The 68,329-nt window shown below is 60.9% G+C and overlaps 2 protein-coding genes across 11 annotated transcripts; both read left to right on the top strand.

Annotated features, from left to right (window-relative positions):
- LOC110260612 lies at nt 10,757-16,022 on the top strand. The gene has a single exon (XM_021091383.1). It carries the CDS (start codon nt 10,950-10,952, stop codon nt 11,511-11,513), a length of 564 nt encoding a protein of 187 aa, XP_020947042.1. The 5' UTR covers nt 10,757-10,949; the 3' UTR covers nt 11,514-16,022.
- LOC110260611 (translation initiation factor IF-2-like) lies at nt 19,192-60,859 on the top strand. 10 transcript variants are annotated; one of them, XM_021091381.1, is made up of 8 exons: nt 22,201-22,319; nt 22,908-23,006; nt 45,901-46,025; nt 47,796-47,866; nt 51,424-51,497; nt 57,261-57,314; nt 57,795-58,018; nt 58,999-60,859. In XM_021091381.1, the coding sequence occupies exons 2-8, from the start codon at nt 22,975-22,977 to the stop codon at nt 59,130-59,132; spliced, it is 714 nt and encodes a 237-aa protein (XP_020947040.1). In that variant the 5' UTR covers nt 22,201-22,319; nt 22,908-22,974; the 3' UTR covers nt 59,133-60,859. The 10 variants fall into 10 exon arrangements, 3 of the variants coding, with proteins under 3 accessions (XP_020947038.1, XP_020947039.1, XP_020947040.1); XR_002343850.1 differs by lacking the exon at nt 22,908-23,006 and having other exon boundaries at nt 21,421-22,319; nt 57,261-59,137; XR_002343849.1 differs by lacking the exon at nt 22,908-23,006 and having other exon boundaries at nt 21,421-22,319; nt 47,796-51,497; nt 57,261-59,137.

Here is a 68,329-nt window from a genome sequence, read left to right as displayed (position 1 = left end):
GTTCCTGCCGCGTGCCGAGGGCCGGGGAGGACCCACAAGCAGCTCCATTGAAGGAGCAGGGCTCTTCTCCTGCATCGATTTTTTTTTTCCCCCATCACTGATGTTACATGCTAATTTTAGAACACTTTGAATCCTCATAAAAGAAAAAAAGGTTTCAATCACCTGTGAAACCACTCTCAGAAATAGCCAGTGGCAACACTTCACATAGCTTCTGTTAAAAACGTAGAAGTTTTTAGAGTTTTATGTTTTGGGAACTCCCAAACATAGAAGTTTGGGGAGTTCCCTTGCGGCTCAGCAGGTTAAGGATCTGGTATTGTCACTGAGGTGGCTTGGGTTGCTGCTGTGGCGCAGGTTCCATCTCTGGCCCGGGAACTTCCAAATGCCCAGGCAAGTGAGGCCAAAAAAAAAAAAAGGCACACCAAAAAGCAAAACAACCTCCCCCCACCCCGCCCCGTGATGGTAAGCAAAATTAGCATCTTAGCATCTTATTATATGTATCATTTTATCTTCTGCTTGTTTCACTAAATTTTATCACGATGCATTCCCCTAAGTCAGAAGATACTCTTCTACAAGTTGATTTTTTAATGACTATTTAATATCCCACTTGTCCTTAACTAACCCCTTGTTATTGGACACTTTGGTTATTCACAATTATTTCTGATTTCCCCGCTTGTAAACAACACTTTGAGAAAAGTCTGTGCACATTTCTGCTTATTTCCTAAGGCACTGAAGGCTGTTAGGAGAGACCTTTAGGTCGCCCCGAGCCTTTGGAGGTTGTCTGAAATCCCACCCTGGCCAGGGGCTCAGCCCCCAGCCCCCTGCACAGATCCATGCTAGAAGGGACCACCAGCTGGGCATCTTCTGGCTTTTCGAGAAAAAGCCAACCCTCCCCAGAGGTGACGTGGCCAGGTCGTTTCGAGCACACAGAGCACTGGCTGCCAGGTTCACAGCTACCCTCTGAGGGGTCGTCACTGGCCCCCTTTATAAATGAGAACCCTGGGTGCAGAGGTCAGGGGCACTGGCCAAGGACCTCCTGCCTGTCCCCTTGTGAGAAGGACACATTAGTGATGACGAAGCAGGAAATGGCCCTTTTTACACCCACTGCCAGTGGGATCTTGGGGTCCAGGCTGCTTGCTCCACTGAGCCCTGCAGGCAGGGGGTGGAATGGGATAGATTTAGCCAGGTGCCCGCTCATGGGCGAGGCTCAGTAGAAATGGTGGCGTTGGGGGGCCAGGAAACGCAGCAGCCGGGAGGTGAGTTTAGAGTCCCCTTGGGAGAGGAGGGCTTTGCCAGCAGCTGGCCCCCCGACTGAAGGCTCCTGCAAGCAGGGCTGAGGTCTGCTGAGCTGGCCGTGAGGTGAGGTCTTGCTTTCCTATTGCTGCCGTAACAAAGGTCACTGCTCTGCTGGCTCAAACGACCTGGTTTGTGGAGGGTGGAAATCTGAGATGGCTCACGGGGTCAAAGTCAAGGTGTCACTAGCACCGGCTCCTTCACGGGGGCTCCAGGGGAGAATCTGTTTCCTGGCCTTTTCCAGCTTCTGGAGGTGCCCGCATCCCTTGGCTTGTGGCTCCTTCCTTCATCTTCAGGGAGGGTGGCGTGTCTCTCTCTCTGATCATGGCTGGGAGGGAGTCGTGGGACTCGGTGATCATCCAGGCGGCTCTCCCAGCTCCAGGCCCTTACCTTCATCCACCTGCACGGTGGATACGGATTATTCTGAGTTTCTTCCTGGGCTGTGGAACTGCCTTCCAGAGGCCCCACTGGCCACAGCCTCAAGGGCAGAGGTTCTGGGCCTCAGGCAGTTTCTCTGCTCTTCCTCCCCTCAACCCTTGGGGCAGGCGCAATGGGCACTGCTCTCAGCCCCATTGAACAGGTGGGCAAACTGAGGCTCAGAGAGGCCAGATAACTTGTCCACGGCCACGCAGCTGGCAGGGGTCAGGGCTGAACCTGGGTGATGGCTGGACCCTAAATCCAGGGCTCCGTGGGTCTGCCACCTGCCTCTAAGAAGGCGGTCTTTCCTAGCTATCACTTAATTTTTTCCAGAAGGGCTGCAGGCCTTCCTGTCCTGTTCCCAGAACAGGCTGCTGCTCCAGGGGGACAGAAGGGCCATGGAGGCAGTCCTCATAGGGGGCTTGTGTGATGGTGGAGGGACCTGGGATCCTCCCCGGGGCAGGGCCTCGCCGCGGCTTGCCTGCTGGGGGTTAAAGCTGTCAGTGGCAAAGGACCCGTCTTCCCAGCCGCAGTGGCAGCTGCTCTTCCTGGACCAGCCCCGCGGGGGGCTTTGGCGCATCCCCCACCCCAGCCCCAGCTCAGCACCCTGACCTGCCCAAAGCTGAGGAAAGAAGGAAGAAGATGTGCCAGGGCCGCTTTCGAAGCTGGGGTGGCCGTCCATGCACACAGGCGGCGAGGCTGTGCCCTCCCGGGGCCCAGACTCCACAGCGGGCGCAGCCAGCATCGCTTCCCTGCCGCCTCTGCAGCCGCCTCCCCTCCCGGGCCTGGGCCTGGCATGGGAGGGGTTAAGCCGCCGCGGGCACCTTGGCACGTCGTGCTGCCCAGAACGTCCGGCTCCCCACCCCCACCCGCTTTTCTTCCTTTTTGCCTTTTTCCTTCTTAATTAATCATACGCTGCTGCCCAATTTAAATATGGAAATACCCAGGCCAGGCGATGCAATTATTCCCAAGGCCAGGCGGGCCGTCCGGGCCCTCGGCTGCGGGAAGTAGGGTGGCATCGTCCCCTTTCTGGTGTGTGTGAAATTATGTGCACAAAAGACGTCTCCTTATCTGAGTGTGTGAACTAAATAAATAAATAAGGGCTTTTGTTTGTTTGCCGGCTCCTGTACACGACTGTTTTGACTAAACCGCCCGTGTTGTCTGTGCCTTTATGGGACTCAGGAGACAGGAGGCAGGGGGAGGCCTGGGGGGTGGGGGCGGCCGCCGGGCATCTGGGCCTCTCCCTCCCTGGCACCACCGCACCCCGCACCCCTCCCACACACACCCTCGCCGGAAAGTTCCCCAGCCCAGGCCGGGCTCCCAGGCAGCTTGGCACCGTGCCAGGCTCGCCGCCGAGCGCGGGCAGCCGGGTGGGGCGAGCGGCGGCGGCACCGAGGACATGGCCGGGCGCCCTGGGCGCGAGCAGGACCCAAGGCCGGGAGGCCGGGGCCCAGAAGGTGAGGGGACCCTGGGTGGGTGTAGGGTGGGCGCTGGACGGGTAGCAGGCAGTGCGATCGGCCCGGAGCAGGCCTGGAGCGGGCAGAGGGGCGGCGGGCAGAGGACGCGGCCACAAAGCAGGGCAGTGCCAGGCATCGCTGCCGCCCGGCCGGCCGGCCTCCCTCCCACCCTGCCGGCCTAGCTCCGCCGGGAGGCCGCGCGTGCTCGGGGCCGGCCAGTCGCCGAGCTGTGTCCGCTTGGGCCGGAGGAAGGCCCAGCGCGCGAGGCGGGGCCCAGGGCTGTCAAGGAGAAAAACATCCCAAGGCCTGCAAATTGCTGCTCTCAGCTTTTTTTTTTTTCCTCCTCCTGCTTGGGAGAAAAAAAAAAAAAAAAAAAAGGCAGCGCTTCCTCTGGAGGCGGATGCAAAAAGGAGGCAGAATTTTAACCATCTCCTGCACGGTCTTTCCCCAGCAGGGTGGCCCAGGCCCCGCGGGTTGGCACCATGGGACGGGGGTGGTGAGAGCTTCAGATGCCTCTTTCCCAGAGATGCTGGGGAGCCAGGCCTCCTCGCCCCTGGTCAGAAGCTGGGCCCCACAGGGATGTGAGGATGGAGGGGTATGGGTGCCCAGGGTTGGCACGGAGCTGGCACATGGTGGGCCATGGGGCACCCTAACAGTTACCTCTTATGTCACCGTCACGTGTGCTTGGTGGGCTCATCTCTTTGTTGAACCTGGCACCCGAGGCACCCGCTGGGAGACCCCAGCACTGCACTGGGGGTGGGGGGGCGGTGGGTCTTATTTCTCATCGACTTAGGGCCCTCAGTCCGGCTGGGATCCTGGGCCTTTCTCTTGATCAATTTTTGTTGCTTTAAAAATAATGTGGAAATGTTTCTGGTGTCTGGGGGGGCCTTCACAAGCCATTCACCCAGGGCAGGACTTCAGAAAGGAATTCTAGAGTGAGGCGGGTGGAAGTGGAGGGACAGCAGGCAAGTCCCACGTGCAGGAGAGGCCCAGGTCGCTGGGTGAGGCTGCTGCTCAGAGAGCCATCGTGGGGGCTGGAGGGGTGATCCAGGGGAGCACGGGGCCCAGGACCCGGGAATGTATTTTAATTAAGTTTAATATCTTTCAAAATCAGAAGAAAAAAATGCCTGTACTAATAATGAATATATAACGATGAAGTCAGCATGGATTAGATTCAGCTGTATACCAAGGCAGTCATAAAATAAAATGTTTACTATTTATGGAGGAAGGAGCCGTGAAAGCAGAAGTGCTTGGGTCCAGGAAAGTCACGATGGGGTCCCAGGCGGGTCCCGTCTATCCCAGGGCAAAGGGTCAGATGTCCAGCTTTGGGGTTGGGGGACGATGTTGGGGGACCATCTGGGTGCCCTGCGAATGCCAGCCAGAATGGGTTGACCTGGCTTGCAATGAAGAGGAGACAGGGCCCCTGAGCACGTGTGTGCGTGTTCCTGTGCACACATAACGTGTTCTACGAAGGATTCCCAGAAACACGAAGGTGCAAGACCCAGCCAGTAAATATATACCAGGCTGGTCGGGTGTGGCACAGGGGCCTGGTGTTCCTGGCCACTGAGTGAGGAGGGCTTGTCACCAGGCAGGAAGAGACGGTGGCATCTTCCATTGTTTGCCTGGGAGCAAGCAGGCTGCGTGTGAGGCCCGTTCCCAGGCCCCGTACCCACAGCCTGGCACAGCCACCTCTGTAGCTGAACGTGGTCCAGCAGCCAGTTTTTAAAAAGTGAAAATACGCAGGTGAAATTCCCTTTACAATTTCCGGTATGAAATAGTTCCATGTGTCAAGAACACGAAATTATTGGTAGGGCGACAATGGTAGATTCCAGTGTGTACATTTCACCGTGTGTATAGTGTACTGCCGCGTGTCATTAATATGAAATTATGAATGAGATATTTGACCCGGTTTTTCCTCGGGTACCACGTCTCCGAAATCCAGAGCGGAGCGTCTTTTACACACACATCTCGGTTCGGAGGGATTCTCCGAATTTCAGAGGCTCCGTGGGCGCCCGTGGGGAGCACCGGCTGTCCTGGGCAGTGGGGTGCAGCGGTCCCAGCAGCTCCCCTCCCCCTGCGCTGGGGAGACAGGTTTTTCTGCTTCTTTTCCCGCTGGTGGCCCCGCTTGGCCAGGGGAGAGGACGCTTCCCCTGGCTGGTCAAGCCGCCAGCAGCCCCCAGACCTGAAAGAGTGGGTGTCGAGGTTACGAGTTTCCGGGACGAGAGGGCACTGCCACGGAGGGTTCTTGGGCCGCGCTCCCAGACGCCAGGGGGACGGTACAAAGGGCTGGCTTCAGGGTACAATAGTGGGGCGGTTAGTCACAGTGCCCAGCAGCGGGCAGGCAGACAGAGCTCCCTGTGTCTGCACCTGTTCGGGCTGGGCCCTGCGGCCCGGTTTCCCGGCCCCTGGCTTCTCGTTCGCACCCCTCCCACTCCCCGCTTAACCCCCTGCTGCCCGCTGCGTACCTGGCCACCTGGCCCGAGCATCCTTCCCAGGCTCTGGTTTCCATCAGCCACCCTGGCCAGCTTCCTCTAGAAGCCGGGCTCAGGCCTGGATGATTTCATTGGCATCTCTGGGGACAGAGGCATCAGAACAGCTCCGTCACCATCACCAGAGCTAGGCAGCATTTGTGCCGCTCGAGGACCGGGTTTTGTGTGACTTAAAGATCCCAGCAGCCATGTAAGGGCTGTGCGTTTCTGGAAACAATGAAAAGCCAAAACTGTGAAAAATGAAGGAGTGGCCCCGAAGCTGGTGCCTGCGCTGCCTGTTTTAAAGTGAACAGACTGATATAAATATTTCAATCCTGTGCATAGATAAGATGGATAAGATAAAATAAATTAGTCATGTCCCAGCCCTGTCTGGGGATTGAAAGCAGGACTTCTGTCAGCATTGCTGCTTAGGAGTTGCAATTAAAATCGCCTCTTCTAGGTTGCCATCCTAGCGTCTCAGAGATGGCATTAGTGGTTTGTTGGGATGTGACAGTTAAATTGTTAACACGTGGAAAAGGTAGCGGCCCCCCTCCCCCCAGGTGTAAAACACAGTTAGCCGTTTCCCCCTCCCCCTTTAATTTAAAAATGCTCTCTGCTTTCCTTTGCTGCATTAAAGTGGCAAGCGTTTTTATTTTAGGAGGCAGGGGTGATTTGCTCTGCCCTGTGTGGGGAAGGGAGATTAAAAAAAAAAGGGCCCTTGGAAAATGTGTCCCTCTCCCGACAGCTTAAAAATCCAAGCGCCGGCCCATTTTTTTGGCTTAGAGGTGAGAGGTGTCTTCAGTTTATTCATTTTACCTGTTGATTACCGAGTGTCACTATTTATTTTACCATTGCATCCTTATCTAAATGGAGGCTGTCTTGGGAATATAAAAAGCCCAGGTCTGTTTGTTCCGTGAGAGGTCGGTGTCTCTCCGTTAAAAATCGCCAAGCAGCATCTGGGCCCAGCCGGTCCTGCGGACCGCGCGGAGTCTGTGTGCATTCTGCTGCTGCCTTCAGAAACTATGTGATGGAAGATTTATGGTCAGCTCACGTCCTTTTGTTCCAATTGATTCTTAAACCAGTTCAGAGGATTTTAGCCCAAAGAGGGGTGTATCTTCCTGGCATTCCGAGAGCCACTGAGTTTTCACACTGGAGTACAATTTTTTTCCCCCTTCAAAATCCAAATATAGAAATTGCCTTTTAGAGTAGAAAACGGCAACGCTAGTTTGCCTTTTAACTCACTTTAAAAGAAAGACCCTTAAGATCAGATATATTCGATGCGCAGATGCTCTGTTCCCATCCGTTGTTATCAAGAGGCTGGAAGCGACCCACATTCACAAAGGAAGGTAGGAAAAGGCACGTTGCTGCAACAAACGGCGTCAAGAGCCCTTTTGCAGGCAACTCAGGCCACCGAGGGGCCGCCACTGTTTGCAGGAGTGGGAGTCACTGTGCCATGCCTGCATTTTCTTCCCAGGAGGAGTGTGGCATTCAGCTATAATGTCATCCTGTGAAAAAAAGGACAGCCCCTGCCTCCATGAGGCACTGTCACACCTCAGCCAGGCCACTGCTCTGTAGCACACACACACAAACACAAACAGAGAGAGAGAGAGAGAGGAACAAGCAGCTCTCGTGCAAATACGGTTGTTTTCCAGCAAACCTAACACAACCTTCACTAATTGCAATGCCACCCTGGCCATGGGTACTGCCTCCAGAAATGGGGAAAGAAATTGGAAACACGGGAAGCACACTGGATCGCTGGAGAAGACGTCTCCCTTGCAGGAAGGTGCGAGGGCAGGAGGTCTGGAAACTGCCATAGGGACGGGGCGCCTCAGAGTCCCCGGTCCAATCTTGGGGCGCTCCACCACTCCTGAGCTTCCCAGGTTTAAGATGAGAAAAAAAAAAGTGTCCTTCCCAGGGTTCTGTCAAGGTTTGTTGCAGGCATAGCACCACGGCAGCTAATATTTGCATAGCCAGGCTGGCCGGTTTCATTTTCTCTTTGAAAGTGTTTCTCTAAAGGGTAAAGTGCTAGAGACTCGGGAACGAGCGTTAGCATCTGAATAACTTTCCTGACAATAAGTATATGGTTCTTATTGTTTATGTTGAACTCATCAATAGTCATAGGCATTTATCTTATTCTTAAAATGAATTCGACTTGACTTATAGCTTAGCTGTTATCAGTAACGTGGTCCCTTTCTGATACGAAAGCCATAGGCGCTCACTGCAGAGCATTTAGAAAAGGCAGCAAAATGCAAATAAGGGAGAAAAATTGTTCGGCACCCTCCCCGCTCAAGCTCTGGTCACACGTCCACATATTTCCTTCCTTTAAGGCTTTCTTCTCTGCCTTGTCGATTCTTTTTTTTTTTTTTTTTAAATAACAAAATTCTGTATGTCTTTTTAAAGGAATCTTTTCCATCACGGCTTATCATAAGAGTGAATATAGCTCCCTGTGCTAAACAGTAGGATCTGGTTGTTAATCCAGCCTATCTTGCCTTCTCGATTCTTATAGCTTCACCTTTGGGGGATGCTCTGTGGCGTGTTATGGCTGAAGCCTCCTGTCTACTTGGGGCTTCTGGTCTCCTGGGGCCCAGCGGCCACCCCTCTAAGCAGGCCCAGCGTAGGCCCGGGCTTTTGGGGAGAAGACCTCGGGCCCCGGCCTCCTTCCTCTGTTCTTCTAGAAGCCGTGTCGGGGTAGGCCAGACAGACTGCCAGCACGGCCCGGGGGCAGAGCCCAGGCTGACCAGCAGCGAGGGGCACACCCCACAGCATCTCGCAGTGCCCAAGCGGCGGAGACGGCGAGGAGTGAGGCTGGGGCTTCCCGGGGCAGGACAGGGCCCAGGAGGTGGAGAACCGCAGGAAGCCTGCAGCCCAGGGGGAGGTGGTGAAAACAGGCCTGAGGTTTGAATTCTCGGCAAAGAAAGCCGCTTGGGCCAGAGATGACTCCTCAGACATGCAACGTTTCGTCAGAGCCGTCGAGATAATATTTCCAAGGTGTTCGGCTCGCTGGTCCTGACTTCAACCCTCTTCGTGCCAAGTGGCTCTGGCCAGCATATTAGCGCTAGGGCGCAATTCCCACAGGCTGTGTTGCAATCAGGCATGTGTCTCGGCTGGTCCCAGGCAAAAGTTCCACATGACCAGGGCTCTGGAGAGGCCAACAAACGGATTTCCATGTTGCTTTCTGAAGCGACTGCGAAGTCCAGGCTTTCTAAGTTCATTCCTGCTGCCGTAATGGCGTCGCCAATGTCTGCCTTCATCCCTCGGATAACACAGTGGCTTCGACAGCAGATTCACTACCCATCATCCGAGAGGTATCAGCAACCCATGTTGCACACACACGTCCGAGGCAAGGTCACTGGCTGGAGTGTTAGGTACGGCAAAGAACCATTGGCAAGAACTGAAATTCATCGTAAAAATAATCAGGAATGCTGGGGTACCTCATCACACAACATAACAGAATATCGCGTCGCGGTTGAGGTGCTGTTGACAAGAGTTGGTCACAGCATGGGGAGTATGGATTACAATATTTCACAAAGAGTAAGTGTTATTAAGTTATGTAATTGTACACACATGCTCGCTCTTCGGAAGGAAAGGCAATCGAAAATTATTTTCCGGATAATGGCATATAGGTGAATTTTCCTTTTTCCACCTATCTCATACGTGAATGATTTATACTTTCTATTTCCTGCTTCAATTCGATCTTAAATATCTATCTTCACATTTTACCCTAAAATTACCAGTCTTTTAGATTACCCTGTGCCTTCTCTAAACATGCAGGGTTTGTATAAACAAGTGAAAAATCATTTTAAAAGTCTTGAGCGTAGAACTATAGACACATGGCCCCTGGGCCTTCAATAGTTGTGGATAAATGGCACGTAGTAGAAATATTCGTTAGGCCAACAAATACGTAGAGTCTGTAAATACTATCCGTTCTCTTACAAGAGAGATGCACATCGATAGCTTATTAATCAAACACTGTTTGGGTTCCCTAACCAAATATATGTACTCGCGCAAACTGGGCACACGAATCTTAACTAGGATTTTGTGTGAGTCTAAGAAGAAGTATTTTTCTCCCCTAAACAATCGCATCAAGCAGTGAAAAAAAAGGCATTCTTGTTCTTCTGGAATATTTGGTCCGGTAACTTCCCCCCGACCCCCCATGGTTAAACTCCGTTGATTTTGAGTTTATGCTTTGTGCTTCTACTGCTTGGTTTTTTCAGGGCAATTTAAAAGATCCTGCAGATTCTTATCTGGAGAACAGGGATCTTGGATCCATCCTACCCAGATGATACCCTGTGGTCTCTGGGTGAAGATCTTAGCCGTTCATTTCTACTCTCATGCGCCTTCTTTTGAAAGAAAGACAGAAAACAAAAATTTGTTGCCCCCCATCCTGAACTTCCCAGGGCTTCTCTACCTCAAAATATTACTTTAAAAGCTCTATTATCTTGTACTCTTAAGTCACCTGCTGCTCCGCAGCCAGGGGAATGCTTCACTTGGGTCAAGACGAGAGGCGGGAATTTTCTTTTGCAGCCATAACGCTCCAGGATTTTGTGACACGGACAATTCTGTCCACGTTGCCATCTAAAATATCTTAGCCTTCCAGCAAGTGCCATTTGCTTTCCCGTCCACTGAATTCCCGGGACCAGCGGAGTTGCAAAGGGTGGCATCTTTCGAAGGCAGGGGTGGGAGAAATAACTCAGCCCGGGGTTGGGCGAAGAGGCTGTCGGGGTGAGCCCCGCCGGGGACCCCCGGTGGCGCAGGGGAGCGGGCCCCCCCCCCGCGGGGACCCCCTCCTGGGCCCAGCCCCCCCACCCCCGCCGCCGCCTCAGGGGCCCCGCGGCCTCCGTGGGCGCAGGCGGGGCGAGGCGGCCGGACGGCGGGGCCCCGGGTCGGGGTCCGCACGCGTCAGGCCGGCCCGGACGGGAGGCGCCCGTCTGGGAGGTCCCGCGGCCTCCGGGGCGCGACCCTCTAATCCGCTTTAGTCAATATATTGTGCGCTTTACTTGGGCAAAGCAAACAGGGCGGGCCGACAAAGCGGCGGCCGCCGGCCCGCGACTCCCTGACCCCGGGGTCGCGCCCTTTGTTCGCCCTCAATGCGGTCGCCCCGCCGCCCGCCCGCGGCTAATTGGGGCGCGTGCCGCCGCCGCCGCCGCCGCCGCGGACCCCGGCCCCGCCTGGGCCTGGGCCTCGGACCCCGCACCCCGGCTGCGGCCCCGACACGCAGTCGGACCCCGACGCCAGACCCCGGCCGGGACGCGCACGGCGACCCCGGACCCGGACCCAGGTCCGGACCCAGGCTCGGACCCCGGGAGCCTCCCCGCGGATGCAGACCTCGCCGCCGAGCCACACGCGGCTCAAGACTCGGACGCCCGATCTTGCTTGGACCCGATCCCTGTCTGCTGCAGGTCCGACCCCGGACCCAGACTCCAGGACGCCCGCCCACGTGGGCCCGGCCGCAGGCTATGCTCGCCGACGCTGGAGACCCCAGGACCCAGACCTGACGCCCCCCGGCCGGGTCCTGGCCCTGCGTCGGCCCTGCTCCGGTTTCGGGGGCTGCCTGGAGGAGGCGCGCGAGGCCTCCCAGGTTCCAGAGCTGGTGCGGGACCCGTCGGATCCCCTGCCCCGCCCGACCCGCCCGACCCGACCGAGCCGCCCGGGTTGCGGATGCGCTGCTCAGCCGATGGACCCCAGGCGGCCACCACGGCCGCGTGGGCTCCTGTCACCCGGAGGGAGGGGGCCGGTGGGCACTGCTGCCGCGTCCCAGGGCGGGAGCCCGCTGGCGGCGCCTCTCTGCAGGGCCCCTGGGGACCGCAGCCGGAGAGGAGAGGTGGGCTCTGCCTTGTTTTTCTCCCTCTGCTCCGCATTTCTGTGGGACTCCTGCAGATGAGAAAGAAGAGGTGCCCCAGGAAAGCAGATGCAGAGTCCCCCCTGTGGTCGACAGGACCCTTCAGACCCTCTGCCTAGGCTCTGGCCAGCACCCCGGCCCCAGCCCTTCCTTTCCCTCCAAGTCACCACCCTTCAGGTGTCTGGGGGCCCTGCTCCTGGTCAGACCCATCAGGCGGGCGAGGAAGGCAGTTGACACTGAATTCGGCCTTGACCATTCATTGTCTTCTGTGTTCCTTGTTTTCCCTCAAGTGCTGGGCAAGGTTATAATTTTTATTCCAAGCAGCTTTTGAGACGTAGTTCCTTGTAACTTTTTTTGTTGTTGTTGTGAAGGTTTTTGACTGTTTTCTCAAAAGCACTTTCTCTTGTAATTAGGGGCCAAAAAAGCAAGCAAGAGAAAGGAGTTTTGGAAGGCTTGGCCTTTGAAAACGAACAGGGTGGCTTCAAGTTCTTGGCCAAGCCAGACAAGGCCCCCTGGCCTGCGCCCCGTTTATTTCAGAGTTCTGTTCACCTGGCTTCGCGGGGGAGAAGGTTTAAAATGAATGTTGAGTTTGTGTCTGAGCTTGTCATTTTGGGGCGGAATATTCTGGCATGGACTTTGGCTTCTCCGGACGACTTGGTGACTCGGCGTTTGGGGCCATGGCTTACTGTGGGGAGGGTTAGCTGGAGTGGGGTCTGCAGGTGCTTCAGGAAATTTCTCGGTGTGGGGCGGATCCCTGCTGGGAAGGGAAACCCCGTGGAGACGGGCCCTGCTGGCATCACCTTGGATGCAACCAACTCCCAGATAACCCGATTCCCTCTTTCTTCATCCCTTCCCCGTGGTCCTGTCCGCCCCCACTGCTGTGGCATCGCCTGCCCTGTCTCCTTTCAGAGGAAAAGGAACTATCTGGAATGCACGTGCTCCTGCAGAATGCTGATGTCCAGGCCACCCCTCCAGGAGGGAACTGCCACAGCGGGCCTCTCTGTGGGGAGCCGGTCATTGGTGATCCTTGCTGACTCGAGGGCTTCCTTGTCTCCAGCTTGGCCTTTTATATTGAGACCCTGGGCAGGGCCTGCCGGATTTGCAAAGGGCCGAGAGTGGGGCAGGCTCAGGTGGGGCTTGGGGCTACCCCTGGCTGCCTGGCTGGGAAGCCCCTGGTTGCTGGGTGTTGGCACCCCAGCAGAACGGGCAGGGGACAGAGGTCCTGAAGACCGCTCGGCTCAGGCGAGGTGACGTTGTTACAAGGACTCTGGCAGGCCCAGCGTGGGGACCACAAGTCTGCGATTGGACACCGGCGGGCAATTGGTGCAGCCCAGCTTTGAGGGGGTGATCAGGATGCACCTGGCGGGGAAGGGCGGACGCCCCAGATGACCAGAGCCGGCGGCGGCGGGGGCGGGACTCGCCAGAGCTGGGCGGCTCAAGGCAGTTCTGGGACCCAGATTTCAATGGAGCTCTGTTTTTTCTGGGAACTGTTCTTACCTATAAAATAAGCCTATGTGTGCATGAGTGCAGAGGGGTGGGTAGTGATGTTTTCTGTTGGAAAAAAAAAAAAAAGGCAAAAATACCAAATTGGCGTGTGTGCCTGCAGCGGCTGGCCGTCCCAGGACGCTGCAGGATGCTGCCAAGCCCCTGTTCCAGCCTCAGTTTCCCTGGTCTTTAAGGAGGTGTGACCATTCTTGTTCTGTGTTCCCCTCGGGGTGTAAGGATCCCCCGAGCTGGGGTCAGAACACGCCACGTAAACTAGAACACGCTTGCTGTGCACACAGGAGATGCCACCCTTCGTACCTTAGGGAAAACCTGAGCTGTGGCTTTATGATGAAAGTGTGCCTGGCACGGACTAAATGCTTGGGGTGCTTTTGGTGACCCGAACTGTGTCGAAACCCTCAGCCGAGGTATGAGAAGGGTGTGGGCTGAGCATGGCGAGAATTTGGATGAGAGCGCCTTTGAGGTCCCTCCCCCCGCCCCCCGCCCGATGACGCCTTCGATCAATAACAAGGGGGCTTATTGGATGGTGTGGAGACTTGGCAGGTACCCCGGGAGCCCTAAATGTATATCCCAGGGCCCGAGGCTCTCTCTGCACCCTCGTCCCGCCTGGTCTGGGTAGGGGTCTGCGGGAGCCGCACCCCAGACCTCCTCTCCTGAGGTTTCTGGCCCAGGCTGGTTGCGGAGCTGCCAGGGCTGAGCACCCCTTGGCCCCCGGGCCCCGGCCTCACGCTCCCAAGCTGGCCTTGCCGCTTTTGTCCTAACAATGCTGAGCGAGGTCAGCTCGGTTTGCACAAAACACAATTTTTTTTTTTTTGATGGCAGGGAAAGTTTTTCTGCATCTGAGGTTGGTCCTTTGTATCTACAGCAGGTTGTGGTGGCACTGGCTTTTGGTATTTGCACATGTGTAATGAAAAAGGGAGTGACACCCCCCCCCCAAAAAAAAAATACAGGTAGGGCCTGCCCTTCGTCTGGGCTTGAGGCTCCCTGCCAGTGCCTCAAGTCGGCCCCAAGCCATAAGAGCAGCAAAGGTTGTCTTTCTGTACACACACACACACACACACACACACGCACACACTTGGATACACACATGCACGCGGGAGTGTGTGCACACAGCACAGGCACACATCCCAGGATATTACCTTCGTGTGGCTAGCATTTAATGTTCTAATATTAAAGTTTGAAGCACCAACGGGCTGTGTCTTAAAAGGCTCATTCAGCCTGTCTGCCTTGGAGCTATTTTATTTATAAGTCTTCATGTCAAGTCAAAGAACTCTGTGTTTCTCGTAGACTGCGTTCGGATGGGTGAGTGTTTTGGTTTTTGGCTACAGCTGGTTAATTTTTCCGAATCTGTAGCTCCAGGTGTGCGTTGAGAAGGTTTTTCCCAGCACAAGCAGTTTCCCAGTGAGCCTTGGGGTCCTGCTAGAAATTTCCGGCGTCCTGTGTGTGAGAGATTGCCAGTTTCAGAGACGGCGTGAGTGCAGGAAGGAGGCAGCAGGCAGTGCCTGCGTCCACGGCCACCTCTCCAACCCGAAGATGGGAAGGGCTTTGAAAGCAGGACCTTGCCGCCTCCGTCGAGGGCAGAGCCGATGACGTGGTGCGTGGCGAAGACACTAGCAAAGGCACAAGCCCCTGGTGACAGTTAAAAATCCCTGCCTGTGAGCGTCGTTGAAAGCTAAGCACCAGGCGTGAAAATGCCCATCCACAGCACTCGTTATTCTCAAACACGTGGAAAAAATACACGCTTATCACGTAAAAGTGCTATGGCCTCAGGGTCTCAAGGTTAAGGTTGCACACTCCTTGTCTGATCGCTTGTGTGACCCCTTTCTTTTGATTAAAAAAAAAAAAAAAACAAGGATGAACTTCATGTTCCTTTAAAATTAGGAATCACACCAAAAGTTGTTCTATAAATAGCAAGAAGGGAACCAGAACAAAAGCGATGGCTTTCTTCTTTGGTATTTTTTCTTTGCCGCTATTAAATGTTATCTTGTCTTGCAGTGATATGTGTAGGCATGACATTTCTTCACTCGGTAGAAGGGGCGCATATGAAAAATCCAGCCTCGTACCCTGTTATTCTGTTAACCGGATCCGAAAGCTATGCTATTTAGACATAGTCAGGAAAATGAAACTGTCCTTATATATAAACAGAGTACCGACTTGTGTGAAATCATGTTGGAGTTTTAAAAAATAAAATGGAAGTGTTTCAGTAAAAAAAGACCAGTGTGGTCAAATTTCAATTTGTAACTGGCACCCTCACCCTGCCCTGCACATCCCTCACGCTGCAGGCTCTAGCTTAGGTTTTGTTGCAATCAGTTTGAAGAAGTAATCTGTGAAATCTTGATTTTAAAAAAAAGTTCCTGCTCTCCCTTGCAGTTTAGCCCAATGAACCGCTGGAGTTCTAAATCAGGGTTTATTTCCTTTCTTTTTTTGCTGTGTCGTAGAGGGCTTATAATTTAACCTAGTTCACCGAAGCACTATATGGCTAAGAAATGGTACTAAAATTCCCATTTCATCTGTGGGGAATTAAAAAAAAAAGGTCAACTGACTTTTATTAGCATTTCAGCATTGTTTTCAAATTTTTAAAATAAACATTGACCGCTTTTAAAGTTTAGAATTGCTTTAAATTCCTAATAGCTAAATTCTGCATTGATATAATTCACAAAGAATAATGACTATTTTAGGCCCTTGTAGAGGACTGATAATATACAAAAAAATTGCCACTTTTCAACTGTGAAACAATGGCATTCTTTGAACATTGAAGGAGTAAAATTCTTTTCAAATGTTCTGTCTTTTAATTTTCGTGGAAATTGATACCTCCTTCTCCTAGAAATGGTTTAGGTCCAAATTCTAATATATCTGTAATTACTAATAAAAATTTGCTATGAGTGACGCAATAAATTCTTTTACAAAATGTTAATTTCCAGGAGTTCCCTTGTAGCTTAGCTAGTTAAGTATCTGTGTTGCTCTAGCAGCCTGGGTCGCTGCGGTGGTGAGGGTTTGATCCCTGGCTGGGGAACTTCCCAAGGCTGCGGGTGTGGCCAAAAAAAAAAAGAAGAGGAAGAAGAAAAGAAAAATGTTAATTTCCCAATTTAAGATAATTCTATTCTAGAAATTGCAGATCTGAGCCACCTAAATAAATAAATTCAGCACCCACCACTCTTGAAAAGGTAATTTTGATTTTTAAAAAATTTAGTTGGTACTGTGCTTCTTCTCATGTCTGATATGAAGCCACGAATCTAGCTGGGGCATTTGATCGATGCATATATAACCAGGGATATTGGCCCATCATCTTTAATTCATATTTTCTGACTTGTTACTACTTTGGAATGGAAAATATTCATTGTGATTCTTCATCTGTAAGGGAAAAATTTGCCCACGAGCCTGTGTGCCTTCTACGCGGCTTGTTCATGTACTGACATACACTATCAAACACACATTTATTGTAGACTTCTGGTTGTTTTACGCTGTTTCATTAAAAAATATAAGTAACTCCTTAAAGAAGGCTTTCAGGGTTGATGGACTTTTTTTGGATATCGTGCAGAGGTACCATCACAGAAAGTGGGTTGTGGGCTTCCAAAGTGTGTTAAATATGATCAAACAGCACCTAACCACACAGGTGATTGCATGGGTGTGCAGTTCTGCTCGCCGGTCAGCCCGAGCCCTGGGCAGCTCCTGATCCCTGTCAGCCGCGGGCGCACTAAGTCTGTCCTTTGTGTGTACACACACACACACACAATTTAAAGAGAGATCTAGAAATGCTGTGCCCACATGCTTTTGGGGGGAGGAGGGCTTGGCTACTCCTGCGGCATCTTGCCCTGTGCTCTGATCCCCACACCCGCTTGTTCATGGCCAGAGTTTCATTTCTGTTGGTCATTAACTCCCGGCAAGTTGGACATAAGATAGAGTAAACTTAAGACAAAAGATCCTGGAAGATGCTTCATTATGTTGGGACGGAAGGCGTCCCTTCTACGGATGCTCACTTTGTCTTAACCAGCCCGAGCCCCTCGACGTTCTTCTACTCAAGCGAAGGTTCTGTCCCCTCTCCTCTCCCTCCACTGCCTCCACAAGGAAAACAAAAAACGCTTTTACCCAAGGCACATGGATGCTAATAGGTTTGTACATAAATGATTGGGAGTAAAATGGAGAGCTTCATAAAGGAGCGGGCACGTTATGAGAAATAGATATATCGAAATGGAGTCCCAAACCTGGTAGCTGCTTTGAGGCAGAGGCAGAAGGAAGGAAAAAAAAAAAAAAAAAAAATCCTAAGCCTGGTTTGCCTTTCCACACTGTCCCCAAAGCTTCTTAGAGGCTCCTCCAAAGGACACATTGTCTGGCATGGCTGAAAAAGGGGCATCTTACCCACCAGCCGCCACAAACTGGCAATCTCCGGTGACCCGGCCAGCTTTTCAGGCACCGGTCTCGGGAGGGCAAGTCGAATGTTCAAAACCCAAGTGAAAATTTAAGTTTCACTTGCACTCACCCTGCTTGCTTTAATTAGATTAAATGCATCTGTTTAGTAAGCCCTCCTAATACCTTGGAGACCAAAAATTTTAAAATATTAAATGTTGCTCGGTTAAGAAAAGGGAAACTAAACTGAAATGCCCCGGCCTTGGGAGGCTGGACGGCGGCCGAAGGCTGAGCCGGGGCACAGCAGGAAGTGGCCGGCCACATTCCTATTAGGCAAATCTTGAGAGAAATCAGGAAAAAATAACTGTATAAGGCCGATGCTATAAACATCCTGGTGTAGCCAGGGCCTTTCTAGTCTTATTTTTCAAATATCTGACCGCGGGCACAGCGAGGAGATCAAGCTCTTTCTCCGGGAACGTTGTCCATCAGAATATTCTCCAACCAAGTGCGTGTCCAGGTATCCTTCTTGATAACGGGAGCACATTTTTAAATATTATTGACTCTGAATAATAGGATAGTGAGGAGGAAACAGACTTTAAAAACCTGAAAAATACCCAAGAATATGACCCGCGTGCTCTTATTTTTCCTTGCATGAAGCAGAATTTCTGAATTTGCAACCAAATTATATGTAAATCCTTGCCAAGGAGAGAGAGGATGAAAAAGGGTGTGTGTTCTTGAATATTATTCTGACTCACCCGATTTCTTGTTTTACCAAATAAAAATTGGGAGGAGGAAAAAGGCATTAAATGAACTTATTACTGTGTGTGCGAACAAGGGGGGGAAAAATCAGCTAATAAAAAGGTTAGCAAGCCAGTGTGATTATACAATGATTTCAGGTGAAAATTACAAAGCGAATATCCTGGCATTTAGTCGCTGTCTTCCGTAATGATACAGTTGTCAAATTTGTATTTGTGCCAGTGGAACAAAAGTTGTAAGTGGCATAATGGAAGATAATCTCTTTTTCTTTGTGGCTTTTTTAATTCAGTGTTTTAATCCACCCATTTAATCACCAAACATATATCACATTAGTTATAATATTTATAGTGTTCGGGAAAGTGATTATAAATAGATTATAGTGTGGTCGTTGGATGGATTGGTTGTCGTGTGTGTGTGCCTGTGTGTGCGTGTGTGTGTGAACACATATCAAAGGTAGGAAGCACTTCTAGGGTTTGCACTTGGCAACGGTTTTCCGTGAGAATAGTCACCCTCTATTTATTCCCCACATCCCTGTTTGGTTGTGATCGTGCTTGCTCAGTATTTTGGAAAAACACCGATGTGGTATCCAAAGGGCCTGGCCCTTAGACGGTGTTGAGATCTCTGCCTTCAGCCTCGTCTCTGAAGCATATCTGTTGCTCTAGGGTCCCCGGAGTTGCTAAACCACGGCATGTCCTTAATATGCTTTTTATAAAGTAGCTGAACCATACAGTAAAGATGGGGCAGGGGAATGTATAATGGCAGTTAGTGGCTGGAGCAGGAGGGGGTGATAGCAGGGTCGGTGTGGCTTTTGGGGACGGCCCTGCACACACTCATCTCCTGGGAATGTGTCCCCTTACGCCACACGCCCTAGGCAGGGCTGGGGATTGTTCACTGCGAAGAAAATTATAAAGGACCGTGCTGCGAGAAAGACTGCTTTTCCCTGGCTGCAGTGCTAGAACGTGGGTTCGGCACTCCCCCGTCTCAGGCTGCTGAGAACACCCTTTCTGAGCAAAGGAGCCCAGGATCCCTGGGCTTCCCAAGCTGAACCCCACAGTCCTTGAAGCTGGGAGGGCCACCCCGGCCCGTCCTCAGGGGAGAGCACGAACCCCACCCCGTGATGAAGTCACCCCAGCTCGGGCTCTCTCGCTTGGTGTCAGCAGCTGTGGAAAGTGAAAGTTGGTCAGGATTTGTGTGCAAAGATTAACCAGGAAACATTTCTACTCCACTTTCTAAAACTGAATTTTCTCGTAAGAAAAACAAAAAACCTATCCCTAGAAAGTGGAGGCCACCGGAAGGTTCTAGCACACGGGAAAGTCCTTTTGGAAGATTTCTTAATCCGATTTTTTTCCCCTCCTTCCCTTCCTCTCCCCCAAATCGTATATGTCAAACAGTAGTGGCAGTGATGTGTCTGTCTAGCACAATTCAAGGCCGAGGTCATGGGGGTGCGGGGTGGGGTCCAGAGAAGCTCCAAGGTGGGTCAGGGGGCCACAGAGGCCCTGACGGATCTGCTACAGCTGCCTCAGCCCAGCCTTGCCCCCTGTGGCCAGTGCCCCCTGCCTGGGCAGTCCAGTCCAATGTGGAATGAAGTTTCCTGGGAAGCTAGGCACACGAGGAACTTTTGAATTTACCAATGGCATAAAAAGTATATATATTTTTATGACAACGGGCAAGTTTCGATTGGTTGACAGAAATGGCGAGATGTGACGTCAAGTGACACTGGTTAGAATGCCAAGGCCGGCTGGGGGTGGGGGGGGACACAGAGAGACACTGGGATGGGGCCCAGGAGGCCTCATTTTTCTCGGGCCCCTGTGGTGGGCATCCTGGGATGGCCAGGTCCATCTGGCTCCGAGAGAGAGGGCATGCCCAGACAGGGGGAAGGGGTCTGCGCATAGTGACCCGGGTTGGCCTCCCCAGGCGCCAGCAGCCACTCGGGCTCCCCCGCGGAGCAGGCAGATAAAGCAGCTGCGGCCTTCTTGTCTTTCTGACGGGTGTCCTGACTCTGGAGCCAGGCTGGCCGCGACTGCGGGAGAGGGTCGACGAGGAACCGGCTCCCAGACAGCAAAGCTGCGGCCTAGAACTTTTCCCCGCAGCTCCTGCGCCCCGGGCCCGGGGAGCAGGAAGTTGTTTTTGCCGGGAAGGAAGAGAGCGAGGTTGGAGCTGGGCAGCGGCTCCGGGCACGGTGCCCCCGCCCATGAAACGCCTCCCCGGGCACCATGAAAGCCCCCCCTTCCGCCAGGCACCTGGCGTCCCCGACCTCTGGGCACACCGCGCTGACCCCCTCCACTTCACCAGATCTCCAGCGCCCGACCCCTCACCCCACCGGGCACCGCGCCCCTCCCGCAGGCGGGCCAGCAGTGTCGGACAGGCAGCCGCGGGATTCCTCCGGTGCGCGCCCTGTCCCGGAGCCTCGACTAGAGCTCCACGGCGACCACTAGCTTCGCAGGGCAGAGCCGTGCGATCTGGCCGCAGTCCGCGGCGCACACAGGGCTTCGGTCAGGCCAGGGACCGTCGGACCGCCCGGGGTCCCCAAGCCGGGCCCGAGCGTGCGCGCGCGCGCCCCGCTGCCCGCAATCATGGCAGCCGGCGCCTCGGAGCGCAGCCGCCGAGCGCGCTCCGGCAGCCGCCTCGGTGCCAGGGCGGCGGGGGCGGGCCGGGGCCGGGGCCGGGCCGTGCGGGCTGCAGGGCGCGAAGCAGAAGGCTGATGAGTCCCCGCGGCGCGGTGCCCCCTGCCCGGCGCGGGCAAGCTGGCGGGACCGCGCGGGCGGGGGAGCGCCTGGGGCGGCGTGCCCGCGGGGGCGCGCACGCGGGGCTGCGGGGCGAGGCGCGGGGCCCGGGCGGCGAATCCGCTGCTCGCGCCTCCCGCCCCGCCCGCGCGCGCCCGCCCCGGGAGGAGGGTGCGCGGCGGAGGCGCGGGGGGGGGGGGGAGTCGAGGAGGGGCCGCGCCCGGTCCTCGCCCGCAGCGGGCACCGCCGGGGGCCCCGGGAGGCCTTGTTGGTATTCCGGGCACAGCAGAAGCCCTGACCTCCCCGCGGAACAGGGGCGCCCGGGAGCGCGGCGCGGCCGCCGCCCCCGGGCGGTCTCCCCGGACTGCGGGGCCGTAGGCGCCTTGCTCCCCCTCCTCCCTGTCCCCTCCTCTCCAGGTCCCCCGTACCCCCTCCCCCGGCCTGATCCGGCGGCGAAGGGGTGGGCAGGGAAACGCGCTCTCTGGGACAGGTGCCAACTCCGAGACAAAAGACATAAAATAGGCGGCAACGGGGGAAGCGCGGCCGGCGCGCTCGGGCGGGGACGGAGGCGCCGCGGGGGCCGCATCCTCGGTGCCGACCGGGGAAAGTTTGGGAAGTCGCCGCGGCGGCTTCGCAGCGGCGGGGGACACGCGGGCCGGGCCGCCCTCCGCGCCGCGCTCGCCCTCTCCGCGCCGCTGCTGAATAATTCATGGCGCGGCCGCCGGCCATTAGCATGCACCGGGCGCGCGGCGCGTCTGTGCCCAGCCGTCGCCGCCGCATTCGGCGCCCCGGCCGCGCTAGACGAGCGGCCGCGCAGAGGCCGGGCCCGCGCCGTCCCCGCGCTCGCCCGCCCGTCCGCCCGTCCGCCCACCCGGCGGCTCCCATTGTGCCCCAGGCCCGCGCCGCTCCGCCGTCCTGTGACCGCCTGCGCCCCGCAGCGCGCCCGACGGCCGGCCGCTGGAAGTTCGGGCCCGCGGCGCACGCCCTGCCGCCCCGGGATGCACGTGAACTTGGAGAAAGTCTCGGGGCGCGCCGGCGCAGACCTCCGCGGCAGGGCGTGGGCGCCCCTGGCCCCGCGCGCTTTCGTTTTCGTCTGGGACAAAGGTCCCTCGCGGCGCAGGTCGCGGACGTGGAGGCAGTGCCCTGCGGGCCACTCAGCGGGGAGGTCCGGTCGTTCAGTCAAGGGAAGCCGGAGCCTGGAGAAGACGAGCCGCGCGGTCGGAGGCGCGGTGCGGGACCAGGACAGTGGGGCCTGGCCGTGCGCTTCGCCCTGGCGGTCCAGGAGCTGTCTCGCCCTCCGAAGAGTTACGGGAGGTGGCACTGCTTTTGCTCTCTGCCCTTTCGACACGTGAAGGAGAGAATCATTCGGAACCCAGGACTCAGACCGGTGGCCGAGGGCCTGTGCAGCCGCGAGCACGACAGCGCAGCGCTGGCCGCGTCCGCGCGCGTTCCTCCGACAAGGGCAGAGCAGTCGACCAGCGCGCCCCAGTCTCGATCGGGTTCAAGGCGACTCTTGAGGACGGTAAGTGCATTTCTCACTTTCGCTACTTAGTGAATATTTAAATATTAATGACGGGATTTCTAAGAGGAGCCCTTCTGTAGGGCAGGCCTTCCACAGACCAGGGGACCGGGGAAGGAGGCTGTTCTTGAACCTGAAGCCACACCAGCTTGCAGGAACTCCATGGCCGGCCTTACAATTGTGGAACTTGGAATTTGGGGAATAACGGCTTCCAGTCTCAGGTGTGCAGACCATTTGCCAGAGAGAATTTTGTTGAACATGGAAGAGAGCCTTAGCAGGCGCCCGAGTGGAAGAGAAGGAAACCAGAAGACGTCTGTTTTGAGATTAGATGGGCTGGGAAGGGGTATTCGGAAGCTACCATCCTTCCTTGAAAAATTGAAATCTTGCATTCACTTCCTAAACCAGCAGTGCTGCTTTTTTTTTTTTTTCTTGCTGGTCAGGCGTTTATGGAGAGCTGGCTTCGGGCAGCCCTGGGTCCAGCTTCGGCCTTTCGGGCTGGTGGCATAAAGCTCCGAATGTGGAAGCGGTTGTTTATGGTGGCATAAAATGAAAGACATCTCATAACTTTTCATAATAAATTCCCCTTTATAGGTGGCTGACACACGGGCCCAGCCGGCAGCCCTGGGGAATTTGTGGGGAGCAAGAAAGGGGTGAAGGAATGCACGTTTGCCGTAATTACAGGGTTTTAAGGTAACACTGAAATTAATTTCTTCAAAGTTGGGTTTCAGAGGCCATGGTGGTCTCTGTAGGCCAGCACTGTGTTCGTTTTATTTTAGTTCGTTGGTTCTAGTTATTGGGGATTTTAAAATGCATGTTTGAACCTGCGTGTACCTGTCCTGTTAAAATGAAACCCGTAACAGGAGGGGATTAAGCCCGCTTTTTAATATGACCGTCTCGCAGGTGTGATTTCCCCTTTCCGCTCCCTCATCGTATTGATGTGGTTTGGATAACCTTGCTGCGTGCTTTGACCACAAAATAATGGGGAGGGGAGCCTGTTTCCATAACACCCCAGAGCTGTGAGCTGGCACTTGGAGGCTGTGTTTCCGGGAACGTGGACAGAGGCCCGAGTCGCCCAGGCCTGCCTCAAGCCTCCCTTTCCCCGGGTTTCCAGATCTGGGGCCAGAAGCCAGAGGAAGCAGGAGACCATTCCGATGAGGTCTTTGCCCACCGGCCCCCACCCGGAGGCTCAAAGTTGGCTTCCTCCGGTCATGCGTTCCTCGCCGTATTTTTTGCGAGGCCATCACACACACGCACACCCCCCCCCTCCCCTGTCCCCCGTTTGGGATTTGTAGTTATGACTTTATCAGAGGCAGTGAGCAGACATGAAACCCCCGGGGTGGGACATTCAGGAGTGATCTCGGAAGCGGGGGCGCAGCTGCCGAAGGGGCGCCGCTCCAGCCGGGAGCCGCTGCTTGCCGTGGCATCGGCCGTGACGGGGTGAGTCATTTTCAAAAGCCCAAGTTCCGCCAGGGCCTTGCCTGTAAAATGCAGGAGACGTTTTCCCGGGTCCACAGGTGACCTGTGACGTATGGCACCACAGGCAGGGATGGTGTGGCATCCTGCTCAGACTGGTGGAGCTCCCCACGATTCACCCCGAAACAAGGGGCATGGCTTACACCCTCTCCACGGGCCTACCGGCCAGACACTGGGAGCTGGGAAAGGCCTGAGCATCCGAGGAGGCCTTCCCCACCCCCAGGGCCACTTAGCGGGGGCTGCTATTTGCCACGGCTCCGGAGGCCCCTCTCCTGCCCCCCCCCCGCCCCCCGTGCCCTGCCCCACCGGGTCTGTGATGGCGCTGAGCGTCCACTGCAAACAGTGGAGCTGGCCGCACCGAGAGAGGCCCTGCCTTGGCACCAGGCTGCCCTGTCCTGCCTTTGTCCCTGTCCTGAGAGCAGCCCAGTTCTACTAGAGACTCCCCATGGGGACGTGGGTCCGGCCAGGGGCTTCTGCTTGTGTTGGGAGCTCTCGTCTGGGCTGAATTTATTTTTGAGGAGCTGCACACAAGAGCGAGGTTCTGAAAATGAAACTGGTGCCCTTCTGTTCTTTATCGCTGGATTTCATAGAAGGAATGTGCCAAGTAGGGGACAGGGTCTTAGGAGCTGTGGCGGGCGGGCGGGCGGGAGGATGGCCCTGGTGTTCCTGTTTTTGTTTGCAATCAGGGCGAGCCCAGAGTGGCCCCTGGCCTGCCTTGGGGCCCTGCCACACCCATTCTCTGGCCACTTGATGCCCCGGATCCTGGCCTCAAGGTCTCCGCAGGGAGATGGGGGTGGTGGCTGACCGCTCAGCTCGTGCAGGGCGGCGACGAGGCTCCGACCATGGCCAGGTCTCACGTGCCGCCTGAACAGGTGCAGATGGCGTTTTGCTTTGCTCAGCAGGAGCAGCGGGGAGCCCTGCAGCAGGGTTACGCTTGGGTCCCTATGGTTTGCACCTGACCGGGGCCCACACTGTGATCCGGTCTCATTTGTTCCTATCCTCAGCGTGGCATGGACAAGGCCCAACGGGAAGACAGGCTTGGGGGGGGTCTGGGGGGAGGGGCCGGAGGGCTGTGCCCACCCCAACGGGCACCCAGCCTGGGTGAGCGCTCCTTGGTGCCCAGGGAAACCGCCATGTGCCCCCAGTGAAGGACAGTGCACGAGAAGGGAAAGGAGCCCCCAGGGGCCAGGCAGGAAAACATCTTCAGACTATCACGATAGGTGGTTTTCGGGCTGGGAGGGTGTCTTGGCATGTTTGGGGAGGACAGAGGATATGTTGCAGAAATCCCGCTAAGCTGGGCGTGGGGGTTAAGTTCACGGCCAGGCAGCTCCAATTCCGGCCCCTGCCCTGGGGGCTGGCCGTGTGACCCTGGACAAGTCACATCACCTCCTGGGACTGTACCCCAAGCTCTAGAGCAGGGATCATATTCACAGCGACCTCAGAGGGTCGTTGGGCAAGGTCAGATGACGCTCTTTGCACCAAACGCGGTTCCTGGCATGTGCCGGGGACGCCGTAAGTGGCCATTGTTGTAGTGGTTTTTGTTGTAAAATGGTAATCGTCATTTTTCTTGCTAGTTCTTATATTTTCGAGTTTCTAAGAAACAGAGAACGCAGTTTGGGTTTCACTAGAAGGGACACCTGTGGGTTTACCTCCCCCCTCTCCCGCCGCCTCCCCCCCACTCCCCCCGCCCAGGTGGTAGCGACGGTAAACCTTGATGTTTTCAGACTGTCAGGAACTTGCAAAGCCGGGGCTTCCCTTGTCCTGAGGACTCAGCCGAGATGCCCTGAGTCCCCCCCCCCAAGCCCCCCTCCGTCCCCTCCGCCAGGGTCCAGGTTCGTGCTCAAGTGCCTTCTGAGACACCTTCTAGGAATGGAGCCCTCCCGAGAGGGGCACTCGAGGAGCTCACCTGGGTGCTGGCCCCGGGGGTCTGATCGGAGGAAAAACCAGGCAAGATGTCCCGCGTCAGGGGTCCAGAGTAGCCACACCAGCCACCAGCGTCCCTGTCGGCGATAGGGTGGCTCTTCGGTGGAGGCTTTCACCTCCGACAGCCTGATTGTTCTTGGTGCACGCAGCGAACATTTACCAAAATGCTGGCTTGGGGAGAATTTTCTCTCTTAGCTGATCCTCCAGGAAGGCCCAGCAGGAGTGCCCTTTCTCAGAACATCTTGTTGGAACAAGAAAAGAAGCCCAGATGGCATCGGCCATGCTTTCCGATGTTATGGAGCCTAGGAGGGAGAAAAAGCAACAATTGTCTCCCAGCAAAGACAATGGACCTTTTATATGAAATATTTATTTTCAGGGCCGACCAGGGTCCCGTTGGCTGGGACAGCGGAGCACCAGTGTCTGGGCATCACAGGCCCTGAGAGCTCACTCGGGGACGAGATTTACAGAAAAGGAAAAGAAAAGTCCCCTGCCTCGTGGTTCTGGGGGAATTTCAGCGGGAATGTTTGGCTTTCTTTATCGAGTGGAGTTTCAACTTTCCCAAGTTTATTTTTTCTTCCCCTCTGATTTCTTTTGAAGGGCTGCGGGGGCGTGTTGGCAAGCACGGGAAAGGTAGCCAGCTTTTTGGATCATGGGCTGGATGGGGCCTCTCTGGGGCCAGGCCCAGCCTTTGTCTGCTGGGGGTGGTGGGGGGGTGGTCTCAGAATGGAGGTGAGAAAAACTGGGATTGAAAGGGGAGGGTCCGTCCCCAGGCGGGTGGAGAAAAGCCTCCAAGAGCAAAATGTTGGACAACATTTGTGATTTTCAGGTGTCCTTGACTCTTCCCGAATCTCATCCTCCGATGAGCTCGGGATCGGCCAGCAGGTTATCGGAGTCTGGCCTGATTTGGTGAGGGCACCCACAAGCCCTCGGACACCCGCCCCGGCTGGTTGGACAAGCCTGGCCCAAAGTTCATGCTGGACAGACGTTTTCTGAATTAATAGAATGAGCAGAATTTTACTCTGAGGCCTGCCCACAAGCTACCTTCTTCTTGGCTCCGCTACTTCGGGGAGTAACCCTCGTTCCTGCTCGAGGCCCAGCTTCGACGCAGCCAGGAAGGCGCCTGGGAAAGCCAGGCCCGGGTCCCAGGCCCGCGTTGGGGACTCCAGGAGGAATTGATCAGGCTGGGGCTTGTGGTGGGAGCATGGGGAAACTAGCCTTCCTAGTGTTGGGTGTCATTGGGCAGGCCGTGGGGGACCATCGGCCGAGACCTCCCGCAGCTTAGGGGTGCAGGACAGACGAGGGAGTGGCCCCGATCCGGGTGGGCAAGGAGGGGCCCCCGCCCACCCGCCAAGCTTCCCTTTTATCCAAAAGACTTTGTTGGCAAATTATAGTATCTGGCTTGAAAATGAGCTTTTGTTTTTTTCTAAATTGCTGTTGCATCTTAAAAAAAAAAAAAAAAAGCTGGAACCTCTTAGCTGTGGTCTGTTCCACCTTCTGTGTGAACCCAGAAAAAAAAAATGCTTTGAAGAGCGCGCTCTTGGGGGGGCAGAGGGGTACGACCATAACAGCCTCGGAACCCCCCGCCCCCGAGAAGAATTGGTGAACTGAACATGGGAAAGGCTGAAATCTTGTGACGTGAGGCAGAACAACCCTAAAACACAAGCTTTTATTTACCTTTTTTTTTTTGAGGTGTGGGGCTTTGAAAGTACAATCCTGCATGGCCTTACTGTGAATGGATGGGCACTTTGTCTCGGTCCGGATGCAGGAGTCCTGCCTTTAGAGGCAGCTCAGAAGCCCTGTGGATGGATCGTACGAGCGCCCCGGCCCAGCCCACTTGCAGCCAGTGGTAGGAGGCTTGCCGAGCAGAGATGTGACCGGCCGAGACTGCGGTTATTATCGCCAAATGAGACTGGTAGTTGTGGTTAGAAATGGTGTGCCCGGACACACAGAGTAAAGCCCAATTTTTCTCTTTCTTTTTTGGGAGTAATAGAATTTTCCCTTGAGATTAAAGGAAGGAGGCTGTCCCGAGGCCTTTGGTTTCCAGCGCCGGGGCTGGGTTTTCCTGTGAATCACCGTTCCTTGATTCTGAGATTTCGGAGGGTACGAAGAAGAGCAGTAGCTGAAAGATTTACCTGCTGATTTGGGCTTCTTAAATCTAGATTCGCCTTTTATGTGTTTAAGAGCGATATTTACATTCAAATCAGCCTTTTATAATTGCATTTTAAATTATAATGAAATGATGGAGCCGGGGCTGCGGTCTTCCCTAGGTTTTTACAGTACGAGCCACTCTGCTGGGCTGCATGTCACATTCCCCCCCCCCCCCCCGCCCCCGGGTTCCCCACCAGGCGTAAACAGGCCTTGGCAGGGGGCTGCTGGCCTGGAGGACCCCCTGTGCCCTGAGCGCGTCAGGGTCCGTGCATGTCACCTGCGGGGCCCTCCCCGCCCTGCCAGGAGGGAAAGGGCTTGTGGCTGGGGATTCTGGCCCCAACCCAGTGGCAAGGCTGCCAAGCCTTGCGGCATGCGGTTCAGTCTGAGAAGGGCCTGGTTTGGGCCTGGCTGTGTCCTGGGCCCCGCGCTGACCCGCCGCCCTAGGGTCGAGGCCACTATCTCCTGGATGGCCAGCGGGGCACAGCAGCGGCCGCTTCTGGTGGTGGTGACGTTGGGTGTGTCGGGGTGGGGGCCTGCCCGCCTTCTCCTGCAGCCCTAAGCCAGGTTGCACCTCCTTTCTCCCATCGGGGTGGCACCCAGATGGCCCCGTGGTTTTCAGTGGCTTCCCCCAGGGAGCTCGAGGGACCCTCTCCTCCTGGGGCCAGGTTGTTGGCAGCCGTGCCAAGCCGTTCCTGGAATGGCATTCCCAGCGTTCCTGGTCGGGCGCGTGGCATCGGAATCCTACCTGCTTTGTCTCTGGCATCAGCTGGTGAGCTAGTCACGTGGCCGTGTGCGTGAGCCCGGAGCCCGAGGACCAGAGGACTCCTCCCGGCTGCTTCCTTCTTGCTCGCTCACCCCCCCACCCTTGTGCTTTGGGCACGGCCGTCTCTGAGCAGGCATAAAGCAGTATTACAATAAAACGTACTCCAGGCAGCCGGGGGAGCTCCATCCACAGATGCTGAGGGTGCAGCCCGCCCCGGCCCTCCCATCGCTACCTACCCGCAGAAAGGCCCGCCAGCTGGGGAGCAGGCCCGGGGCCCGTGGTGAGCTCTGGCCGCCGCGGCCCAGCCTCAGTCCCCCCATGCTGTCTCTTCTGCTCCCAGAGCTGGCCTTGCCTGCCCGGGGGCCCCTGCCCACGCTTGCAGCCTCTGGCTCACCCTGCACAGGGACAGCCCGCGGTCATCGCCTCAGCTCCTGGCCACAGAAAGGGCCGAAGGCTGGCCGCGTGGCCCGGTGCCTGCAGGAGAGGGCCGCCCGGTCTGATAGCTCTCCAAATCCAAGGGCCCACCTTAGAACCTCGGGCCCACTCATCCAGGTCAGGCAGGGCCGCCTTTCGTCCCTGGGGTGGGGATTTGCCCTGGTGAAACCGGTGGATCTGTGACCGTCCGTGTGGCGTGCGGTGAGGGTCCGGGAGCCGACCCTGGTGCCTGGCTGTGTGCGTTTCTGATCGTGTCATCTCTGCAGGCCCCCAAGTGGTAGGAGCCACGGTCTGTGTGCCGAGTACAGGGTACGGCGGGCGGGGGGAATCTGAGGCTGGCAGAGGTGGCCTGGCCGGCCCAGGGGCAGGTGGCCGCTCGGATGCAGGGCCAGGGCAAAGCGGGGGGGCCCGGCTCTCAGTCCGGCCGCCCCAGCCTCCCGGGGCGTGGGCTGGAGTGGGCTCGCCCCGGTGCTGGCCGCCGCCTGCCCCGCGGCCGGCGGGCCCGGCGCGGGAACAATGCGGCCTCTATCCCCCGAGCAGGCGGGCCGCCTGCAACATGGCGCCCGGGCCGCGCCGCCTGTGCGCAGGGAGGGCTGGCACCCGGGCTGGCACCCGGGCCGGCCCGGCTCCCGGCGTCCCCCTCGGGCCGGCCGCTGAGTGGCCAGACGCTCCTGCTGCCTCCGCCCTCTCCCACTCGGCCGGCCCCCCTTCCCGGTGGTGGGTTTGGGGGTCCGGCCCACCCGCCTCTGCCACGTCTGCCATCCTCCCGGCACCCATGAGCATCTTTCAAAAATTCCCGGTGGGCGGGGCCGAGCCGCAGCGGCTGCCTCTGGCCCCCCCTTCCCCGGGCAGCCAGTGCCAGATGAGAGCAGGAGACAAAAGTAGCATTTTCCTCGTCCCCCTGGGCTGGCAGCAGGGCCTCCCTACCGCCACTTGGCTCCTGGCAGCCCTGCCTCCGGGGGCCAGGGTGGCCAAGGCCCAGGCTGCGCCGGCCAGGACCGAGGGACCGAGGGACGGTGGTGGCCGGAGACCAGGCGCCCGAGGGCCTGCGGGACCGGGGCTGGCCCCCCCCCGGGCCAGCGGGACCTGCCCTCCTCCGCTTGCCACGGGGACCGCCGGCCGGGGACACCGTGTTCGCTTCCCGGCTTCGCGATGCTGCGCGTCCTCCCGCACCGGGTGAGTCCCTTCCTCCCTCCTCCCGGGCCGGAGACAAGGAGGGCTCTGCCATCTTGTGTCGGTGCGGGTTAGCGTTTCCTTGGCTCTAATTGGTTCTCCGAAATTCAAAATTCTATTTCAGGGCCCCCCCCATATCTTCAGTGAAGTAAGCCCTTCCAAAAACTGCAGGGAAAATGTAGACGCCAAACCTGGTTATTTTTAAGATCCAAAGCCACAGGCTTGAGGAATCATCATAAAAATGAATGTTTGTTATCTCACAGTAGCTGCATGTTCAATTATCATTTGAACGACTGTTTCAGGAGGTATTCGTACGCACGGCCTACTCTTTCATGCTCAGTTGTGTCAGTTTCGGGGGGGGGGGTCTCATTATTATTATCATCATCATTGTCATTATTATTTTAATTTTGGGTGGTGCCAGGGGTGGCACAGGGAAAAACACCAGAACCATCCATGCTCCTTCCAGCAAACTCCTCGGCAGGCAGGGCCAGGCTGGCACACGGGAGGGTGGGTGCTGCTTTGAGAAACAGAGGCCCTTTCATTTCATCCGGCATCTTGAATGCTGCCATGTCCACAAGTTTAGGAATCCAGTTCTTTCTCCCTTTTATTTTATTTTTGGGGGGGCCGGGGGGGGGAAGAAGAAGCTCTTTTCGGTGCTCAGCTCAGTGTGGGGGAAATCTCTTCGGTTGTTTGGGGCTTTGTTTTTTTAAGCACTTATTTAAGCCCGGGGCTTCCAGCTAGCCTTGCCCTGCCTGGTTTATAACTGCCCTGCCCACAGACGGCTCACGGGGGGCACGTCCACCAGACCAGCCCTCGGGGGCCCTGAGTGGTCCCAGGGCCTGCCTGTGCCCTGATCCTGTCCTGGTTTCCCACCTGCAGAGCTGTGGCCCCAGCCATCCTGACTGGCCAGGGCTGAACGGTGGACCGTCGGGCAGGGAGTCAGTCCCCAGGCCACGCTGCCGCTGCTGTCCAGGAACTGGGGTCCATGGCTGCCCGCGTTTCTCTGTTGGTCCCTGAAGCTTTTCATTTAAGACGTGGTCTTTGCAGAGTGCAGCTCCAAGCTCACCTCGCTCCTCTGGCAGGCTGACAAAGCTCCCGCAGACACAGCCTGGGTTCCCCACGTTCGAGGGTAGCCAGGGTCTTGATTTACAGAACATGGGAGATCAGGCCCAGGAAGTGCTGGGGTGCAACTCAGAGGAAAATTCCCACGTAAATAGGTTTTTTGGTTATTTTCTGGCATCAGAGGCGTTCGGGTCCTGTGTGTGCCGGCCTGAGCCGCCGGCTGGCCGGAGCAGACACCAGCAAATGTTGAAAGTGAGCTCAGCGCACGAGGAATATCTGCGGCCGCTTTTGTTCTTAGATTAGACAGCAGTCGGTACTGGAGGACTTGGGGCTGCAGAGACAGGCATCTCTGTAGCAGAGATAATTAAAACATTTTCATGACTATGACAGCCACATTCTGCTGCTGCAAGCTGGAAGATCACTCCACCCAAATATTTAGCAAGCACCAAATAAAACACTGGTGGCAAAATAAAAGTAATAGCAAGAAACAGAGTGTCATAAATTCTAAAGGCAGAGGAGTCGAGAGACTAGAGAAGCTGGTAGAGGGGGCGGGGAGGGGGGTAATCATTTGGAAAGAATTTAGACTTCTCAGAGCTGCCCACTCCTCCTTTTTTTTTTAATTTTATTTTTTGTTATAATTAACGTTGGTGAATCGGCCTTTAATTCTAAATCCTGGAGCGATAGTCCCATTTCCTGAGAGTTAACTCGCCGTCTTTTTGGACAGGGTAGGGGCAGGTAGCATAAAATCAATTAATCTCCATAAATGAGCATTTTCCCTCTAAATTAGTATCTTCCTCTGAGGTTCTGTTCCTCTAATCGTCTTACTGTATCTGGATAATACATTTTCCAGCATACATCTTATGCAGTTGGGATAGTTAGATGAGACCAAATATCATCTTAGTTTTTTAACTCGGGTCGTAACACTTTATCTTTCCCAAACAGTAAAATTCCATGAAGGTTTTTGTTTGTTTGTTTGGTTTTGTTTTTTTAATCAGGCAAAAATATCAGCATTCTCCATGGTACCCAGTACGTAGCGATATTTTTTTCGAAGAAAGTACCACGCATCTCAGTTTTCACATGATCTCGCTTCTATATAAATTCCACTATAGACTGAAATTATACATTCTCGCAGCACAGATGGGCTGGTCTGTCATTACGACTGCTGGGTCCTTGTTGGAACACACAGCATATTTCAGTGTGGCGTCGACAATTTCGAAGAACTGAGGTCAAAATAAACAAGTTGCATTTGTGTATAAAAACAGCCTTATTAAATGATCTTCTGATCCCCCGGGGGGGGGGGAAATGGGTAGAGGAACAACCATCACCTTCATTAAACTTTAATTTCACATTTGATCTTTCAGCTGCACCTTTTGAAGACTCCAAACGCCTTCTGTCAGAGGAGCTTACCTGTTGTAATCAATTACCAATTTTTAGTCTTGTTTGCCTCATGAACGGTGTGACCCTAGGTGTATATTCAAAATGATGGGGTTTGGCACTTTTTGATTTTAATATCATCATAATCTCTATAGGAAAGACATTCAGTCCTTAACTGTCCTATGTAGACGTCCATAAAATTATTTTGAGAAGCTTCCCCAAAAATCAGATGATCACTATTTTGCCTGGTCGAAAGGTACATTGAAGTCCCAGCTGAAATAAATAAGTAAATAAATAAACTCAACAGGTAAACGACACAGAGTAGCTATAAACTTAAAAAAAAAAAAAATTATCTCGCCAAGATAACAAAGTGTAGAATTTATTGGTCCATATCAACGCACATGAGGGCAGAGGGGTTTTACAGCCACAATAATTTGCAAATGATGATAACTGTTTATTTTGCGAATTTGCTCACATTATGATGTAATCGGTTCCAAGGGCTCCCCGCCCCGTATTTTTCAATGTTCGCTTCCGCGCATCTGATTCTGGAGCCAGGCTCTGGGGCTCTCAGCCCGCGAGGCCCTTCCTGCCCTTCCTGGCGGGAACAGCACACCCAGGTGCCCTGGGCCGCGTCCTGGATGCTCCCAGCCCCCTTCCGTTTGCTGGCAGGAGGGCTTTGTTGTGGCCTGTTTATTTTAAGGAAGGTGCCTGTTGGCGGAGATACTGGGAGTAATAGGGAAAGTGAGGCGGGATGGAAGTGGCCAGAGCCCTTTAGGAGCTGCTTTCTGCTCTTGGATGGTTAACCACCTCATCCTTCCTGATTTGGGCCTTTGAGGCCCGTCTCCACCAGACCGTCCGTATTTACCGTCAGCCCCGGGGGTCCTGACAATCAGGAAATGGGACCTCCCAGCTTCCTGAGTCGGGGTCTCTGGACCCCGGCCTCACGGGGCGGGGACAGTGATGGAGACAGTGGCACCGGGCCGCCTTCGCGTTTGGAAGAGGAGGGTGGAGGAGAGCACGGCCCCCGGACTCGTGGTCGGGGTGCAGCCCCCCTGTTTTTATTTCGTGGCCGAGCTGAGCAAGAGTGAGGCCTTTCACCTCTCGGTGCCTCAGTCCCCTCGTCTGTCAAATGGGCCCAGAAAGTGTCCCTGCTTTGTGGGAACAGGTGAAGCGCCTGGCACGACCCTCGGCTCATAGAGTGCCCAGGACCCGCCGTAGGTGCTTGATTGATTTGCGAGTCAGAAATGCCAGCAGGGCAGGGCCCCGGTGGCTGTCCCTCCAGGCCCTCCAGGGGAGGCCTGAGCCTGAGAGCTTCGACCAGATGATGAGGTTGCGATGGGATTTGAACCCAGGCCCGCCGCCCGCAAAGCCCGCGTGCTTCTGCCTTAAGTGGGAGTGTCCGCGCGGCAGCCCGAGGGGACGGCGGCTCTTGGCCCTGGGTGTGCCCCTCGGCGGAGCCGTCACACCCGCTCCCCGCTGCCCGGGCGCTTCTCCCGGCACTGGGTGGACAGGCGCTGCGGGCACCGGGTCTGTGGGCCCCGCCAGGCCCCCGCTGTCCCCTCGGAGGGGCGGGCTGCCCCGCTGGCCGGCCATTTGCGGACGGGGAGGACCGCGCGGAGCCTCCACCCCGGGGAGGAAATGGCGTCGCGGGCAGGAGCCCGGAAGGCGGGCGGGGACGGGAGGTGCCCGGGCTGGGCCCGTCGCCGTGCCGGCGCCCTCCTGCGGGCAGCGGGCAGCAGGGCCGGCCTTCCACGCAGGCCTGCGTGTGGGTGCCCGCGTGCACGGGTGCATGTGTGCGCCCGCGTGTGCATCTGCCTGCCAGGCTCCGGCCCTGAGCCATACACCCTGGCGCTTTCGCGGGCTCAGTTTCCCCGCCAGGAGCACGATGGGGACTGGGGCGCCTTTGATGAGACGCCGTGAGCCCCAGCCCACGTCTGTGCAAACGAGGCCTTGATGAGCAGGATTCTCGAGTCCCTCTTGACTCGGGAGGCCTGGCGTCTCTCACCTTTAAGACGAGGGTGACAGCATTGGCCTCGGGGACCGGTCAGACTCGGCAAGCCGTCCGAGAGGCCGCCGCTGGCCTGGCTCATCCCTCGCTGCAGCCTCGGAGGAGGCGACCGGAGGCCTGGGCTCTCGGGTGGGCAGCCTGCCCTCCTCCGCCTCGGTTTCCCCGTCTGTGGGGCAGGAGAGGAGCCCTCCCCACGGGCTTCTTGGGAGTTAGGTGATGTCACCTGCTGTTGACAGGAGTAGGTTTGGGGGGGACCCTGGAAAACGGCCCAACCTCGGGTTCCTGTGACCCCCGGCTCCCCGTGACTCTTGATGGAGGCAGAGGCCGGGCCGCCAACCCCCAGAAGGGAGTGGCGGCCGGGGGCCTGGGGACCTGGCTGCTGGGTTGCTGGCGCGGGAGGGAACCTCTGGCTGTTTCTGGGAGCCGGCCCTGCCCGGGATTCCTGCAGTGGGTGTGCCCGCCTTCCGGGCGTGGGTGGAGGGACCCTGGAGGCGGGCGGCCCTTCCTGCGCTCCCGCTGCCTCTTCTAGCTCAAGGGGACGAGGAGTCAGTCCCACCTGCGCCACAGGCTGGGCACAGGCACGGGCACTGGACAGGGCAGCCAAGGCCTTCAGCTGCTGCCTGGGGCTCGGCGGCGTGGAGAGGGTGCCCTCCAGCCTGGCGACTTGGTCGTGAGCACACAGTTTTAAGTTGCCCTGTGCCAATGCTTCCCAGGCTCCCAGCACGAGATGGGCGGGTGAGAGGGCCTGCAGGGCTTCAGCTTCGTCCTGGGTGCTCCTGCCCGGGCCTGGACAGACACCTCCAGGTGGCCACTCTCGGGCCTGGCAGTGTGGCAGGCCATCGTGGCCCACAGCCTCGGTGGTACCAGCAGGGACAGGCCTGGCGCCACAGTGTCCAGCTGCCGGGAAGGGCGGGTGAGACTGGCCAGGGCAGGACCCGTGGGGGCCAGGGTGGCCGAAACCCCCTGCCGTGGCTCACTGGAGAGAGTTGGGGGTCACCGTTGTCTCCTAAGGGAGGCCAGCATGTGTCTCACGGTGCAGACAGGACTCAGCTCCCGCGGTTGGGAAGAACTGACCTTCATTGACCTACTAAGCGCCAGGGCCGGGGACTTTAATCCATTTTTAAATTTAATCTGCCCAATTCCATTTCGTTTCAATGTCCAGTCAGAGCCAGCAGGTGCCAGCACTGTTCTGGTGCTGGCACAGGGCAGCAGCAGGACGCCCGTGTCCCTGCCTGTGTGGACGGTGGGTGTTAACTCTTCTCTGAGAAAACCGAGGCTCAGAGAGGCCAGAGTCACACAGCCGGCTGGCCACAGGGCCTGCACCCCAAGCTGGGTCTCGGACTGCAGGACCCACCCTCTCCCCAGGCCGGGTGGAACAGCTGGGCAAGGGGCCCTTGTTTCTCGCCATCCTCTCGGATGCTGACTCAGCGGGCTCTCCCCAGATGCCCGTCGCCAGGAGGACCTGTCCTGAGGCCTGGGTCCTCCGCCCCAGGGACAGCAGGATTTGCCTCCCTCCCTCCCTCCCCTCCGGGGCCCCCAGGACCCCTCTCTGCCTGGTTGCTGTCACTCCAGGATCAGGGGCCTGCTGGTCGGGCTGACCACACCCCGAGCGCCCCGCTGGGCGAGGGCTCCAGGCCTTTGTGCCGAGAGTGCTGGCTGGGCGTGGACAGGGTGCGGCGTGGCAGCAGGCGACGAGGAGGAGGGAGCCGTGGGTTGGTCCTTCCTCCCCGTGTGCCTGCGGCCCAGAGTGGGAAACGTACGTGGTTTTAGGCCCAGGTGATCTTAGAAGCGCTGCAGAGCTTAACACTCAAACCCCAGGAGGAAAACTGTGGGTCGATGTTGCAGAAGCTGAAGTGGGCAAGACCGTTGGCCGGCTCGCACGGTCTCAGGATGCTCCTTGCTGCTCCCTGCCAGTCAGTCCTTCCATCGCATCGGGGCCCGCGGTGTGGACCAGGAGCCCCGGGTTTTTCTCAGGTTTGGCAGCAAAGGGCTCGTTACGCCCCCCAGCCCCCAGCATCAGAGGGACCCTGACTTCGCTCCTGTGGAGACACGCACACCTTATCTTCGGGTCTGTGGGTTGGCTGCGAGATGGTGTCACCACGGCTGGGTCCCAGGTCGGGGGGCTCCCTGGGGTGAAGGCAGAGCAGAGGTGTCTGGGTGCCGCGTACAAGCTCTCGTGAAACCTGCTCTCTGCCCGCGAATAGGGGGCACTGGCAGGGCTGAGAGACCCTGCGGTCCGTCTCTGCAGGGCCCCTCCCTGGTGCTCCTGCCCCCCGATCCCCAGGCTTCCTTGTGGTTCAGAGAGGCTCAGAGCCCGCTGGACTCTCCCAGGACACCTGAGAGAGGTGAGGGGCCTGCTCTGGGCGGCCCGGCTCGGGGTGCAGGAGCGGGTGGCAGCATCGTCCAGGGGCCAGGGGCGTGGAGCAGACCTTACGGAGTGTCGGGTCCTTCCTGGAGGGCTAGAGCCCAGATCGGCGGGGGTGCCAGCTCACAGGGCAGGGGACCTTGCTCAGCAACCGTGGGCCCTCCTGGGGGCCCAGGCCCAGGATGAGGTGGTGCCGGTGGGAGCTGGCCCAGCCGGGTGCCAAGCAAAGGGCAGCCTGGAGCCCCAGCGCATGTACCCGCGGAATCAGGGAGCCTCCTGGAGGTGGCACACCCACAGCCCAGGCTCGTTACCGAATCCAGCCCTGGGCCTGCCACGTCCCAGGGCCCTGCTGCCAGGCGCGGCCCCTCCCACCGCCCCACGCCAGCCCTGCACAGGCCACATCTGCTGCCGCAGCCGTGCCAGAGCTCCGCCTACCCGGCTCCGTCCCCATGGAAACCATGGGGAGGGGGGGTCCTGCTGCATTTGGCCCGCTGACTGGTTTCCATTAGAGCCAGCCCGCTTTCCTTGAGACTTGCCCTGAGGTTCAGGGCTCCCCCCGAGGGGTTTCTTTCCACATTTCCCCAGCGCTGGCCTGCCCTGTGCCAGGGGACCCAGCGGTCTGGGCCTGCCCGTCCTGGCTGACATCCCTCGGTGGAGTGAGCGCCCAGAGTCCCGCCCAGGGCCTTGGCCAGTCCTGGTCTTAACAGGCTACAGGCCCAGGCTCTGTCTTTTCTTGCCCAAGACCAGCAGCTGCTGAGGATCAGACGCAGGACCTGAGTCAGGGGCCCCGGGCTCCGTCGCGCAGGGCTGTGCCGTAGAACCACGGGCGGGGGGGGGAGCCTTGAAGAAGCCCCTTCGCCTCTCTGGGCCTCAGTTTACCCATCGGTGAAACGAGAGGGCTGAACTGTTCCTGCAGTTTCTTGGAAGGCCGAGAGAAAGAGAGAAAATGAAGCTGCGGCAACGCCAGCTCTTCTGGAGTCTCCGTTCGGGGATTTTTGTTTGTTTTCAAAGAGCGATTTTTTTTTTTTTTTTTTTTTTTAAAGGAAGGAGCTGTGGAATTTGACCGGAGATCAGATTTGAGAGGCCAAGAGGCAGCCAGAGCCCGTGGACCCACGGCATGGGAAGGCCTGGCCCGGCCGTAGGCGGCCAGAGGCCTGTGCAGCTGTGCCCGCCAGGCTGCACTTGGCATCTGTTGGGTGCCCAGTGACCTGGCCATGAATGCTGTGAGCAGAGGCATGAAATGTGCCCCTGATGGATCCAGAGGGCTCTGGAAAACTACCCAAGAGGTTTCGGAGGTCAGCAACGTGGGCAGAAAATGAGATCCAGCTTTGAAAAAAACCCAGGCGGCTCATCCTCCAGGGAGACCGACGGGCCTGCCAGAGGCCTGGGGGCACCAAAGCTCCATTGTCTTTGAGGAGCTCGCCCAGGGCTGGTTCAGGGCAGCTGCCCCAGACCCCGCCTGGTGCCCCAAAGGAGGTGCCAACTTCCCCACCTCGTGGGGGGGGGCGGTGTTCGCAGGAGCTGATGGGTGACAACTTGGGGACTTTTTGCCCAACCTGCCAACTGGGTGGTTCGGCTCCTCCCAGAGAACTCAGCTCGCAGGTGCTTGTCGTGAAATGTCACAGATACCTCTGCTGGGCCACTGCCACTGCCGTCCTGGGGGCACTGACCAGCTTAGGGTGGGAGCAGAACCTTAGGGGCGACAGGCCTTCAAGGCAGCGGGGAGCAGATTGCCGGGTGGCTAGGGCAATGGAGAGTAACCCTGAGCCGCCGGTTCGTGTGGAAATTAGGTGAGGGTTGGGGTCACGGCTGGATTCGCGATGGGCGACGACACGGGGGGGCTGCACCCGCCCCGGGTCCTCACCGCGCGCAGAGCAGGCTGCCAGTCCCAGAGGGACCCTCACCCAGCCCGTCTCCAGGGAAGCCGAAACCGTCCCTCAAGGTCGCCTGGAACCTGCTGCTGGAAGGCCCTGGGGTCCACGATGGTGCTTCCTCTTCCTCGTCCGGGCCGAGGGACCCAGTCCCTCCCCACCCGCAGCTGCAGACCGGCCTGCGGCCCGAGTCCACCTGGCTTTGCAATAGATGGTGGCGGCGGGAGAAGCAGCTGCCATGCCCTGCGGACACTGTCACAGCAGCTCAAAGGGTAGGCTGCTAGCGTCTTGAGTTTTCTGTCCTGGGCAGGAATGAAAGTTTGGTTGAATAGGGGCGCCCCCCGGCCCGCCCTCCCGCGCCCCAGGAAAGCGGGCCGAGGGAGCGAGCGGGGCGCAGCAGGCGGCTGCCCCCCACCTCCGGCCGAGGTTGATTTAGACACACGGGGAGACTGGATGACGTGGGAGGTGCAGGAAATTTCCCGGGGAGAGCGGGGAGAGAAGAAAGAGGAGCTTAAGGGCCCAGGTGATCATAAAGCCCGGGTGGTGATTTACGGCGGGCGGGTCCTCCGCCGTCTGCATTGCCCCCGCCCAGCCCTGTCCTCTGTGCCCGGGGTCCCACTCGGAAGGGACCCAGGGTGGGAGAGCAGCAAGGCCCCTGGGCACCGTCTGGCACCCAGGCTCGGCTTTGTGTCATGGGGAGCCCCTCAGCGTGCCCGGCTCTGATGTCTGTCATTTGGGGCGACCTCATGGAACCCTGATGCGCCCCTAGGCAGAAAGCTGGGGGCCAGGAGGCTGAGCCCCTCGCTCAGATCTAAATGGTGGCACCTGAACCAGACTAGCCAGCGTCCTCAACCCTGGACCCTTCCCTCTGCCCACTGCTGTGTTCGGGGCCTCGGGCAGACAGCCCATTAGAGGGAGCAGCTGTCACTGTTGGGAGGGAAACAGCCGAGACTGTGGAGTCGCAGAAGCGAGAAGGTACGGTTTGTGGCTTGGCCTGGGACTGCTGTGCTGCTCGACGAGAGAGGCCGGGCGGGCTGCCTGGACGGTGGGCCACCCGGGGCCTGACCTGGGGTGGCTCCCTGGGGACCTTACTGGGGTGGGGGACCACACCCATCCTCTCCCTCCCTCTTGGCCTTCCTGGAGGACGTCCCCACAGCTGCTGACCTGCCCCGTCTGCCTTGACTCCTGTCCCTGCCGCACCCGACCGTCCCGAGCTCTTCCGGTTCTGCAGTCTTGCAGCATATTTCTCCGGCCCGGCCCGGAACCTGCCCTCGCTCAGGCCTCCGCCCCGTCTGCCACCTTGCGGGGCTCCCCTCCAGCTCCTGGCTGAAGTCCAGTCTCCATGGGACTCGAGAGGCCCCCACCAGCCTGCCCTGCCCACCCCCATGGCGCCAGCCTCTACCTCTCCAGATGGCCGCACAGAGTCACCTCCTCCTGGAAGCCCTCCCTGCCCTACAGGCGCATTGCCCTCGGAGACTGGGCGCCCCGGGAGGGACAGGCCACGAGGAGCAGCCTGGCACAGGGCAGGCTCTGGGAGAACGCTTTGTGAATGAACGAAATAGGATCCAGAGAATGAAGTGGAAGACGAGAAGGCCTCGCACCAAACCCTGGCCTCCGCACGGCAGCACGAGCCACCAGGCTGGCCGCAGCGCCCGCCATCCAGGCACTCGGGGAAACACGTGGATAGAGTTTATGCCTCCGCCTCCACCACGTACACTCCCTGTTAGGACACATCCGAGGGGCTTGTGAAACCACACCTCATCACCGACGGCGTGGTGTCCCCGACAGACGACAGAAGGCCCCGAGCTTTGAACGCCCGCAGCCCCGGAGGGCAGGCTGCAGGATGACGCCAGGCAGAGGGAAAACCAGGCTGCTTCCCAGGGGTCCCAGCAGGAGGACCGGCTAGTAGAGGTGCCCGTGGGAGGCTGGGGGGCCTTCACCTCTCAGATCACTGGGCGTGAGAGGCAGGGCTCCGTCAGCCCATCCAGTGTCATGGGTGGGTCTCTGTAAATTGAGATTAGCTGTTTCCAGTTCACAGATGTCCTGCCTGGTCCTGCTCCCACATTGTTGCAGCTCTCGGGGAGCTCTTCCTCCAGGGGGTGATCACAAACTGTGCGGCCCCCTCTCCTCCCCTCCCCCGCAGTGGCCGGTGGTGCCAGGTCAGCCCTGCCCAGCCACGGGGTGGGACCTCTGCAGTCCGTCCACCGTCCACGGCTTGGTGATGGACAAGGATGTCCACCATCCTGCCGGGAATCCTGCATCTTTGTCCAGCTGAGGCAGGGCCGGCGCAGCTTCCATTCCATTCCCGCCTTAACGGTGTACTTTGGGGCCATCAGCGCAGACGCGCGGGCTGGGGCCTCCATCGCATCTCTGGTTCTGCTGCGAGATCTGGGGCTGGTCCCTCCCTTGCCGGGGACCTTGGTTTTGCTCCCACCACCCCGTCTCTGACTTTGGGTGGGTGGGCCTCGGGGAGGTTCCAAGAGGCCAGGTTGGGGGTGGCTGCTTCCGACGTGTGAACGTGCTCCTGGACTTGGAGCTGGGCCCCACTGCTGGGGTCTCCCTGGGGGAGCCAGGAAAGCTGTACGCAAAGAAACGAGAGGTCCACCCTGTTGCTCTTCCCAGGGCGGGAACTGCCCCAGCCCTTCTCCGGAGCGTGGCTGGGTGGTTAAGAAGCTGTGATAAGGCCACTTGGGGGGAAGCGTCTGTGGTGCTTCAGCAGGACCCACGGGGTTTCCATCTGCGTGGGCATCGGCTCTGGGGAAGGCGGAAGCCCCTCTGGGAGGGGAGCCCCGGGCCCTGGGCTCAGGAGGACGCGCCTGCCTTTGCTGCCTCTTTATCCTTTTCCCTGGTGTGTTTAAGGAGCATCTCTTCCTTTTGCAATGGAAACAAGAAATCATTTAAATTACAAAATTAAGCGCCTGGCCAGAGCGAAACTGACCCGCCGGAAATTCTCACTGCATGTTCACCCCAAAAGAGAGACCTTACAAAAGGGGGAGACGCATTTTGTCCCTTTAAAGGAGCAGAGGTGACTTGAGGGGAAGGGGGGGTGCTCTTTGGATGGGGGATGGGGCACCCCCACCCCCAGCCCCAGACGCGGCGGGGCTGCAGCTCTGAGGCAGGGCCCATCCTTATGTCTGTTTTTTTTTTTTTTTTTGGCTTTTTAGGGTCACATATGGAGGTTCCTGGGCTAGGAGTCGAATCGGAGCTACAGCTGCCCGGCCTACACCACAGCCACAGCAACGCCAGATCCGCGCCGCATCTGCGACCTACACCACAGCTCACGGCAACACCAGATCCTTAACCCACTGAGCGAGGCCAGGGATTGAACCTGCATCCTCGTGGATCCTAGTCGGGTTCTTTACTGCTGAGCCACGACGGGAACTCCCTTATGTCTGCTTCGAATTGATGCCTGAGAGAAAATCTGTAGGGAAAGCAGGCCTCTGTGCTGCTGGGAACCAGAGCCGTTAGTTTGCTGTTACAGATCCTCTGCCCGTGGGCAACAAACCCCACTTGGCAGATGCGCGTCTGGCCTCGGCTTGCTTTTCTGGAGCCGACTTGGTGACGACCTGGTGTTAGCGACTGCCTTTTGTGGGCACCTACTGTGTGCCCGCCCCGCCACTCAGGATCCACGTTAATTCATCTTCCCTGATACCCACTTCGGATGTTAGGGTGTAAACGACCCCTTTTTAAGGTACCAAACCCAGGTTCAGGCCAGGTTCCTGAAGTCCGCGCAGCCTGGAAGGTTCTCTGTGGCCTGTTCGGCTCTGGAGCCCGGGCCTCTCCCCGGGGCTGGCAGCGGTGCCCCAGAGGCTGTGTCCTTGGGCATTTGAGCTGGTCTGCACGCTGGCCGCACCGCCTGCCCCGGTAGCCATCGGCTCCCCCGCGTCCCTGCTGGAGCGCTTCCGGCCGGCTTCTAGCCCCTCCTGACCTGTCTGGGGCCCCTCCAAGCGCTTGGGGCCTAGCCGGGCATCCCCAGGGCCAGGCGTCAGCGCTTCCCGGGGCAGGTCTGTGTGTAACTGGGGTGCTCTGGGCACGACTCCTTGGCTTTTGCAGGGAGGATGTTTCTCCTCCACGTGAGCTCTTAGAGGGACCACCTTGAATGCTGAAAACAAGTGTGGACACAGCAGGGCTGAGCCCCTGGGGGTCTCTGTGCCAGCGGGTTTGGGCCTTGCAGCTTGGCCGACGTCGGAGTTCCTGCTGGCAGCTCAGCGCCTCCTGCCCTCGGCTGGGGAGGTGGCCGGTGGTCGGACGAGGCTGGGAGAAAGGTCTGTGGCCCTGGAGTGTCGGGGATTTCTGTGGCCTGGAAGCCCCTGGGGGCTGGCCGAGGGCACTGCCGTCCCCCGAGCCCCCTGTGCCTCGTGCCTCACCTCTGACCATGTGTGTAAATCCCAGGAGACCAGTGTCACTGTCCCCTTGTCACGGAGAAGCTGGAGGCCCGGAGAGGGGACGGGGCTTGTCCAGGGTCACGAGGTCGGGCTGAGCGGGGGTCCCAGCTGCCCCCCGGCCACCCTGCTAATGGACACAGGCGTGTCCTAGAGGCCAGGGATCCCTGTGGGCAAGGAGGGGCCTGGGCATGGTGGGGTCAGCCTCCGGGGCTTCCCGCTGGGCCCAGTCCTGGTTCTGCAGACTCCGCCGGCCTCCGTGGGCCAGAGCCTTGCGGAGGACAGAACCGTGTCAGGGCGGCCCTGTCGTGTGAGGGACCACACCTGGGGCAGGGCTGAGCCATGCTGCCCGCAGTGCCCCTGGGGCTGGGACGAGGGCGTGGCATCGGGAGCCAGCCTCGAGCTTGGGCCATTTGCTCCCTGTCACCTGGAATGCTCACCACAGCGCTGTCCCCACATCACGGGGGAGGAAGCTGGACCAGAGACGGCAGTCCCGTGCCTGGAGCCACATAGCAAGCAGAGGCAGCGGGTCTGGCCGAGGCCCCCTCCCTTCCCCTCCCGCCACAAGCCATCTCATGGATCCTGGGACATGGGGGCTTGTGTCCCCGGATCACGGCAGTTAGGGGTTCACTGGTGACCCTGAGGCAGGCCCCTGGGTGCACTCGCAGGACAGTTTCAGAGGCTCCGAGGGCAAGTCACGCGCCACGTGTCCAGCCAGGAGACGCGGCCACTGGAAGCAGGCCTGGAGCTCGGGCTACCCGGGCGCCTCTGTGCCAAGCTCCAGGCAGAGCCTCCACTGCTGGGAGCCCAGCAGTCACTCTGCTTGGTGCCCCCTCGGTGGCTGTTGGGCACCCGAGTAGGTGAGGGGTTACGGGGAAAGCGAGTGAATGAGGGGCACGGAGGTGGGCGTCCCCTAGGCACTGCTGCGAGGTCGGCCCCTTAGCGGCGGAGGGAGCGCCCCTCCTGGACACAGGACAGCGATGCAGGCCGGCAGCAGCCAGGCCAGGGCTGACCTCGCCCCAGCTACTCTGGGAACGTGCACAGGCTCTGGGGCGCGGACTCTGTGGTCCCCACCCCGCGGTCCTGGAAGCAAAGGCCAGGAGAGGCGCTAGGCGGTGAGTGAGGAGGGGGCAGCAGGGTCAGACCCCACGCCGTGTGCAGATGGGGGGCTGGGCTCCCAGGTTCCTGATTCTGTTTCCCAAGAGGGGAGACCTTGGCACAGCCTCTGAGGCATCAAGCAGAGGTGGGCACAGGGCTGGCTGCAGGCGCGACCCAGCCTTTGGAGCAGGGGGCCCAGGCGCATCCTTGGGGACCCCCACAGGTCCCTGTGGCCTCTGCGGGCCTTAGGAGTTTCATAGGACCCCCAGAGTAGACAGGAACCTGGAGATGCTGCCCAGGGGAGTGTGCTGACCGCTCCCTGCCCATGTCCACATGGCTCTCACCCGTCCATTGGGAGTTCCAACCCAGTGCTCCGGTGACAGGGCTATGCTCCTAGGGGGACCGAGGGTCTGTGGGAGCCGCACGCCTGCCCTGGGAGGCAAGTTGGGGGGACTAACACGCTCCAGGGATGTGGTGCCTGGACCCCCCTTCCTCCCAGCCACCCCTCATGCTGGCCTGGGGCAGAGGCTCGGGAGAGGAGGGAGCCCGGGTGTGCCCCCAATCTGAGTCTGGCCCAAGCCCAGCAGAGTTCCCAGCCGTGGCCAATCACTCCTCGGCCTGGATTTGCTGTTCCTTTTTCCCAAACGACAAGCTTTCCTGCTTTGGGGGAGCCTGTGCACCTTAAACAGCCTGAGCTCCAGGCGGGGCAGGAGCCGAGACCAGGCTTGGCACTGCCGTGGGCCGAATGCTGGCTTCGGGGCCTTCGCTAAGCCCTCGGGGCCTCCGTGTTCTGGGGCAGCTGGTTCTGGGGTGTCCTCTCACTGGCTCATTCGGGAAAGACCCAAGGTGACATCTGCACCCTTAGTCCTGCCTAGCAGGCCTGGTTCCAAGAGAAAATAGGACACGTCCTTGCTTCCCAGCTGCCTGAGAGGTGGTCGCTGCCTCGGAGCCGCCAGCCTGTGGGGAGACAGGCAGTACCAGCACCCGTGAGCGGGTGTTAAACTCCGTCTCTTGCTAGAGCTGACCTACGGCTCCCGATTCAGGAGGTTCCCCAGAGGAGGTGATCTGAAGGATGGGTAGGAATTAGGCCTTGAATGGCCGGAGAACATTCCGGACCCAGGGAGTGGGGCCAGGCAGGGCTGGAGCGGAGGGGCTGGGGCTGGGGCTGGGGCCCCACGAGGCGGTGACCTTGGTCTGCCCGGAGCAGGTGCCGCGAGCCCCATCAGCGCCCTTGCGCCGCAGGCACTGGAGGATGCGCACGGCTAGGCTGCCAGGGAGCGGCACTTGGGGCTGCGGGAGTGTGAGTCTGGCCCCGGGGACATCGCCGTCCTTTGCCTCTGACCAAGGTCCTTGCTAACCTCCGGGGGCCGAGGCACCTCGTCTGCAGCCCCTGGCGGGCTGCACCCACCCGCAGGTGGCTGTGAGGGGGGCCTCACGGAGCCCCCCCTGTGCTCGGGGCATGGGTCACAGCCTGCTGCGCCAACACCTTGGTCACTTTGTTTCTTGCAGAAGGCGGCTGGTCCCAGAGCATCTCGGAGAAAGCGGACGCCTGTCTTGGCCTTTGGAAGACGCTCAAGGACCACGTGGCCGGGTCCACGGTCTCTGCCCTGCGCCTCGAGGGCGAGGCAGCCCAGGTGCGTGGCCTGACCCGATGGGCAGCGTGGACCCGTCCCTCAGGAGACCCCGGCCGCTTCCCCACAGGCCCCGCCCTCCCCGGGTCCCCGAGGGCGGGCTCAGCCTGGCACCCCCGCAAGTAGAAGAGATCCCACCTCATGACCAAGAGCGAGGGAGCTGAGCAAGAGACGCCCTGGCCTCTGTGGCCCCCTCGAGCCCTGCCACCCCCCCCGTGGCCTGATCGTGGCACCGGCTGGCCTCCTCGAAGCGCGTGGAATCAACGAGGCCCGCGTGGGCTGAGTTGTTGGCAGGGAGACTCCTCTGAGCCAGCTCGGCCTGTCACTGCCCGCAGCCATGCCAAGCTGGGGCACAGTCAGCCCCCGGCCCATGAGTTGTCTTGCTGGACAGGCTGCCTTGGTGCCCTGAGCCTCGGGCTGCCTGTACGACTCAGGCAGGAATACCTCCCGGCAGAGGTGGGGGCTCCCAGGGCACCCCAGAGCACCCGTGGCTTCGGCGAGAGGGCCCGGGGTGAGGCAGCAGGGTTGTCATCCGCTGGAGGGCAGGACCCCCCCCGCTGCCCCCGGGGCCCTCCGCCGCCTCTCCCTTGGCTGGAGCCCTGCAGGGTCCGGGTTCATCTGCTCGTTACTTGGGTTTATTGTGCTGGGTGCTGAGCGAGGGGAAGGGGCGGGTTGGGGCAGAGCCGGTCCCCTGCCCTATGCAGCGTGGGGACCCCGGGCAGCCTCAGCTCCTCGTGGCCCGGGGCTTTGTCATTCTCTCTGAGGCAGCCCGGAGGGCTTCCGTGGCTCAGGAACCCAGTGGTCACGTGGCTTTGGGGTCAGTTTCACAGGCGTGGGAAGGGCGTGGAGGTGACCGCTCTGAGGCCTGAGGGTCTGAGCAGCTCCATGTGCGGTCCTGTGTCTGTTGGTACCTCACCAGGACAGGTGCCCACTGCCGGGGGGTATTCTGGACCCCGGGGCTCCCTGCCGAGCTCCGAGGCATCTCCTGGGACAGCGCCTGAGGGCTCGTGGGAATGGCCACACCATGGCAGGGGACGAAGCCGCAGCCCACCTTCCCTGCTGTGTGATCTTAGGAACCCCCCTCGCCCCCCACTACTCATTGTCAAAGGGCTTCCGTATCTGACCCTGCCTCCCTCCCAGGCCCCAAAGAGCAGAAGGGGAAGCAGAGCTGGCCGAGAAGTGATGAGGCCAGGGAGACAGAGAGGGAGGGAGGGAACGCGCCCCGCCCCGCGGCAGCCCTCCCCTCATCCTGAGCGCATCCCATGTTGTTTCATGTAATTTTACCAAACCCTGAAAACCAAAGTTGAGGATTTTCCTGTGTGCGTTAAGAATCCAGTGTTGTCACTGCAGTGGCTCAGGTTGCTATTGTGGTGTGGGTTTTTTTGTTCCTGGCCTGGGAACTTCCACATGCTGTGGGCACAGCCAAAAAAAAAATCTAGGTTGAGAGAATGGCGGTGGGAACCCCAAGGTCACTGTCAGGCCTCGCTGAGCCTAGCTTTGCCCTTGCATCTCTGGCCCCTAAATCTACATCCTACAGTCACCCTCCTGCCCCTTGCGTGACCCCAGAAAACCAGAGTGGGCACAAAACCACATAGATGCAGTGGCCTTCTGGCCCGTGGTGTCCCCAAGTGGTTCTGGATGGCCCTGAGCTGCGCTGGGCCTTTCGGGTCTGAGGGCGGGGTGGGCTGGAGCCAGCAGGGTGCAGACGCAGGGCGTGTGCCCCACTCACCGGGGGCTCCTTCCCGAGACTTAAGCTTCTCTCTCTCCTCCCAGGTCTTGCCCTTCTTGCCGTCCACTTCGCCCCCAGCCGACGCCTGGAGCTTGAGGTGACTGAGCGCTCTCAGGTCTGTGCGCTTTTGAATGTTGAAGATCAGGCTCCCCACCCCCGCCCTCCCGGAAGGGATGTACACACTCTGGTTACACGTGCACGTGTGCTCCTGTGCACACGCCTGCACGGCCTCTGGAGGACAGGAGCCGGGCGGGCCCTTCTCACACCGTTGCTTGGGCTCGGCTCTGTGCGCTGCCTCCGTGGCTCTGCCCTCCCGCCGGAGACGGGGCCTGTAGGGAGCCGGGCTGGCCCAGGCGTCTCCCCAGGGAGCCGGTCTCGACCGTCTTCTGGGCTCCCTCCTGCCGCAGGTGAAGTGAAGCCGCCTTTGCGAGGAGGCAGCTGTCACGGGTCCGAGCTGGGAGGACCCGTAACTCCCTGGCATTTCCCAGCATCTGTGGGGTCGGGCAGCGCTCAGGGGCTCAGCAAGTGATGGGGTCTCAACCCGGCCCTCCCCCGAGAGCCAGCCTCACTGTGGCCTGTCGGGCACACTTGGCTGCTTCCAGCCTCCTGGGGAGTCAGTGCAGCCGTGAGGGTCAGACCCAGAGTGGCATCCATTCCCCTCCCCCACTCCTGCCATGGCCAGGGGCAGGCCTGCCTCCCGGGGCTGGGCAGAGAGGACCTGGGATCCCTCTGCCATCGGGGCCTCTCATGTTGGTAGGTCCAGCTTGCCCACCAGACTCCACAGACGCCACCCCGGGGCTTTTCTGTCTGCATGCAGGGCCTGTGCCAGCTGGTGCCCAAGGGTGGGGTGGGACACTCTGGGGGCAGGAGGGCCTCCAAGGACTTCAGAGACGGAGGAGAGAGGGGGACACGAGAGGGGAATAGCGGAGGGAAAGAACAGAGCAGAGGCAGAGAGAGCAGGGCCGGGAGAAGGGAGACGGCAGAGCCACCAGGACCCGCGCGCAGCTGTCCCTGGGGAGACGGCCTCGGGGGCGCTGCTCAAGGCCATCTGTGCAGGTGCTCCCCTGGCACCCACTGTGAAGTCCCCAGTGTCCCCAGGACAGTGGTGGCCTCCTGGGTCCAGAAGAAACGCAGGGCAGCCCTCACACAGGCTCGGCCAGCAGAACGGCAGCTGGGACCAAGCCCAGGCCGCGAGGGCGAGACCTCGGGCATGGGGAGGGGCCCCCGGGGAGCCTGGGCTGGTCTACCTGGGAGGCCGGAAGGCTCCCGGGCCAGGACGACGGGGCCGGGCGAAGCGGCCGCGGCCTGGGCCGCGTGGGGAGGGGCCTGGAGCGTACCCTGGGTGGATGGAAGACGAGGCCTGTGCACACCGTCGGGGCTTACTCAGTGCTCGCCCAGCGCCACTCATCGCCAGGGTGGCCAACAGCCCGGTCACTGCGAGGCTGAGCCCGTGCCCAGGGCCAGTGGGGAGGGCGCCTCCTCGCCGTGTGCACGGCCCTGTCGTTGCCACCGGGCTCGCCTCCTCCATCCTGTTAATCCAAAGCAGAGACGGGGCCCGGACAGCCCAGCTCCGGCCTCGCGTGTGGTGCTGGAGTTCTTCTGGGCTGTGGAAGCCCTTTGGGATGCTGACTCGGGCTCAGGGGGCATTGAAGGTTTGGGGGGACAGGGACTCACTTGGCAGAGTTTGCTTTCGAACCGACTCATGATTGGTCTCCTGTGGGTCTGCCCAGACTTGGCCCGGGTCAGGAGGGGTCTGGGCACCGGGCGGCACCCCCGACCTCCTCCCCGCACCGGGCGCCTCACCCACAGTCGGCAGCAGATGGGACCGCGTGGACCCAGCCGGCGCCCAGGGCTGGCCAGTCTGCTGAAGGGCGTTGTCCGTGTTCCCCCTGGGGCCCTGCGGATGGAGGCCGCCCCGGTCTTCAGGAGTCGGGGGGCAGGGGGGCTGCGGGTTCACAGGAAATAGAGGCCTGGCCCCGCGCCCCACGGCAGGGCCACGTTGAGAAGCCGTGTCTGGGGCCATGGCCTGGAGAAGGGGGCCCCACGGTGACGCCACGGCGAGACCCCTCTCCTCTGCGGAAGTGCCCACGGGGCTTATCTGTCACCTGTGGACGAAGGGGCGGGAGGGTGTGTTCTAACGCGGCTGATCCAGGGCTTCATTTACCCGGGCCGGCCTTAAATACCTCACACTCGATGTTTTTGGCCTCGGAAAACAGCCGCAAATACAGAGCGCTGGCCTTCGCTCCGCGCTCACCTGCTGGCTCCGAGGGCTGCTCTCTGGCTGGGAGCAGGTGACCCCCGAGCAGGAGGAGGACATGAAACGCAGCCCCTCTGGGGACAAGGTGGGGGACCCACCCGGCAAGCCACACGTGGACGAGGTACTTCAGATCCATTCGCGGTTGTCAAGCATTTTCTGTTCCTGTGGGCCGGGCCCTGAGCTGACGCCCTTCCCAAGCGGGTCAGGTGGGCATCTGTCAGTGCCCCTCCCCTGTGTGGGCTCAGGCTCGGGGAGGTCACGGGGCCCGTCCCAGGCCACCAGGCTGGCGAGCCGCACAACAGGGGCCCCGCCCCAGCCTGCCCAGAGGTGGAAAGACCTGCGGGCTCCAGGAAGGGGCGGTTGTCCCCAAGGTGCCACATGCTGAGAGGCAGCCTCCTGGGAGGAGCCCAGGGACAGGGCTTACAGCTCAGGTCCTGGCTGGAGTGGCGGCGGGTGGACCAGAGAGGTTACGAGGAGGCTTCCTGCTGCAGGAAGCCGAGAGCCCGCAGACCCGTGGCACTGGGGCTGCAGCCCCGTTCAGCCATTTTTGCCCCCGCCTGACGGGGCTGGGTGCCCGCCTTCACCCGTCTGCCCTGCTGGAGGCCTCGTTCCCCAGATGTTACTGAGCTGAAAGCTCAGCCCTCTCTGGCCCTGGGTGGGGAGAGCGCAGGCCCCATGCTGTCCAGCGGCCTGACGTCCCTGCTGCAGCGGCCCTTCTCCAAGAACACTGCCCGCTCCGCCGGACCAGCTGGGGAGAACCGGGCAGCGGAGGCCCCTGGCTGTCCCCGTAAGGAAGGGAAATTGAACATCTCAGATGTGAGGCTTTCTGGGGTCCCCAGTGCAGAGGGGTCTGTCCTAGGAGCTGTGTGACCTCAGGCAGGTAAATGGCTTGGGTCTTCGCGCCCTCATCCTAAACCACTGAAGGACGACAGGCCTGCAGTGACTGGGGGGCGCTGACGCAGCCTCTCTGCTCCACTCCTCGCCCGTGGACGGGGCTGCAGTGAGGACTGATGGAGCCACCTGCCCAGGGATGGGCTCAGGTTGGGGCTGGAACGCCAGGGCGGAGGGCGTGCTCTTGCCCAGCTTCCGACGGGGAACGTGGGCCCAGGACATGGTACATACATTTGCGGGAACACTGGGCAGGCAGGGCTTCGAACCCAGGGCCCTAGAGCCGTGAAGCTTACTCTTCCCCAGTGAGCCCCCCTCCCCTGCCCCAAGGAGACACCACTCCTGGGAGGTGGCGAGGGCAGCTATTTTCTTCACGCCTGGGGAGCCGTCGGCATGATGTGGTCAGACGAGCTACGGGGACGGTGGCTGCTGTCCTCTGTGCCACGCTGTGTCACCGAGACAGGCCCCCACCCCGGTAGAAAAGACGTGGGCTCCCTCCTGACTCACTCTTCTGTTCCGTGACACAGGCCAGCTCGGCCCTGGACCTGCTCGGCTCTGGACCTGCCCATCTGCGTCAACGCACGAGGCCCCCGTGCCCCAGGTGCGTGAGTAGCCTTTCCCCTGACTCAGGGGCCCCGCTGCTGGCCGCCACCAGCACCAGTGCATGGCGCCGCCCCAGCCGGTCTGCCCGTCTTTAGAGCGGGATGGTTTCCATCCTGGATTTTCTCCGCGAAGGCTGGGAGGGGTGGCCGGTGGCTGCCAGCGCCCCAGGGGGTGCTGCTGGTCTCTGCCTGGCCTCTGAGCTTCTGCTGGGGCACCGGGACCTGGACCTTCCGTCCAGAGGAGGTGGGGACATGACCCAGGCAGGCAGGACAGGAGCCCTGAGGCTGGAGAAGTGGCTGGTGCTGGTGTGGCTGACCTGGCGCCGTCAGGCAAGGGCCTCGGTTGCAGCCACGTGTCCTGGAGTGGGGCTCCCCCCTGCTCCGTGTCCCTTGCTGCCTGCCCTGTCCCCTCACCCGGGGCAGGAAGGAGGGGCCAGCCTGGACCACGGGGTCAGCTGGGCTGGCTGTTCCCGCATCCCTGGTCTGAGGAGCCCCGCAGCCCTGCCGCCTCCTTCAAGACGGGAGGGCGTCAGGGCTGCGGCTCTGGGACAACAGGAGGAAGGTTCTGGAGAGGACGCTGCCCACGTCCCTGGCCCAGGCCTCCAGGCCCTGGTGCCGTGGTGGGCGTGCTTCCGAAGCCGGCGTCACCCTCCTCCTTCCTGATCCTCCTGCTGCTGCTGCTGCTGCTCCCGGCCCTCCCGCCTCCGGCCTCCGGCCTCCATCCTCCCTGCCCTCCATCCTCCCCGCCTCCGTCCTCCCCGCCCCCCCTCCTCCCCCCTCCATCCTCCCCGCCTCCGTCCTCCCGCCCTCCGGCCCCCATCCGCCCTGCCCTCCTCGTCCGCCCTCTGTGGCCTCCCCTCGGCCCGTCTTGGTCCTCCCGCCCCCGTCCTCCCGGCTCTCCTCGTCCGCCCTCCTCGTCCTCCCGTCCTCCCGCCCCCACCCTCCCCGTTCTTCCGCCCCCATCCTCTCCGTTCTCCTCGTCCTCCCGCCCTCCCGCTCCCGTCCTCTCCGTCCTCCCGCCCCCGCCGCCCCCGTCCCCGCCGCCCCCGTCCTCCCGTCCCCACCCTCCCCGTCCTCCCGTCGCCGTCCTCCCGCCCCCGTCCTCCCGCTCCCACCCTCTCCGTCCTCCCGCCCCCGTCCTCCCGTCCTGCCGCCCCCGTCCTCTCCGTCCTCCCGTCCTCCCGTCCCCACCCTCCCCGTCCTCCCGTCCCCACCCTCTCCGTCCTCCCGTCCCCACCCTCTCCGTCCTCCCGTCGCCGTCCTCCCGCCCCCGTCCTCCCGCTCCCACCCTCACCGTCCTCCTGTCGCCGTCCTCCCGCTCCCACCCTCTCCGTCCTCCCCGTCCTCCCGCCCCCGTTCTTTTCGTCCTCCCGGCCTCCCGCCCCCGCCCTCCCGGCGCCGAACAAAATGGCCGCCGCTCCGCCATCTTGTGTGCGAGGCGGGCGCCCCGCGGCCCCGAGGGCCTGGCCCGAGCCCAGCCCGCTTTGGCCTGGCCGCCCCGGGCTGGGCACCGGCCAGCGCCTGGGAGAGGCGGCCCTGGAGCCCGGCCTCCCCGCCTCGCAGACGGAGCCTGCGCCCAGAGAGCAGCAGGGAGAGCCGCGGACGCGTCTAGAATCGAGCGTGGGCGTCGGGCCCCCCGCCTCGCAGCCGCTTTCCTGCCCGAGGAGCCCCCGCCGCCGGCCGGGCGCCGGGCCAGCGCTGGGCTCCCGGTGGCCAGCGGGGCTTCCGGGCCGGACGCGGGCAGCGCCCGTCCTTGGGCGGCGGGGGGGGCTTCCTGGCGGCGGCGGCTCCCGGCGGGCTCCCCGGAGGAGGGCGGCTCCGCCGGGCGCCTGCGTCCTCCACGCGGGGCCCTGGCTCCCGTCCGCCTCCGCTCGTGCCCTGCCGGCGGGAACCAGGCCCGGGCAGCGCCGCCGCCTCCGACCCTGGGGGCAGCCGGCCTGCCGTCCCGCCGCAGCCCGAGCGAGGGCACGGGGAGCGGACGCCTTGCCCGGGCCGGCGCCGGCCGTCACCGCAGGGCCGGGCGGGGGCCGCGCAGCCCTCCTGCCTCCGCGAGCCGCGAGGCATCAGCGCTGGCCTGCAGGACCCGGGGGCAGGGTCCCCAGAGGGCGGTCAGCGAACTGCCCGGAGGAGGTCGCAGAACGTCCGGGTGAAGAAGCAGGGCCTGCAGTTCCCGTCGTGGCGCGGTGGTTAACGAATCCGACCGGGAACCATGAGGCTGCGGGTTCGATCCCTGACCTCGCTCAGTGGGTGAAGGATCCCGCGTTGCCGGGAGCTTGTGGTTGTAGGTCGCAGACGCGGCTCAGATCCCGCGTTGCTGTGGTTGTGGTGTATGTAGGCCGGCAGCTATGGCTCCGATTCGACCCCTAGCCTGGGAACCTCCATGTGCCGTCAGAGCTGATCTAGAAAAGGCGAAAAGACCAAAAAGAAAAAAAAGATAGTTGTTAAAAAAAAAAAAGAAACAAGGCCTGGGGCGGTTTAAGGGGACTGCCGCCACTTTTCCGGGGTGGGGGTCGGAGGCAAGCTCGGCCCTGTGTTCTCTGCGTGGCCAAGGTCAGGTCCTCAGGCTTGGTGAGGTGTCTTCGCCAGACACCTGGAGGCTGGGACGCTTTGCTGGACGCAGCCCAGGGCCCTTCCCAGACGCCCTCCCCCGGCGGTTCCTGCAGAGGACATTCTGTCTCCGTGAAGCGGGGTTTGCCCAGGCCGCCCTCAGCTCTGGGAAGCCTGGCCAAGGACCGGCTGGTGCACCACCCAGACGGGCACCCTGGGTCCACAGGCCGGGCCAGGGACCCCAGGGCGGGATGGCCCCTCTGGAGGGGCTGCTGCTGGGGGGCTGCCCCAGGGCGTAGTTGCACACCGGCACTTCTGATGATGCGGTTCCGTCTGGCCCGCCCTCCCTTCCCCCCTCTCCTCGCCCTGTGACCCAGACTGCGGCTTAAACTGAGGCTGCTTTCAGATACGTACACGCCTTTGAGGTTGGAGCCATTGCCTGATGGTTAAGTGCTGGCCGGAGACACCCACACCCGCGGCATCAGAGAGGGCTCGGCCTCTGGCTTTCCCTTTGGCTCTGAGCAAACCCAGGAGCGCTGACACCGCGTCCCCGCTGGTGCCTCACCTTGGCACCCGGCCTCCCTGGGTGCAGGTGTACCCGTGGCCAGGCTGGATCCTGTTGCCCTGGGGCCTCCGGCCAGCATCGGACCCCCGGCTTCCTAGCTCCCACATCTCCGGGCAGTGGCATTCGGTCCCGGGTACGTGTCGCGGCTTTCCCTGGAAAGTGGACATTTCCCAGGCCTGGCCACCTTCCGCCTGTGAGCCGGAGGTCTCTGGGGACAGGAGGGTGGGAGCCGGGCGGGGCACAGACTGCCGCCGATGGGAGACCCCGACCAGAGGACATGGCATCTGTCTTGGGAGGCTGGACGGGCAAGGGACCAACGAGAGAGCACCTTGGGCCCCTGAGCGGGATGCAGGCCTGGGGTCTGTCCCTGACCTGCGGGCTGGACCCTGGGGGCACGGGCTCCTGTCTGGAGGTGCCACTTCCCCGCCCGCGTGGCCTGTGCCACCTGAAGGGGTGCGGGGCTGTGGGAAAGGCCTGGGCTCAGCTGGAGTTCAGCTCTTGCTGGGCTCCTCTGTCCCCGTGAGTGCTCTCGGGGGTACTGAAGCCGCCGGGCCCCGCGTCAGCTGAGCTTTTGGAACAGGAGGTGAAAGGAAAAATAGGAAACCGTCCATGTTGCCGATACTTGAGTTTGATGTTTTAACATCAGGGAAGAGCTGTGCGCGTCTTACATGGAAACACTGGCCTCAGTTCTGGAGTTTAGTGCCCTGTCCTGCGAGTGTCTGGCCCGAGCCAGCCTCTGCCCAGCACACGTCTTGTTAACTTTATGGGCCGTGTTCGCAGGGAGACCCAGCCCCCGGGTGCCACCCCCACGCCTTGTTCCCAGACTCCATTGTTGGCACGGCTTGCCAGGCAGAAACACTGGCCGCTTTATGGGGAGAAACTTAATCGGGGCGGCAGTGGGGGGGGCAGCCGTGGCGGGGGGGGGGTCCTGGCTCCCGGTGGCCCCAAGCCAAGCTCGAGGTGACTGCGGGGTGACGCCGTCTGTCTGCCTCGCTTGCTCCAGACATCCGCCTGGGGCCTGAAAGGGCCACCTGCCCATCGAGGCCTCACACACCTGTCCCCGCTGGCCTGGCTCCTCCCATCCCGGGCCTGCCCGGCGCCCTGCCCGTGGGCAGACACTGTGGGACCAGGGCTGGGCCGGCGGCGGCGGCGGCAGCTGGCAGATGGCAGGGCGACGGCCCCCGGCTCCCCAGCAGCCTGGCCCAGGGCGCCCCCTTCATGCTGCACCGCCTGTCCCTGTCGCCGACCCCCGTCCAGACCACGGCCATCCCCCCGGGAGAGAGGAGGTCTGTGCTGTCCCTCCCTGAGCCCGAGGCCCGTGGACCTTCCTAGGACCGCAGGGCAGGTGGGCCGAGCACATCGTGCCCCCCGCCCCGCGGAATGGGGGCCTTTCCCCTGTTAGCTCAGAAACGTCTCCACGGATGGGTCACAGACCCAGCAGCGTCGCTCCTGCTCTCCCTGCAAAACCGGGTTGTTGGCCGAAGAACCAGGTTCTGTGGGAGCTGCCCCTTGAGGTGCCTGCCCCAAGGCAGGGGGATCAGAGTTCAGGGAACCCTGCTGGGGGCACTGTGCCTGCTTCCTGGTCACCTGGAAAGGCGAGGAGCGGCACAGATGTGCCCGAACCTGCCCCCCGCCCTCGGGGAGCGCCCGCCCCCGGCTCCCGTAGCTGCACTGCCTGCCGCAGGTCTGGCTGTCCGGACACGAGGCCTGGCGCCTCAGAGGGCAAGCCCGGGTCCCATGGCCATGGCCCGCCTGGGCCTCCCGGTGGGCCGTGAGAGAGGGGCCCGGACTGAGGAGCAGGGGGAGCAGTGAGGCGGTCACTTCTGGCACAGGACAGGTGAGCCTGGGAGGGCAGCTGTCAGACACGTGGGGGAGAGCTGCCCGGGGCATTTTTCTGCCCTGGGAGGGTGGAAGAGGAGGGGGGCCTGAGCCCTGGTGATGGGCAGCCTGGCCTCTGGGAGGGCTGAGGGGCAGGGCAGGCCAGGACCCCCACAGCCAGGTGGACTCATCTTCCTGTCCCTGTTAGTGGCCAGGAACGCTGAGGTGCGGTTGGCACAGGGCAGGCCCGGACCGACCCACATAGGCCTGGCTCCCAGTCCAGCGTCTCAGGCTCAGCCTCAGAGGCCCCTGCTGTCCCCGGGCCGACTGTGCTCGTTACCTGTGTCCCTTCCCTCGTGCTGGTCCTGGGAGGGCACCTGTGCAGTGGGCCGGGGCCAGCTGGGGTACAGTTTGCTGAGTGAGCCTGGGTCCTGGGGCGTCTGCAGCTGGCATAGAGCTGGGGCCTCCTTTGCGAAGTGGGGAGACAGGAGAGGGCTCGTGTCCCTTCTCCCCACATCCCCCCGCCCTCAGGCCCCAGAGAAACCGTGAGAGCCTGGCATGGCGCTGGCCGCCCAGCATGGGACCAGACCTGGGTCTTGCTCACCTGTGAGCCGACATCGGCCGGCACAGGGCAGCCGCAGAGGCCCTTCTGACCAGGCCTCTGCACGGGGTGTGTCCGCAGGCGAGAGGCCGTGGTGAGACCCCCGCGGGCTGAAGTACAGGGTCTACAGCAGGTGGCTGGCGGGTGAGGCACAGAGCAGCCGCCGGAACTCAGGCATGGCTGGGGCTCTCCCAAAGCTGACGCCTGTTATTTTTTCTTAAATCCAAACAGGTCAAGAAGTGGCGCCAAGGGGGGAGCTTCTGTCCGAGGCCAGCCTTCCTTCCGGTGAGCCGAGTGTTAGGATGTTGGGCCCCCCCCCACCACTCACGGGGCGCCTCGCCACCTGCCGCACTCCTCCCAGCCCCGGCAGAACCCACCTCTTGCAGGAGACAGGCCGGCGAGGCTCGTGGTCACGCCTGCTGAATACCCAGCTGGCTCTCACAGGGCAGCATGGGTGACAGCTGGCACCACGGCCCGCCCCTCCCGCTGTCCCGCCTCTGGGAAGTGGGGAGCCATGGCGGAGCTTAGGATGCAGAGGGAGGCGGCCCCTCCCCATCTCCAGGCCCTGCTGACACCCACAGAGGTCCTTAGATGGGGTCTCGCTGCCAGACCTTTGCCCAAGCTGTGCCCCACCTGATGCCAGCTCTCCTCATCCTCCTGCCACGACTCGGCAAACCCCCCAGCTGACTTACCGCTGACTTACTGCCCGCCATGTGCTTGTGACCTTTGACCTGCTGAAGGCGCGCTCTGCCCCCCACCCCCCAGGCTGGACTTGGCCTGCACGAGCCACGGTCTGTGTCGCAGGGTGTCTGGATGGAAGAGCAGCACTGGGCCCCGTCTCCCTCTGCGCCGTGAGGACCCGCCGTTCCTGGCTCCCAGGCAGGTGCGCCTGCCCCCCCCAACCCCAGGCTCACCCTGCCCCCTTCTCTCCACCCGGCCGGGCGCCAGCCCTCGACCTGCTGCCAGCTGTCAACATGCGACGCACACAGGTGAGTGTTACCCGGGGCAGGAAAGGCTGGATGAGGAGAACCAGTGACATCTGCTTCTCCCAGACGGGGCTGGGGGCACCGGGGGCTTGCGGTGACGGCCGGGGTGGCCCAGGGTGTGTGAGTGTACGTCTGTGTGCTATTTCTCCCCCCGCCCCCGCCCCCTGCCTCTCCTGATCCCATGGGGCCCGGCCGGCCCGTGGGCTGGCCCTTTTCCGCAGGCCGTGGCCTCCCACTGGGGTCTGGGGTCGGCCCTGCAGGCTCCAGAGCTGAAGCCCTGGCCCAGGAGGGGTGGGCAGGTGCGGGGCGCAGGGCAGGACTGTCGGAGCCGAGTAGCGGCTCACACGTGGATTCCAGCTCCATGTCGGTTCTGGGGCCTGGCTGCTGTTCCCCCCAGGGAGCTGCGTGGACCCCACATCTCAGGGAGGAAATCCAGGCCCACAAGGGCGTAAGCAGAAGCACGGCGAGGAGGCCCGCCTGGCTTCGCAGCCAGCTCCACCTGCTGGGCGTCCTGCCCCGGGCCACCCCTGCCTGCTGGGCCCATGGTCAGAACCCGTGTCCCTGCGGCCTGAGGCCATTGGGGTCTTGGGGGCAAAGTCAGGAGTCAGGAGCCAGAGCATGTGCTCAGGGCGCCTCCCCAGAGTCACTCAGACACACGGGGAGCCCTGGGCGGGGCGTCGGGTCCTTGGCTGCAGTGTCTTCCCCGTGACGAGGCCGAGCGGCCGCCCCTCCACAGACAGCCAGCATGCTCCTGCCCGACCCCTCACCATTACCGGGGCGGGGGTGGGCAGCAAAGGAAGACCCTCTGGGCCCTGAGGACGGACAGGGCGCCCGTGACCACAGGCCAGCCAGGTCCGGGGCCAGGCTGTGCTGGGGCGTTCCTGGGCTCATACCCAGGTCCGGGCGGATGGCGCTGGGTGGGCTCTGATGTCATCACGGGCTGACGGTTCTGGCTTTATCTCATGCTCCCCGGGGTTGTTCAGGGAGCAGCCGCGGCCGTGTTTGTCAGGACCGGACACCAGAGCTCCCTCTGCAGTCGTGGGTGAAGCCGAGCCCAGGAGAGCCCCTCGCCCCCGCCCTGACGGGGCCCCCTCCGAGCCTTGGTTTCCTCGTGTGAGGTGGGTTCACGGATCCTGGCTTCACCAGGCCTTCAAGGACCAGGGAGCCAGCACACCTGGTGCCTGCCTGGAGGAGGCAGCCTGCTCGGAAGGAGTGTGGGAGGAGGCGTGGGTGTCAGAAAGCGTGGTGTGAGGCTCAGCTCTTGCACCATCTTGCTGAGCAGAAAGCAGAGCCACTGGTCCTGCGCTCTGCCGGTCATCAGCTGCGTGACCTCACGTAGGCCTTGCTATCTGACTGGGTCTCAGGCACGGGCCCTGGGCCGCGTGTGTCTGTCCCCCGAGGGGCTGCAGTTCCGGCCCAGCCACCCTTTCCTGGGACCCTTTGGGGAGGAAAGAACAGCACTCCAGCCTGTCCTGATGTGGGGAGAAGCCCGGGTCACCCTGGATGGCAGGGCCAGGCCCACGGGCAGGGAGGCCCCACTGTCCAGCGGGGGAGGGAGCTGCACCTGGGGCACAGGTGCATCCCGGGCCACCAGGAACCGGGGGAGGCTGCTGCCAGCGGGCAGGGCCAGGCGGGCACTGGAGCCCCTTTGGGACACAAATTGGCCTGCAGCAAATGACATCCCCCAGTGTCACCTTGGGGCCGTCTTGGCCCCCCCGTGCAGATGGGAGTGATCCCACTGCTTGTGTCGCTTCCCCAAAGGCCGCGTCGCGCGTCTGCCCCCCCCCCCGCCTCTCTTCCCTCCCTGCTGGGTGGTCTTCCCCGTGGGGCTCCCCCCTGGCCCTCTGCTGGCCGCCTGCCTGAGCCATGCCCTTAGCATCCCGGCCCCCAGCTCTTCTCCTCCCCCCTGCCCAGGAGGTGCCTTCGGAAGCCACGACGTCTCTCCAGGCGCCGAGACTGGCGGCCCTTTGGGGTGAGGTAGTAGGTTGTATAGTTGGGGCTCCGCCCGGCTGTGGAATAACTATACAACCTACTGTCTTTCCTGAAGCGGCTGTAATGTCGACAGTGGACCGCGCGGGAGCCTGGCCGGGAGGGTGCCTGCCAGCTGGGGCGGGGAGCGGCCTGGCGGTGGGGGCACACTTCCTGTGTGACCCGGGCAGGTCTCTTGACCTCTCTGGGCCTCCGTTTCTCCATCTGTGAAATGGGGCAAACGAGGCTTGAGGGCAGTATGGTGCGACGCGGCCAAGGAGGCCAGGGCTCAGAGGGGGGCCCTCCCTCTCCCCACGCTGTGCTGGCGGACCCGATGGGCGGACCAGTCTGGACGGTGCCCCCAGCTGAGACCTGGCCGGGGTGGCAGGGCAGCGCCCCAGGGCGACCGGGCGGGCGGCCTCCATCCGCACATCCCCGTCTGCCTTGTGGGCACGCGGCCCTGACAGCCTGCGGGTGGACGGCGGGGGGCGGGGGGAACCACGGCGCCGTCCGCAGGGCCCCTCCTGCCCTGCGCCTGCCCGGCCTCCAGCCCAGCCCTGGCGGCTGCGGATCCCCAGGCAGGGGCCGGGCCTGGGTGTGGGGCAGCAGCGGGCACGGCGGACCCTCCCGCAGCCCGGGCGCCCGCGGGGTGAGGTAGTAGGTTGTGTGGTTTCAGGGCAGTGATGTTGCCCCCTCGGAAGATAACTATACAACCTACTGCCTTCCCTGAGGAGTCCAGCCACGTCCCCGGAGGGTCCGCCCCCGTGCTCAGCAGGTGCCTCGGGGGCCTGAGCGCCCCCCCACCCCCTGCCAGGTGCAGGGAGGCTGCGGTGCGCACACCCCTTGATTTCAATAAACGCTGAGTTGTGACCTCAATCTGGAGTTGGCCATGTTTGCGCTGGGAGCCCGGGGACAAGGGTGGGGGCACATCCGCCCTCGGCAGCGAGTGTGTGGCCTGGCCGGGACACGTGTCCAGGCAGTTAGGGGTCACTGGGCTCGCCCAGCTGCCCCCTCATCCCCTCTCGGCAGCCTCTGGGTGCTCCTGGCGGAGTCCCTCCCGGGCTCCCGTACCCAGCCCATCCTCCACCCACACGCACCCCCTTGAGCACATGCTGTGGGACCTGGGGCCCGAAGGTGAGCCTCAGCCCCCACAGGCCCCCTTTGGGGTGGCAGGGACCCCCAGCAGCTCTGAGCACAATCTGGAGCCCGGTCCCTGGGCCACCTCAGCACCCAGTGCTTGACCAGAGCCGGGAAGTTCCCAGCTCCCAGGCCCAGCCCTCTGGACGGTGTCCAGGGTGGCCCTTATTTCACGTGTCCATCCTTGAGCTGCCTGCCACCTATGGTCACCCACATTTCTGCCGAGCTCTTAGGCTCCAGTGCTGATGGCTGCTCCAGCCTGGCTCCAGGCTCCCAGCCCGGGTGTTTAAGAGACCCACAGGTATCATGCCCAGCACAGACCCTGATAAGGTGCCATGTGCCCCAGGCGGGGCCAGCCCTTGTCACCCCACAGCTCCCTGTGGTGACAGCTCCAGGCTGGCTCCTGGCAACAGCATGGGACACAAGACCAGGATTCCACTGCCACCCCCAAGGGCCCCGTGCCTGACCGAACAGACAGGACAGGTCCCAGGCAGTGGTCCCCGGACAGGGACCCTGTGACAGAGGCCAGAGGAGGCTTCTGACCCAGCCAGGGTCCTGGAGGGACCCCGTGGGGAGAGGCGGGCTAAGCTGGGCCCCCTCAGCCACGTGCGCCGCGGCCTGAGGCTTTGGCGGGACCCTCCTCGCCTCCCCCCCGTGATGCCTGTCCCCAAGCACCCACCCATCCTGAGCCTCGTGCCCCAGCTCTGCAGGCCCCCCGGCGCCACGTGGCCGTGCCTGTGCAGACCAGTGGGCCTCCACGGCCTCCATCCCATCACCTGTCCACGGTCTGCCTGCCCTTGAGGAGCTGCTGTTGCCCTGAGGTTCGGGGGCCCCAAGGGGCAGGGAGGGCCTTCTAAAGCAGGGGCCATCAGACCTGGATCTTGACGACTGCGTAGGAGTTCGCAGCTTGCAATCTAATGGCTGTGTAGGTCACGGAGGGGAGGCCTTTGCCGTGGAGCGCGCCATCATCCCTCCCCCAGTGTCCTCTGGGGCCAGGGCAGGTGACAAACCCAGGCACTGTCCACCTCTTCACACTGTGGTCAGTCAGTGGCAGCGTCTGGCTGCTCGTGTCCCCTGGATGTCATTTCTGTTCCTTCCCTCTTGGCATCCCCACCCCCACTGCCAGGTCTCAGAGCCCCTCCGCCCTCTGGGCGCCTGGCCTCCTTACGAGGGACCTGCCCTCACACCTGTGCACACCCTCGCCTGGACCCTCCCTTCGCCCCCCTCCCCTCCCCTCCCCTCCCCAGGACTCTCCCTCCCCCCACCTTCCTGCTCATCGCGGCTCTGAACACACAGCCCCGTGCCTCTGGGTGTCCACAGCAGGGCACGTTTATCAGAGCAGACCAGGGACCACAGATACCGCTCCTGTGCCCGGCCCTGCAGTCAGAACACATGGCCTGGTGGGGAGCCGTCCGGACACACAGAAGCCGCCTGTCATGGTCAGCACCATCATGGGGACAGCCTGGAGGACGCTGGACCCGGTCTTGCAGTCAGGGGTGGCTTCCTGGAGGAGGTGACACCTGGCTCACCCTGTGTCCCTCAACACCTAACGTCTCCTGCGTCGCCAACCGGTGGTCTTTAGGAATGGGGACGTCAGACCTGCCCCCCACAAATGTGGGTCTGAGGAGTGTGGGGGCAGCGTGCTCCCTGTCGCCCGTGATGCACAGAAGCAGCTTCATCCCAGGCTGAGCTGGATGAAGGCATCCGTGTGGTCAAAGCCATGAGTTTGGGCGGCCCTGCAAGGCGGCAGAGGGGCCCCAGCTGCAGGGGCAGAGGCCAGGCAGTTGCTCTGCTCTGCAAGCCCCAGTCTTCCCACCGCGCTTTGTAGGGGGGCAGTTCAGAGAGGTCAGCTGGGGGTGGAAGCGGGTGGGGAGCCCCAGGGGAGCAGGTGGGCTGGACCTGAGCCCTGGACCCAAGCTGGGTGCCTGGTGTCACCTGCTGCCTATCCAGGGATTGGCTCCTGGGGCTGGTCAGCAGGGGAGCAGGCTGGGGGCTCCCAGGGCTGCCTCCCCCAGACTGTGAGCTTCCCAGGCAGGCCAGGTCTATGTCAGAGCTGTGGATGAGTCCACTCGAGAGTGGCTCAGCTTGAGTCCAGGAGCAGGCCACCAAGGCAGCTGCAGGCCACCAAGGCAGCTGCATTCTACAGGAGAAAGGCCTGCGTGTCCCTGCTCCTCCTAGGAGGTGACCCATCTGAGAGACTCGAGGGACTTCTGGGTGTCCAGGGTGGCCCTTTGAGACACGGTGGGCCTTAAGGTCCTCCAGGGCTACCTCTGACCTTGGACCCCAGGAGGGGTGGCAGAGCCAGTCCAGCATTTAGACACTACAGCCTGGAGCCAAGCCAGGGCCCAACTGGCCACATGAGCGCGAGTGATGGAACCGTCACCCAGGTCTAGGACTCAGGTTGAGGTGGCAAAGGCCCAGCATCTCTGGGGGCCCTCACAGGGCACTGCCAGCCTGTCTATCAGCACGGTGGGCACAGAGCCAGGGCCCACATACCATTAGGGGCCCACAAAACACTTTAAAGTCCTTTCAAACTCTGAAGGAAAAAAGAATACAATATTAAATATATGTGACACACAATATACAATATGTATAGCAATGTATATAATAACACACACAACAGAACATATGGTACCTATAACAATGAACCCGGCTTGCATTATATTCACCTTTACACCACCCAGTCATAAAGCACGTTCTGTAAGGTGTTTTATGGAGGAAGCACCGGGAAGGCAGAGTGCCCCACCCCACCCTGTTGGCCCTGGCCCCACCTGTCAGAGTGACGGCTGCCCTGTTGCCCTGAGAGGGTGAGCGCCTCCTTCAGTTCCGTGTCCTGGGCGCCTCACTGGCGCTGGGCCCAGCCCTGCTGTCATCCCTCTAGTTCCCCCTCTTCCTGGCCAGCCAGAAGGGGGCCTGGACCACCGCCAGCTGGGCGGCCCCTGCCATCAGGCTGTGCCTTTCCCAACAGCGACACCGTGTGGCAGCAGGAGGCAGTGGCAGCCGGGAGCGGTGGGCCGCCAAGCCCTGCCTAGAGCGGTCCGCTGGCCTGGACCCAAGGCCTTGGAAAGGGATGACTCTTCCTGGACCAGAAGCCTTGGGTTCAGCAGGTGGGACCGGGCAGGAGCGAGTGGAACCCCTTCTCAGCGGCTGGGGATGTGCCCAGAGTGGGGGGGCAGGTGGGGGGTGGCAGGGCCAGGAGCAAGGAAGGCCCTGTCTGCAGGGGTCACCGGAGGGAGGCCCAGGACCCCCAATGCCCGGGGGCCAGCCAGAGGGCCCACCACCAGGGGGGTCTGAGGCTCCCGGCCGGGCTCAGCAGGGGCCCTTGTGGGAGCTGGGGACTGGGGGAGCTGCCCAGCAGGTGGTCTGTGGTCACCCCCAGAGGGAGGCATCCTCCAGGAGCCCATGTGCCCCAGCCCGGGGGAGGCTGAGGGTAGGGAGGCCAGCATCCAGTAGGTCCCCTGACCCACAGATATTCGCCCCAGCAGCCGTGAGACGCTGGGGAGGGGTCAGGGTGCCCCAGAAGGAACCCAGGAACAGGAGACCACCGGGCGGAAGGCCCCGGCTCAGCCACACACCAGCAGTGTGACCTCAGGGAAACCCCTGGCCCTTTCTGAGCCCAACTCCTTGCCCAGGCCGAGGACAAGAAGACTGGCCCTTGCAGGGAATGTCGGGTCCGAGGCCCACAAACACGGGCCAGGCGGGCCGCGCAGGCAGACTCGGCGAGATGAGGAGCCAGCGCGGCTCCAAGGCGCCGCGTTCATGACCTTGCCTGGGGCCTCGGTTGAGCTGTCCTAACCCTCCAGCCAAAGGAAACTGCGACGCCCCCGCGGCGGAACGAGGGCTTCTTTGGTCCTTGTAACCAGAGCGAGCGCCGGCGCGTCGGGCAGTAGGTGCGCCGGGGCTGGGCGGGTCTCAGGAGGCCGCGTGCTCCGATTGGATGCTCTCGGGGAGGGGCGTGGCCTACGACGGGCGACTTAATAAACTCCGAGCGCAGCGGGGGAGCCTGGAGCCCGCGTGGGCCGTGACTCACGGGGGAATTGGCGGTCGGTCCCTCCTGTGGCCGGGAAGGCGGAGGGAGGTTTGAACATTTTTGCGGCCGGGGCGATATCCATGCTGTCATCTGGGTGCCGCGGTTGCTGAGGGGTGCTGGTGCTGTGAAACCTTTCGCGTCCAGGGAGGACGCTCAGGCCCGGCTGATGCTCCAGGCCGCTGGGGCTGCCAGGGCTGCTTGGTCTTTCGGCCCCGCGCCCCCCGCCCCACCAACTCCCGTGTTCCTTATCTGCCCTGGCGTGGTCCATTACCCCCCGCAGGCTCTGAGCTCCAGGGACGTGTACTCTTTCCTCAGTGTCCCCAGCACCTAGCCCGATGCCTCGTGCCCACTGGGAGTTCCCCTTGTGGCTCAGGGGTAAGGAACCCGACTAGGATCTGTGAAGATGTGGATTCAATCCCTGACCTTGCTCAGTGGGTCTGGGATCCGGCATTGTGGCAACCTGCAGTGTGGGTCACAGAGGCAGCTGGGATCCAGCATTGCTGTGGCTGCAGTATAGGCCAGCAGCTGCGGTGTAGGCCTGCAGCTGCGCCTCCGATTTGACCCCTAGCCTGGGAATTTCATATGCTGTGGGTGCAGCCCTAAAAATGCAAATAATAAAAAAAATAATAAATGCCCACTAAATGTGCAATTAGAGGGAGCACAGACTCTGGTGTGGTGGCCCAGAGCCATGCGGAAACTGGCAGGTGAGGCCCTGTGAGGCTGGCGGCCGGTACCTGGGAACCCTAAGGACCCAGGCTGAGGAGGGGGTGACTGTTCCCTGAAAAGGCCATGAGATGCACGTGGACTCAGAGGTCCCCCTGGATGAATTTGACCAGAGCTGCTGCCCACAGTGTCCTCTTTGGAGTCATGCTGTGGTGAGCCCATTAAAGGCTCTGACAAGCCTTTAATGTTCAAACCTAAGGAGACTTCTTTGACTTAATTTAACTCAGTTTCCCAGATAGGCCTGGGCAAGTCACACCAGTGGCTTTCCCACAGGACTGGAGCATGGCCCAGCCACTCTGCGTTTGCCCAAGGTCCCTCTGGCTGCCATGAGAGGAGAGGGCCTTGTGTAAGTGGAGGGACCTGAGAGGTGGTGGCCACTGGGCTCGGGCCAAAGCAGATGTGCCTGGACCACGGTAGTGGGTAACTCAGGAGGGCCCTGAAGTGTGCAGGTTCGAGAAACACTGGGAAGTGACACCAAAGGCATCTGGGCATTGACTCAGGCAGAGATGGGGGGTGGAAGAGGAGGCCCAGCTGCCCGGGCTGATGAGTGGACAGCTACTGAAACAGGGGTCAGGCCTAACCCTAAGAGCCCCGAGCAGGTGAGGTCTGGGCCATGCCTCTAGGAGCTGACCTTAGGGCCTCTTAGGGGTGGGAGGCCCACCTGCAGGAAGCCAGGCCTGTGTCCCCACCCTTCCTACACCCCCTTGCCCAGGGGCACTCAAGAGAGACCCTGGGCATCCCTGGACCTCAGGGTCAGGCACTCCTCACACCCTGCCCCATGGGAATCAGGCCTGGCTGGGTAGCAGTTGAGGGAACCATGGGGCGCCCAGGTCCCTAGGCCCAGCTGGGTCCCAGGAGAGGGTCTGGAGCTGGGCATGGAGCCGTGGTGCTCTAAGAAGTCCCCAGGCGGGACAGGAAGCGATAAGCAGCTTCTGGTGCTTCTGTTCTGGGGGGGAGGGGGGTGCTGGTCCTGATGGGAGGGCAGCAGCCGCTTTCCTCTTGTAAGGTGGGCACCCAGGCACCAGGCAGGCTGGGGGCCCAGCCAGCGGGCCTCCCGTTCACCAGCACTCACCAGCCAGGAGCTGTTTCCCAGCAGGATCTCAGCCAAGAGTGGGCTCTGAGAGGGGCACTGGGACCAGCAGGGGTGTCTTGGCTTGGCCAAAGTAGAGAGACCAGACCCACGAGCAGGGATCTGCACAAGTCCAGCTGTGACTTGAATCCCCGCCAGGCTGGGCCAGGTCCACACACACCCTGAGCCTCTTTAGCCCAGCTACCCGCCAGGGGCCCTGAGCACAAGCAGAGAAATGGGCACTGGATCATTGTCAGGAGCCCCGCGTCCAGGAGGGGCCCATAGAGTTCCTGGCCCCTCTGTGAGCCTGAGTTTCCCATGAGGGGGGCCTGAACTTGAGGTCCAGGACCACCTTCAGCTCTGGGCTCAGAACCAGCTGGCTCTGGTCCAGACGCCGAGGGGAGGCCTAAGGTGACCACCAGGTGGCGCCCCACACCCGATGAAAGGTACAGGTTCTGCTGGGAAAGGACAGCCTGTGGACACTGCTGGTCACCAGTGGCGGGGTGAGTGACGTGTGGACAGGTCCCTGCAGTCCTGAGGTCTAGCAGCTTGCAGGGTCAAGAGCAAGGGAGGCCCGGGGGTGCCAGGTGGAGTCAGCATCAGCTCCGCCACCCCTGCAGGAAGCCTGCCTCGCTATATCCCCTGGGTGGGTCCCAGGCTCTAGTGGCCATGGGAGGACATGGGACACCCCCTTCCAGCCACCATGAGGAGTGTTCCCCTTGCCCGTTCCATGCCCTGGTCCGACCCCACATCTCTCCGCACCCTCACTGTGGCATTACCTTGGCCTCTCTGAGCCTCAGCTTCCCCACCGGCAACACAGCCAACAACACCTCACCCCCTCCCTCTGCCCCGGCACCCCCTGTGTGCCAGCCCCTGCAGGTGGGGGTGTCCCCAGCAGGGCCGCCCTGGAGGGTGCCACCTGTGCCAGGCTGCAGAAAGCCTGGATGAAACCCTGGCTGCCCACCACTTGCAAGGGGGTGGGGGCAGGAGGCCTGGGTGGCGGCCCTGGTGGTCTTATCTGACCCCCTAATAGGGGCTGAGTCGGATTTGCCATCCCTGTACCCTGGTCCCAGAGAGGATGGCATCATGTCCAGGGTCACACAGTGGTGTCCCTCGGGGACAGCAGCCTCCGTCACTCCCCTCTGCATCGCTGGAGCCCAGCCTCGGGAACAGTGGGCAGTGAACACTGACTGTCCTTAGCAGCATGGTCGCCACTCAGTGGCCCTGGGCAGTCGCCAGCCTCCAGACCCTCAGGGAGCCCCACCCCCAAGGGAGTTCTGGGGGATCCTCAGGTGCAAAGCACCCCCCCAAGGCTCTAGCGGGACAGACTAGCGGCAGGGGGGCAGGGAGGGCATGGAAGGGCCACGGACACATGGGCAGGTGGCCC

This window comes from Sus scrofa, chromosome 5 (assembly GCF_000003025.6).
Source record: "Sus scrofa isolate TJ Tabasco breed Duroc chromosome 5, Sscrofa11.1, whole genome shotgun sequence".
In the NCBI taxonomy this organism is placed as follows: domain Eukaryota; kingdom Metazoa; phylum Chordata; class Mammalia; order Artiodactyla; family Suidae; genus Sus; species Sus scrofa.
The sequence above is the reverse complement of the archived record's forward strand: the minus strand, read 5'-3'. Positions and strand labels throughout refer to the sequence as shown.

Coding starts and splice junctions, on each gene's coding strand:
- LOC110260612 (XM_021091383.1), top strand. CDS start 10,950: ATGCAGACCTCGCCGCCGAGCCACACGCGGCTCAAGACTCGGACGCCC.
- LOC110260611 (XM_021091379.1), top strand. CDS start 21,507: ATGGCGCGGCCGCCGGCCATTAGCATGCACCGGGCGCGCGGCGCGTCT. Junction 22,320..45,900: donor CAAGGCGACTCTTGAGGACG/GTAAGTGCATTT, acceptor TGTTTCTTGCAG/AAGGCGGCTGGTCCCAGAGC. Junction 46,026..47,795: donor TCGAGGGCGAGGCAGCCCAG/GTGCGTGGCCTG, acceptor CTCTCCTCCCAG/GTCTTGCCCTTCTTGCCGTC.